At 43.3% G+C, this 72,089-nt stretch overlaps 2 protein-coding genes across 3 annotated transcripts; one reads left to right on the top strand and one right to left on the bottom strand.

Moving 5' to 3' along the window:
• Positions 1 to 16,913: 16,913 nt before the first annotated feature.
• RFXAP (regulatory factor X associated protein) lies at positions 16,914 to 24,980 on the top strand. Its single transcript, XM_055802088.1, is given in 4 exon segments — positions 16,914 to 17,138; positions 17,140 to 17,514; positions 20,191 to 20,298; positions 23,271 to 24,980. Coding segments are annotated over 4 exon segments (810 nt in total). The 5' UTR covers positions 16,914 to 16,922; the 3' UTR covers positions 23,382 to 24,980.
• Positions 24,981 to 28,545: 3,565 nt separating this feature from the next.
• On the bottom strand, positions 28,546 to 71,848 carry SMAD9 (SMAD family member 9). 2 transcript variants are annotated; one of them, XM_055802087.1, is made up of 7 exons: positions 71,639 to 71,848; positions 57,241 to 57,871; positions 50,348 to 50,605; positions 47,392 to 47,502; positions 45,386 to 45,607; positions 40,166 to 40,422; positions 28,546 to 36,228 (listed from the first exon to the last, which is right to left on the bottom strand). In XM_055802087.1, the coding sequence occupies exons 2-7, from the start codon at positions 57,650 to 57,652 to the stop codon at positions 36,085 to 36,087; spliced, it is 1,404 nt and encodes a 467-aa protein (XP_055658062.1). In that variant the 5' UTR covers positions 57,653 to 57,871; positions 71,639 to 71,848; the 3' UTR covers positions 28,546 to 36,084. The 2 variants fall into 2 exon arrangements, with proteins under 2 accessions (XP_055658062.1, XP_055658061.1); XM_055802086.1 differs by having other exon boundaries at positions 47,365 to 47,502; positions 71,639 to 71,846.
• Between the last annotated feature and the right edge of the window lie 241 nt (positions 71,849 to 72,089).

Genomic DNA, 72,089 nt, shown 5'->3' with positions numbered 1-72,089 from the left:
TTGGCCAGTCCTGTGCCCACGGTAGCAGCTAGACTTCAAAGGTGGCAGGAATGGGTGGTAATACTCTTCTAGTTAAGGGACTTTTGGAGAAACACTCCCGAGAGCAGTTTCTGGTACTCAAATCAGTTAGAATGGTTTCTCTTGAGGAGAAAAAAAAAATTAAACAAGGAAGAAAAGAACAACAATCCCCAGGAAAACAAGAAAATCCCCAGGTTTGCATGCTTGATAAAGGCAATAAGAACAGTACACTCACAGCAGTGCTTCCTCCAAATGCTCTTATTACAGCCAACAAATAATCATTTAAGGACTTCCTGAGTCAGAGATATTGTCTATATATAACTGTATTATGCAACTGTTTAATACAATTGTGGTGTACACAATGTATATTTAAAATATAAGTTGTATACTATCATATACAGTACTATTGCACATAACACAATACATCCGCATTTTACTTTGCTTGAAGTTTTTTTCATTAATTTGCCCAGTCACTTTTTGAATTATGCAAACTTGTAGCATCCATAACTTTCTGCAGTGAAAATTTCCACAACTTGTCTGAATACTGTATGAAAATTCACCTTTGTTTGCCTTTACCTAGTCATCTGCTAGTTTCATTTAAAGTTCTCTTGCTTTTGTACTGAATGAGACAGCTTATAACAATTTATAATTGTCTTTTTTAGCCACTTATTTTCATAGACCTTTCTACCCTCTCAGTTATCTTTGCTACTCTACTCACTTGTCTATTATTTAGCAGTTCCATACCTTTGATCGTCCTTATCATTCATGTCTGTATTTCTTCCAGCTTTGTTATCACCCTTGAGATAGAAGCACCAGAACAGTACTGAGCACTTCCAAGAGGCATACTGTGTATATTATTTTCTGTTTGGTTCGCTATTGCTTTCCTAATAATTTTTAATATACTAGTTGCTTTTTGCTTAAAAACAGAACAATTAATAATATATTAGAGAAATAGCAAGGAAATTACCTAGATTATCTTTTAGCACCAATGAGGTATAAACTGATCTTGGCATACCAAGTGCAAGAGCAGCAAAGATACTAAAAGTCCAAAGAAGTCACACACATGCTTATAACTCAATAGAAGAAAGACCACTGCCTTCAAATGAACCCTAAGGAACTGTCTTAAATGAGAGCTTCTATCAAAAATAATGCTTTGATTAACCTTGTGCTTTTCCTGCCAGCATTTATTGCTCTATGGAAGGGTGATGACATTTCCAAGGGGCCAACATTTGAGCAGAATTTCATAATTTACTGGGCAGAAGGAGATCTAGATTAAGACTTCATGGTTCTTAGATAAGGACAGCCTCCTAAGGATCTTTAATCACCTGGCATGGAAACTGGGACATCTGAGAGGACTGCTTCCTGACACTGTTAGGTACCAGCCCAGGAGAAGGCTTCTCCAGCAATTCCAGAATTTTCACTGGGGGGGAACTACTTCCACATTTTATAATTACAAAGATCAAGACTGATTTAATTTCTATTCAGCAAAAGGCCTTTTATTACTAAAATAATTATCTTAGCTCAGTGTTTTTCCATACAGATTTGGTTGGAGTCACCACAACCACATGGCACCATTTGGAGGAGATGCTCTGTGAGGAAGCTTCTTCTCAGTGTTTCCATGGCTTTGACAAGTAAATGAGTTATGACAGGCAGAATTTTAATCAGGGAAACAAGATAATGAATATGTAAAGAAAAGAAAAGACAGATTAGCATCCACTGAATGAGAGCAAAACCAGAACTACCATGGTCATGTTATCACAACTTTGGAGAGAAATGCTGAGATGTTTTATGGCATACATAAGAAAACTGGGAAAAGAGAAGTTTTGAGAATTTTGAGAATGATCAATAAAGGAAAAGGAAGCCAAAGGGAAGAGGACTAATTTAAAACTAGATATGGGTTATCCGTAACATTTCCAGTACCAGGTTCAACTTGATTTAATAAAGCTATTCAGAGATGCTGATGCTGAAAGGAACATTTTCAGTTCTTGCACCTCATCTACAGAACAGATCTATCGTGAAGAAAATGGAAAAAATTAAAAGTCTTAACAGTATATTCACTTATTTACGTGTCATTCTACATTTTGACTCACTAAACTAACCTATCACAGCTCCAGCGGGATCCCACCAGCACTCACAGTTTCAGGCATCCTTTTCTGAGGAAATTGAGAACATTTCCATATAAATACAGAGAATCCCATGGAATTGTTTGAAGACAAATCTGACTCCTAACCTTCAAATCAAGAAGAGAAGTTCATTTTAGATCAAGGCTAGAGTTTGCTATTTCAGTAACAGCACTCTAGACTTTTTAAAGAATGAGGCAGAAAAGAAAGAAGACTAATCCTACTGAATGAAATCAGCATTGGTGGATTTTCTGGTCATATAGGGTTCTTCCTTCCTTACTGAAGTGTAGCTTGTATCCTGACCCCAAAATCTCTGAGAAAAGCATACACAACTCAGCAGGAGCAAGACAGCAATGGTCCCTCATTTTTATTCTAATGTTTCCATTTTTCTAATTGAGTCTTTTGTTATTGTGTTTTGAGAGGGGTGAGAAAAGTGGATTTATTAGACCGTTTTTTTGCCTTCAGACATTTAATAAACAGGTTTTTCAGCTGTATGTTTTTGGCTTCAGCCTATGTAGCCTGTTTAACAGCTTTTCACATATTCAAATAGTTTTAGTTTATGTCTTTTTCTTATGATGATTCTTGGCAACGCCAGTTGATGATTCTGGGACTCTTGGTAGGTGCAGCAGAGAAAATGACAGTCAGTCTCTGTGCCACAAGGATTTCTGGGTAAGTACCATACAGAACACAATCCAGTAGGTAAAACATACCTCACCCACATGAGAATAGGAAGTGAGAATTTAACACATTTTCTTTACAAGAATCTTTTCTTGATGGCTCATACCTCATCCCTCCCCTCTCCTCCCCTCCCTCCTCTCTGTGAAGTACAAGTGTCTTCTCTACAAGTAACCTCAAATATTCACAGCTAGAGATGTAGGAACAGTTTTTCTCAGGCTAGAAGCTTGTATTCTTTAATTTTGGCACATAGTTTTTTTTTGTTACATGAATATCAGTATGGGTACTTATTGGAGAGTGGGACTAGAAAAGAATTAGTTTCCATAAAAAACCTTTAAAGGGAAAGCTCCGGTCAAGAATTTTCTGAACTACAGTTTTAACCAATTTCTTTCTTCTGGACCAGAAGTCAGGGGATGACTTTGAAAGCTAGAAATGACAGGCTGGCAGGGGACAGAGAATATGTTAATGTATGTTACGCTTCCTGGTTCCTGCCAGCTATAAACTCCTCAGCCAAAACTTTCTGTTGGGAAGCCTTTCTGTTGGCATACACACGGAAAGAGCAAGATGAAATGCTGCTTTTAGAGGGGAATGGAACTTGAGGTATAAAAAGCTTCAGAAAGTGACCTTTGCTCTGAGGTTGCGTTGTCCCTCCGTGGCAAGGGCTGCCAGCGTGTCATAGGGTTGCCCTGCTTGCAATGCTGAAATTCTTAGGAAGGGTAGAGAAAGAAAATTTTGCCTGTTTCTTCTCCTCTCCTCACATCTTCTGCAAAACTTGTCCCTCACCCTGGTGGTACTGCTGTGGTGTCAGCCTACTGGGCAGTCACTGCAGTGGCAACTTCTAAGAAAGCCCTTCTTTTTCTAAGATCATTCAGGTTGAAGCATTGCCGGAACCATTTCAAATATATAATTGGTTGTATATGAAGCTACCAGACCCTTCGTTGCTGGGCCTCTTTTGAAACATGAAGTAGCAGCATTATATAAAGATGCTTTGCTCCATCTAATTGATACAAGAGCAGATACAAATTCCCAAACTGCTGTCCAACGTGAAGAAATCTGAAAACCCTGTGCAAAGCCCCAGCAACTGCACAGAATTGAGCCACAAACAAGGAGACACCCGACTGCCAGCAACCCTGCTGTGCCCCTCTTAACTGAGAGAAGGACACCACAGGTAGCAGTGTTGACCATTGTCTTGCTGAAGGAAACTCCTGTGAGTTTAGGGAACACTTAGAGGTAATAAGGGAAGAGGTGGAAAAGAAGACAAGTTTCTCCTTGCCACAGTGAGGAAGACACAACACTACATAATGGAGGAATGACCCTTCCCCAGAATACAGGGAAAGGGAAAGAAGTATCTGCAGAGTAACCCTCCACTAGATTTGGTTCATCTAGTATATTTAAACAATAAACAGTTTTGCAAATTATTCTAGCTAGTTTGACTAAGGTCTATGGTCCTGGACGTTGATCACCTGAGCACTATCAAAAGTAAGATTTATGGTACCTATAGTCGAAAGGAAGGTGGTTTACAGAGTTTAAAATGAGAAGGGGATATTAGATCACCTGATTTGAATCTCCAGTATTTCACAAACCATTTCACAGACGTATTACCCAGCTCCCCTTTTATTCTGCTATCTTGTGCTTGGCTAAACACATTTTCCAGCAATTAAGTTAGGCTTGAATCCAAGAAGCAGAAAGCTGGAGAATCCACCACTGCTTTATTAGCTTAATCCAGTGGTTAATCAGCTTCACTGTTAAAAATTTATGCCTAATGTCCCATTTGAATCTGCATGACTTTAGTTTTCAGAAACTTTTCTTTTTTCTGTAGCTTTCTCTATATAATTAAATTTAATTTGTCTCTTACTATTATTTTATCTTCAAAAAGGTACTTATAATGATGTCATGTCTCAGATCTTCTTTTTGAGTGAACTCACATCTCACTCTAAAGCCATCCCTGTGCTTTCCTTATTTCTCTTTTGTGAAGTTTTTTTTTGCATATATTCAATTTTCTATACATTTTTTTAAAAACCGAAAAGATAGAATTGTAAGTAGCATTTCAAAATCAAATTTCACCAGTGTTCTATAGGAAAATTAACTTGTCTTCCTAAATGTGAGTATAAGAAGTGACACTTTGACCTGAACATCACAGTGGCAGTTTTTGGTGAGATGCTTGCACATTGAGACCTTTAAATCATTTGCAGAACTACATTCTTGTAGTAAAAGTTCACCACTCTGTAAGCTTGGCCCGAATTTCATGTTCTATGCTTTGCATTGTGGTAAACTATATTTTTTGAGGGTGCTAGGGACAAAGCCACAGCCTCCCTTCAATTTACCATACCATGTATCTTCATGTGGTCTGCAGATTTCATCAGCTCTTTATATCTGCTTCTACATCATTAATTCTAATGTTTAAAAATATCAGGATTTTAATACAATTCTACATAAAATCCCACTACAGACATTCATATTCAGTTATGACTCTATGTGGACAATTCATTGCTGGCATCTGTTTAAAAAATCACTTCCCAGACTATTTTCTTACAGTTCCTGTACTGTTCATATACATACTGATCTTTATCAGAATGAACTGGTATACTGCCAGATTTCTTACCAAAGTCTAAATAAATTACATTTTGTACTTTTCTCAAACAAACATGTATGTCCTGGTTTCAGCTGGGATAGAGTTAATTTTCTTCCTAGTAGCTGGTACAGTGTTGTGCCTTGGATGTACTGTGAGAATAATGTTGATAACACACTGATATTTTAGTTGTTACTAAGTAGTGCTTACCCTACCTAATTCAACGACTTATCAGTTTCCTGTGCTCTGCCAGTGATGAGATGCACAAAAAGCCGGGAGGGAGCAAAGGCAGGACAGGTGACCCAAATTAGCCAAAGGGATATTCCGTACCATGGAAAAACATGCTTAGTATATATGAGTATATAGACTGGGGCCTGGGGGGGGCGGGGCTTGCTTGGGGGGGTGGGGGTGGGCTTGCTGGGGGGCTGCTGGTCGCTGTTCGGGGGCTAGCTGGGCATCGGTCAGCAGGTGATGAGCAACTGTGTTGTGCATCACTTGATTGTCTTGGGGTTTAACTTTACGTCTCTGTGTCTCCCTTTTCATTACTTCCCCTCCCGCCAATTATAACTATAACTGTTCTTATCTCAACCCATGGGTTTACCAATTTTTTTTACCTAGATTTTTTCTGATTGTCCTCCCTATCCCACCGTGGGGGCCAGGAGGAGGGAGGCAAGTGCGGGTCTGTGGAGTGAGCAGCTGCATGTACTTCGCTGTTGGCTGTGGTTAAACTGCAACAATATACTATCCTAAAGATACAATTTAAAAAACCCCCAACAACCAAAAAACCCCAAAACAAAACCAAACCAAATCAGCCTCACTTTAAAACCCTTATTTTCTGTTTTAAAAGATCTTCACTGGCACATATCCTATGTTTGATATCAAATTCTTTAATAGCTGTAATTCATGTCTAGTCTTCTATACTAAAGATTTATATACTTGTGACTTACAGCAGGATAACTATATATATATATACCACTTTGAGTCACCATCCCTGTCTTTGGAACATTGCTGCAGCATTAACAGTCTTCCTATCTCTTGGAACAGCTGTGGTGCTCCAAGATCTATTAAAACTAAATTGCAACAGAAGTCTACCCAGGTCTCTGGGTACAAATTGTATAGGCCTGTAGACTTAAGCAAATTTCTCTTTTGCTGATGTTTATTAGCCTCCTTAGTTGCTATGGAACTGGAAAATCTTCTTCATTTCCCCTCATGATGGAAAAAAAGCATGATACATTTTCCAATGAATTAACAGAAATATTTATTAAATTTCTATTTTTATTTTCCTTAATAACAACTTTATCATGTTTATTTAGTAGCGTGCCTAAGCAGAATTTTTCTAATAATCTTCAGCTTCTAATCTTTTCTATGTGATGCTAACATTCTCTAGCAATTTTTCTACATTTCATGATTGTATATGGTCCTTACCTATTCTTCATTACGTACAATTTTTCATTCACAAATCCTGCCTTGGCATCATTACTGTGCCAAGACTGGCTCTAAGCCAAAGTTGTCCCTTCTGATAGATTGGAACTGTCTTTTTTGACCATCTAATAATTTTTTCTTTTAAACCTACTACTTGCATTCTTCTTTTTTTTTTTTTCCATAGTTTTGCTCACAATTTTTTTCTGTTTTAAAAAATAACTCTTATACACATGCTCTGCATGTTTATGTGTAGTACGCATTTTTATAATTGCTGAATTGCTGTTTAGGGTAATTTTTTTCCACAGTGACTGCAATTAGTCTTGGCTACAGGTCCACCAATCTTCCACTCTGTGATTAATTCTCCTTTACCATAATCTCGCACTAAACAGTGCAGTATCTCTTGTGTAAGAAAATTACCGTCTCAAATTTTTAGAAAGTTTAACAATGTCTTTGCACTGGCAGTCTGAGCCCTCCTGCCTTGCCGTTCTATGCTATATATATATACATCCTCTATAATAGGATGACGTATTTGTTATAGAATAAGCTGCTAAAGGATCAAAAGTTTTGCTGATCTGCCTAACTAGGACATGCTTGAAAGACCATTACTTTAAGTACAATCACTTTATTATCTAGGAGTAAAGAAGCAGATAAGACTAACAAGGCTAGACAGGGGTTAAAGAGCAACTCTCATGGATTACATTAATATATTAAGTAGTGCTGGCTGTCTTGCCTGTCAGCAAGCTACCAAGAAATTAAGGATATTATATACAGGCTCACATCTGATGCCGGTGGAAATAGGCCAAACACAGCTGCAATTGGTCACATCGTTGTGAACATCTGACACACCCTTGTATCAAGAGATCTAGGTCATGGGCAAACTGGGAAGCCTAAACACAGTAAAATAAATTATTAGCCTTCAGGGATATCACTGCAGTCAGTAGTGGTGACTGATTTTTGTGTTAATGTTTCTTCTTTTTTTCTACAAGCAAAATGGATCTTCCAGACGCTGTCTGAATAAGTAAAGGCATTGTGACTTCCTTGACAGTAAGGCTTAAGTAATAGAAGAGACTGTCAACAAACATATGGCTTCAGGTCCAGATTCTGCTTTGAGTGGTATTTGCATAGCTATGTAGAAATTGGCAGGGTTCACTTTGTTCTTAAGGATTTTGGTGTGGCTTGCTCAGTCTTTAAATCAGAGCTGAATTTGGCAATTAGCAGTCCTTCATACTAGATAATAAACAAACATATATATGCATAGATTCACTTTATTAATGCTATTTTAAAAACAATCTAACCAACTGTGCCTATTTAAAATATATGAGAGGGTAGGCGGTAACATCTAGATTCTCTGCATCTAAAAATCTTTTGTAATACAGCCGGTTTCAGAGGAGCAAAACTTCCAGCTTCTGTTTATTATCTAATGCACCACATTTGCATTTTTCATCACCACTAATGAAGTCCAAAATCTGCATCTGTACTCCTCAAACTGCAGACTGTCAATTAGCTTTATCCTCAAAGCACTGGCCTGAAGCTACAGGCCCTCCTCATTTCATGGTAAAAAAGCAGAGGAACATCTTGGTGGAGTGGCAGTGCCAAAGAGAAGAGGAACAGATTTACAGTTTTCAGACTTCTACATGTTTCTAAATGTGACGTACAATTCTTTACTGAGAAAAAGCAGCTGAGCAAGAATTACCTGGTCCTTATTCAACTTTCACACATTACTTGGAATAAAATTGTCTTCAGTAAAACCCTTGCGTGAAGAATACTTTATAATAAGAAAATAATACCACAGGAACCACTTTATTTTACAGCATCATACAACAGCTGCAATCTAAGGAGGAACATTTGAAGTAGTGAGAATGTTTTTATACAAACTATCCTGTTGAAGAGAGGATAAGTCATAATTATCCTTATGTTAATATATGGGGAGCTAAACAAAATTCCTCAGTGGTTTGAGATGTTCAAATTGCATTTTAAGCTCCCTGCTCCATTTTCAATATTGAAAATGCCCAACTCTATATAGGATGGACAAAATAGCCTAGACATGTGAGAGTGGAGGGCAGAAAAGTCCAAGCTGCACAGTTTTCTTTTCCCTTCCAAATACAATCCAACGGATGATCAGGAGAGTCTGACTGTGTGGCACATATAATTATTGCTATAAGACTGCTTGCAAAACAGTACAAGGAAAGATGCTGAACACTAACAATTCATTAAGCCTACAAGATGCTCTCTGTTCAGAACACTATACAAACTTCATCATTACATATACAAAGTCCTTAGGAAGGACTTGTCCTTACTTCTCTCAACATTTAAAATGACAAGACCCCTCAGCACTTTTCTTGTGTTTTCCATCTAGTTATCCATGAATGTCTCTACCTTGTAAGGTAGACTTGCAGACTCAACAACTCATTTTCTGCCCTAGGACAGTACCTATGGTCCTTGGGAACTGAGGAATCCTACTTCTCTGCATTTCACTTACTCCGTACCATTCATAAAGTTTATTACCTACTGTCAACTTATAAAAAAAATCACACAACACTCCACCACCACAGTCCAAACAGCTTGACTTTCCTGTGCTAAACAGAGTTACTAAAAATCTGCAGCAGTAGCAGTGGAACTGTTCAAAGGGGAACATGTGCTCTGCTTCTTTAAGGAGGTGGTCTCCTCTGAGTGCTATGACTTGAAGTAACACAGTAGCTCCTTCACAAACCTCCATGAATATCTGGTTCTTCTTGGAAACGTTCTGGATCATTTCCCATGTACAAAGCAGTACCATCTTCACTCATTTTCCTGTACCAGAATATGCGACCAGTAGCATTATTCAGCATAGCCATTAAGTCTGCAGTGACCAAATTAACTTCTGGCCATCATATGCCAATAGCCATTTCTAAAATAATAACCAGGATTTGGACAGGGTCTGAGTGTCTACTGAATAGTACGAGCCATCGATCCCAACTGGGAGAAGTTCAGCCTGTGAATCACAGTATTTATCCTTCTGGCTGCAATGGATAAGAATTATGCAGAAACAGATGTGCCTCAGCCAAATGGGTTGGCAGGCTACAGGCACTTCTGGGTTCACAAAGAAGCTTCTAAAAAATGTACATGGAGCTCCTTTGCCTAGAAATGGCTTTTGATGCTGAAGTACAACAAAGTCTGTGATATGCCTCCATAATATTTGCATCAGGTGTATGTAGCTGCAATGCCAACATGGTAAAAAGACTATAAATCAATACGAATGCTTGAAATGAGGTTGTGTGATGTGACCAATGAACTCAACGTTTGAGAAAAATGTTTCATGTGAAGTAGCAGTCCCAGGATATCCAGTAACTAACCAAGAAGCTGGACCTAGATCTCTGAAAGAGAAAAGGATAAAGGCAATTGGAATTAAGAGATACAAGCAAATGACTAAGCAGTGCTCTGATGGCCCATTAATGACTCCCTTTTGAGCTCTCTGAGGGCTGGTCTAGGTTCCTGTATCTGGAACCAACTTGATCCAGTTGGTCTAGGCCCTGACTCCTCCAGAATTAAACTGTTTAAACACGCAGCTTTAATAGAATGGCTTTGGAAACAGATGGGTCCTCAAGGACTTTCTAACAGGCTGTTGATCATGATGTTTGTGAGCAGGCATTCAGGTCCAAATTAGACACGTTCTTGGTTGTCAAGATGAAAGGCAGAGAATAGCTGTACACACACAGTACAAACACAGCATACTTGTCTAGAAAATGTTATTCCTGTTCCTAAAGATCGAAGTCTTGTAACATCAGTCTGAGAAAGGACAGAAGAAATGGCTTCATAGGCACAGATTTGTTATTTGCTGAGGATCAAGACATGCCTTAGTCCTGCAGAGCACCAATTCCTTCTTGTCTCTCCTGCAAAAATGAGTCCCTTTCGATCTCCAATAGTCTGAATCTGATCATACTGAAGTCCCTATAATATAAACTCCCTTTGTACCTGTATTTGCCAAGCATTTCAAAGAAAACAGGAATTAGTTATTAGGCAGAATACAACAACAGAGTTAAAAAGCCATGAATTTGCTTTTTCCCTGACTTTCTGTAAAGAAGATGAGCGGGCTAGCAAATCATGGGAATGAAGAGCCTACAAATCTTATTTACTGACAGTTCTTAACATGCAATTTCATACCTCAGGGCGTTTTGACTTTCCTGTGTCAGGAACATCCTATGAGTCTGTCCTTACTTTTATCCAAGAATGGGTGGTCTCTCAATCACTGTATTACAAAGACAAAGGGATTGTGATTCCCTTGTTTTTTAAAGAATGGTGGCTTAAACAGAACAAATCAAAACAAAACCCTCCAACTTCATATTGAAAAAAAACCCACAAAAGCCTCTGTGACTGTGTGGAAGAATTGGTAAAGTTGCTATTTCACAGCTTCAGCAAAGTGATAGCAAAGTGTGTAAAAATAGCTCCAGTTCAAAAAAAAATTCCTGTTAATGGGTTAGAGCCATCCTCATGCACAAAGGAGTCTCTCAAGTGTGAAATACACCTTTCAGAAAAATTAGACACCTTTAATAACACCTATATGTGAGAAAGTGTGGCACTAAGACAAAAATAAAATATAAATATTGCTGTCCAGATAACTATGCCAGAAGTAAATCTTCAAACTCTTGCATAAAATGACATGTAAAACCTATTCGTGATAACTATACAGAAATACTTCACTGCTTGATTAAAGTGAGAAAAGACTACTCAGAACACAGCCTGTGTGAGTAACCCTACAGTAGGAGGGACCCCAAGGCATGACTCCCTTAGAACATGAAAGAAAGGTCAAAAAATGTGAGCATTACCACTTGTTTTAAGAAAGGAAGGAAAAGATGCTGCCATTCAGATACAGTTATGCATTGCTTGTATTTGGCAGTCACAGATGTTAGCAATGGGCAGAGCAGCTAATCTGACAATATTTCCCTGCCAACAGATTGCTTCCCTTACCTAGAGCTTTGCTTCCATCTAGTTTTAACTTTCTTAATAAGTGAGGTTCTTGTTATTTCTACTGGAAGAGTACATTTCATAGTCCGAAACTGAGCTCATTACATTTTTTTTTTAATTTTTGTAAATTTATCCCATTACTTATGTTTACCGCTTCATTAAGCTGAGTGACTATGCTTACTTTTGCTACAGTAAGGAATTTTCTTCTCCATTATTCACGCTTTCTTAGCTATAAGGATAGAGATGTTATTTTAAAGTAGGCCTGAATCAAATTATTGAGACTGAGAAGGAATCAATCTGTGAAACAGTAATAACTAGAATTAGCAGGTACTCACCTTTGCCAAGATGATAACTGTTTCATGCCACAAAGGTGTATATCATGACTCACACGGAATAGGAGACATCTCAGGACACATTCAAGGATGCTGGCTCTACATAGGGGGAGAATATTCAGAATGACACTGGTCCTGCTGAGGTGCTAAAAGGAATGATCTCCCATCCATTCACTGTGAATGGAAATCACATAGACTAACAAAATGGGCTCCAGATACAGTCTACTTCAGCAACTGGAAAGGGCATCAAAGACACACTGTTCTGAGATTTAGAAGTGTTCTAGTAATTAAAGCTGTTGAGAGCACAGGGGTTAATAAATGTCCAATGCGAGGTTCAAGGCATATTCTAACTCCTGTCCTGCACACTTTCATGCAGCTTTATTTTTTTATTGCTTTTATTGCATTCCAGTTGTTATTTTTATTTATATGTCTAATTAAATGTAAATAGATGAAAAGGGAGACTTACTTTCAACAGACTTATTTATCTGTTGTCATGGGACAAAGGTAACCATGCAAAATGAGAAGGGTCTGGGAAAAGAAACCCATTACTGATGGCCATTTTATGTCATGCATATACTAAAACCAGAATATATATCCATATGCAAACCAAACTTCTGCTTATTTAAGAGGCTTTAATTTCCATGATTTGCAAAAATAAATTTGTCTGTAATTCATAAAGCCCAATAAATTTCTGACTTCCTAGTATTGTTGGGAAACAGAAATACTTGGATATTATAAAAAGGGGTGTTTATAAGATTTTATAAAATTGTCATCAAACTTCTGTGCACTTATCTGAAAAGCAAGTTTTAATAAACTGACTACAGTAGCTTAAAGTTATTTGCTTTGCTATTCATGGTAAGACTTCAGCACTCACTGTCACCTGGAAATCTGTATCGGTGAGCATACTGATCGTTTTGCACTTCACCTTGCTTTGAGAGATCTGATTTGAGGCTGCTGAACGTTTGAACCTTTCCATGACTGTATCACTCTGCAACTTGTCTGGAACCCCAAGAGCAGGTAGGAGGAATAAAATGGGGAGATTGCTACGCAGTAAGAGGTAGAATAAAGTAGAAAGATCTCTCTTGAGTATATACTTGCATTTTGATTCCTGCATCAAATCTTGTTTCTAACGAGACGTGCTTTAAAAATTAGTTCTCAAGTTCCTCCAGCAGCCTTCATTCCCTTGCATCTTTCAAGTACCTTTCACATCTGTGTTAAAAACTCATGCTCTCCTTGAGTTGACCTTTTAATTTTATAACAGAGTAGTAAGTTTACAAGATAATTTGCATTTAGATTATGCTTTCTTTGCAGGGATACCACAGCACTAGATGTATGAATTCCATAGTCCCACTTCCCACAGAATTTCTTAGTATGGCCTGCGCTCTTCAAAAACATGATAAAGGCAAATGTGCTTCTGTGTAACAGACAGACAGACAGACAGATATTGAGTGAACAGAATTCGTATCATCACTCATAGGAAAATGCTGAAATAGCTTTCACGGTCTGAAAATATTACCACAGCTATAATCATTAGCAATGTCTTAGTCTGTACATAGGACAGATCAGCCTCTCCAATGATGATTACCTCCCTGAATCTTATCCTGCATCTGTTTTTTAAATACATGTTGTTTCCCAGGTCAGTTAAGAATTGGTTATTAAGAACTTCACAGAAATCTAGAACATTAAAATTAACTACTTCACAAACACAAATGAAAGAGAACAGAAAATTACAGAATCTATTTAAAAAACAAGCTGTCAGCTTAAGGACAAATGAATTTATTAGATTTCAGTAATCATATTTGGCATCTCCTCTTAATTGTACCTGGCAAGGCAAAACATGGTGCAGCTGCTCCTGGATGCATGGCAATGATGTATAGACTAGTGACAAAATTTTCCAAACATGACCTTCCATCCCCAAGAGCTGGATTGCCAGAAGTGCAGCCCAAGGAAACTAATACTTTGCTTGATTTCTTTTCCATCACAATGTCTCTTTTCTGAGCAAACCAGGCAGAAAAAAAAAAATGGTAGCTTTTTTAAGAGGGGCTTTATTTGATAGTTGTAACCAATTTAATTCCTATTTATGTTTCTACGCCTTCAAGCAAGCAGATGATAAGGTTCTGAGCTAAAAATACTTGGATAATACTTCACATTGCAGTCCAGTGAGGGGCTCATTAAATATCAAATAGTTTTGCTAATTAATTAACACCCTCAATATCTTTGTAAGTTATTGTTAGTTTTCTGGATTTTTTTGTTGTTTCCTTAGATGAGGAAAACAAGAACTAAGGTGTTGAAGTCTGCTTCCAGGCACACTCTCTAATGAGACCTCCATGTGTTACCAGGGTGTCTGAGGCTGAATTCAACTGATTCAAAAAGAGAGGGAATTTCCAGCAGAACATTTGCTTGGAAACCTTCACTCCAGAAATAATTTTCACATTTAGCCTTGAACTGTTTCAATCTACTAATCTGACTGGCCTGTGCCAAACCCAGCTGTCTTGGTGCGGCTTCAGAGTAATGATGGAGGAGGGCACAAGCAACAGTTCTTCCTGGGACATAAAGTGCATCAGCTTCCCATTTCTTATTTGCATTTTAATTATTTATGGTGTGGATATCTGCAGGGAGTTTGACTGGAGAAAAATGCTGTTGGTTTTGCTTTGTTATTATTTTGGATTTTATTATAATTAATGTCAGGAGCACTTTGAATTTTAAGTAAGCATTCTTTCAAGATGCATTTTAAGCACAAAAACTATAAAACCCTACCAAAACCACAAACTAAAATTATTTCAATGGAACTACAATGTGAAAAAAACAGAAACATCTGCTGAAAACCTGTGCCTCAAGGAGCTCACATCTGAAGAGGTAAGAGGTAGAACAACAAGGCTACACGTAATTTTTATATGTTTCACTACTGGCACAGATGCAAGGCTGAGTCCAAAAGAGAGGGCCTTGTAAATCACCCCAGCATGGCTGTAGCAAAGATGAAAAGACATCGAGGCAGGTGTGGGGAAAGTAAGTCTCCACTGATGAAATAGTCTGGAACTCCAGTTTAAACAGTAGAACTGGGTGTCATCTCACCTGTGTTAAAAGTGACTGCTGGGTCAAATGCAATGAGGACAGTTACCCGGCTCTCTGGGATCTGCCTAGGACTATCTCATGTCATTAGGTATTTTGACAAATGCTGGAGAACTGTATTACGATGTGATCAAGGGTGAAAACAAATGGCTACAACTGTAAACAGCATAATCATTTACCCTAATGACAGGAAAAGGGAGCTGTGGCAATTGCCAGAGAACAAACGGGAGTCAGGGCTGTTGTTTAATATGGGATGAACCAATGTGTGCAACAAGAATGGCAAGAACCCACCGGGAGTAAGGAGGCAAGAAAAATGGAGGTGGGCAAACAGCAGGTGATCAGGGGGATGGAGGTCAGTGGGACTTCTCTGCAGGAGCGAGGAAAACCCAGTGCCTGCGTGTCATGGTTTAATTCTGGCCAGCAACCAGGTACCACGCAGCTGCCTGCTCACTCCCCCTCACTCAGAGGGATGGGAAGGAGGACCAGAAAGGAATGTAAAACTCCTGAGTTGAGATAAGAACAATTTAATAGGTAAAGCAAAAACCACACACGCAAGCAAAGCAACACAAGGAATTCATTCACCACTACCCATGGGCAAGCAGGTGTTCGGCCATCCCCAGGATAGCTCCATCAGGTGTAATGATTACTTGGGAAGACAAACACCATCACTCTGAATGTCCTCCCCTCCTTCCCCCAGCCTATATACTCAGCATGACATCATATGGTATGGAATACCGCTCTGGCTAGTTTGGGTCACCTGTCCTGGCTGTGTCCCCCTGCCTCTGGCTGGCAGGGCCCAAGGAACCCAAAAGTCCTTGATTTAGTATAAACATCACCTAGCAACAACTAAAACCATCAGTGTTTTATCAACCTCACATCATAGTCAAAACACAGCACTGTACTAGCTACTAAGAAGAAAAACATTAACTCTATCCCAGCTGAAACCAGGACAGTGTGGCACAGGAGAAGGAAGTATGAGGAAAACTGAAGGTAGGTAGGACAGTTGCATTACAAAGCAACTTTTTTCTTGGAATAAAATGTAAGAATTTTGCAGAAAAAAAAAAAAAAAAAGGACTGGATTGAGGAGCAAAAAATTGCCAAGATTACATATACAGTATTCATTTACTTTTTCATAGTAGATGTTTACTTAGGAATAATGCATTTGAGGTGACACAAATACGGTGAAGATGGTCTTAGCTGCTCAGATGAACCTTGTAATAGGGAAAAAGTGTCCAAAGAGCCACGAAGAAGTGAGCTGTGGGCAGAATCGATACTCCAGCGAAGGAAAGGAAGGACAACGAGCAGCAAACCGAGAGCTACAGGGCAACAGCAGGCCGGCCATAATAAAAAGGCAAAGTGGGAGAGGAAACCAAACTGCACCCCCAGGTCCCGGTTCCGCAGCTGCAAGGGGCTGGCGAGCAAGGTCACCAGCGCAGCCCAGGGCCAGCGCCCGGTCGGGTTCGACCCGGACAGCCGTCAGGGGACAGCAGCAGGCCGGGGCCCGAGCAGGCCGGCAGCGCCAAGCCACGCTGGCTGCCGCGACACGGGCACGGGGCGGTCCCTGCACATGGGAAGCCGCGACGGCTTCACGCGGGCGGCGCTGTCGCAGCCTCACGGCACCGTCCCGCAGCCCCCGCCCCGCCGCTGCCGCCATGTCGGGCGCCGCGCGCGGCCCCTTCCCCTCAGCACCGCCGCGCACGTGACCCCGCCCGCCCGGCGCGCCCCGGCCACGCGCAGCCCGCGCGCTCGCCTCCCCCCGCGACGCGGCGCCGGCACATGCGCGGTGCGCGCGGCGCGGCGGGGCTGGGGGCTGAGGCGCCGGCGGGCGCGGCGGGCTCGGTTACCGGCGCCCTGCGGGCCAGCCCCGCCGCCGCTCCCTCCTCCGCCTCCTCCTCGCCGCCGCCGCCGCAGCAGCAGCAGCTGGCGCTGCTCGTGATGCAGCCGTGCGGCGGCGAGGAGGCGGCGGCCGGGGCCGCGGGGGGGGGTGCTGCCGCTCCCGAGCGCCGACCCGCCGCTGCCGCCCTCCGGTAGTGGCGGCCTCATGTTGTTTTACGAGCTGGGGGGGGCCGGCGACGGCGAGGTGGAGGCGGGGGAGGAGGGCGAGGCGGCGGGCGGCGAGAGCACGGCCAGCCCGGAGGAGCTGGAGGAGGAGGAGGCGCCGGCGGCGGCGGCGGCGGGCGGCGGCTGCAAGAGCTGCACCTACCAGGGCTGCAGCGAGACCACCACGCAGGTGGTGAAGCAGCGCAAGCCCTGGATGTGCAAGCGCCACCGCAACAAGATCTACAAGGACAAGTACAAGCGCAAGAAGAGCGACCAGGCCCTGGGGGGCGGCGGGGCGGCCGCCGCGGGGGGCGGCCCGCGGGCCGAGGTGAGGCACCGGCGGGCGGGCGGGGGGACGGGGGCAGCCCGGGCGCCGTGTGTCACCCGGGGGAGGGGGCGTGCCGTGGGAAACCGGCGTCTGCCAGACGGAGTGGGACCTTGCTGTCCAGAGGGAAGGGCAGAAATCCAGGGCAGCCCTGGAGGTCACTCTTCCTCTGGTGTCAAAGCAAACCCCGTTTCTTTTTTCTTCTCTGATATAAATTGTAGCAACTTAACAGCAATACCAGAGCGCTGCAGGTAAAACGTTCTTGCTGATAGGTACCGTGCCGTGCAGCCTGTGCTTATTTCGCAGAAGGAAAGATGAAAGTACAGATCCAAGAGCGATGTCAGTCTGCTTGCCCAGCTGGTACTGAAATGCAGGGTTTTAAAATCACAACAGCTGTTGGGTATCAGATTATATTGTGTATAAAAATCCGTTGCAGGTTCTTCAAATACTTGATTATTATATATATATATATATAAATATATATAAAATGGCAGTTAAATATTTAAACCACTGATAGTTCATACTTACTTTCATAAACTTCTGTGTATTTTTTAGATGGGAAAATACAGTCAGCAGGAGAACTGCTGCCGATGTTCAAGTTTTTAGGTGTTTTTTTTTCCTACAGTTTGTGACTCAGCCACAGTAACACAGTTTCTGATTGATGGTTGCTTGTACTGAGTTAGATTTAAGATCTTGTATTTGGATGAGCTAGAGAGAGGGGAGTGGTTTTACTTTTGAAGGTGCTGGCTAGTTTGTGCTTGAAAGGAGTATAAAACAGCGGTTGTCAAAAGAAAAAACTCTTTACCTGGCACTGCTGCTAAAAGCAACACATTTTTGTTGGCACAGCTGTCTCTGGAGTTGTGTGACTGCGAACTGATCTAACTGCAAACTAACCATCAAAACCCTTTGCATTTTTCAGTTTTTCTTCATATAAATTTAATAGTAACAGTACGGGGTGTCACACCAAAGAACTTTTTTTTTTTTTTTTGTCTAGCTGCAAAAGCTGCCATGAAGCAGGTGCATAAGAAAAAGGCAAGTGTATGTGATGATACTAGGGAATATTCTCCCAGCTTTCTTCTCTTTCAGCTCAAAGGACTTGCTGAGATAGGTGTGAGTCTTCTGATGTATTCTGTAACTTAAATGAAGTTTGTTCCGTGTGCTACTTTGGATTTTTGTTGAATCCTTGTAAACTCTCAGAATCAATTACATTCTGATAGCTTCTTCAGGTCTGCAGCCTGGTTCGAATGATCCCCCTCTTGGTTTTGAACCTGATTGCTGCTAACTTAATTTGCTAGTTACATTAGAAGATACAGTGATCCACTAATTCTTCCTGTTCAGTTTGTGACACTTACTTGGTAGGCTTACTCTTAAGTAATTTCATTCTCAGAGTGAAAATGCATAGCATGCTTGTTTCCAAGTAAAAAGTTACCTACTTTCATCATCCTTGTTGCCATTCTATATATCTTCTCTGGTTCTAGTAGCTATGCTTCTTAGGTGAGAGAGCGGAAACTGCTCACAGTATTCAAGATGTAGGTGAATTCTAGATTTATATACCAGGTTGGTTTTCCCTCTTCTCTCTTCCTTTCCTAATAATCTATCATGCTCAGTTCATGATGAATACTTGCACTAGTTCAGAAAAGGGGACAGTGTAGGAGGAGGGTAAAATTGCTGCATTTGATGTAGTGAGGGGGTAAGACTTTTTGATCTGTAACATGAAATAGTGATTATTGCATGTTGAAAGAGAGTAGGTTATTTTCTCCCGGTTTCTGCAAGTGCAGGTTGCTCTGAATCTTATGGAATTAAGGCCTGAACTTGCAGAAGAAGGCAGGATATTTAGTGCTAAATTTAGTGTGCTTTTTTACAGTGGTGCCTATCAAGGCCCCACAAGATACTGTTGTCTTGTGAGGTCAGAGTCAGATTTGAAATAGAAGCTTCATTTTTTACTTCTGTTTACAGGATTGAAGTGGAAGATACTGGGATAACTTTATTGGTGGTGGTGGTTTTGTTGCTTGACACTTACCATCAGGTAAATGGAAGTGTTACCAAGTTGTGAATTTAATACACAGCAATCAACATTGCTTGAAATTTTCCAAACCACGAATCTTTTCTCTACAGTAAATTATAGAGCCAGGTTGTTTAGAAGACAGTCTAATTCGTATGACTGGTGATTGTACGAGGAACAGAATAAACTTACAAAGAAAAAAATGTAGATTTTACTGTCTCTTGTCTGTGGATTTGGTGACTTCATAATAGTATTCTGAAGTATGTGGGGTTTTATTTGGCTATTAAAAGTATTATTGTCATTCCTACCCAACTGCTTATGTTAAGTATCATTCACTTCCACAAGATGGAGATTGAGCTGTTGTGAATTACTTCATTTTTAAAAGATGCAATCAAATAAATTCAAGCCATCAACTAGCTGTAGTAACCTGGTTATTTTTGCAATTTGGAAGGCTAACTCAGCTGCGTTGCTTCACTGTGACTGGTGAAATTGTGAAAATAACATGGAAAGAAGATGCCAGTTCTTGAATAGATACATTTCTATTCTTGTGCTGTTCCTTTCCTCTGCGGATTAATGAGGCAAATGTTTTTTACTCTTGTGACTTTCTGTTGTGAAAAATAAATGTATGATTGTATCAGGGTTTATAGTCTTCTCTATTTATTTTCTTTCATGTGCAGGATAGTGTTGAAGGTTCAGTTTCTGTTACAAAACAGAGAACAGGATCCATTGGAGATCGTCCAGCAAGACCTACTCTTCTAGAACAAGTATTGAATAAAAAGAGGCTGGTAAGTTTTGTTTCTTGCAGGTTTTGAACTCACATAATTAAAGGCAGTGTAACAATGTTTAACTGTCACCCTTGTGAAAGGTGAAAATCAGTTTAATGATCATACACTTACTACGTGTATTTTCAAATTTAAAATATGCTGCAGAGCAGATGTGTGTGTCTGCCTCTGTGAAGAATACTAAGATGACTAAATTTAATGATCAGTGCCACATTAACTAGAGTATTTTGATAGTACTAAATAGATGCGGTTATGTCGTTAGGGTAGATAATGCTTGTAGTATAACTTGAGATGTTTTTAACTTGTTAAACCAACTTTTCTGTAAAGCGTTAAATAGATCAACACATGGACTTTAGGTCTGATGAAAGCTTGTAATTACTGTAGTGTGTTTTAAAAGTTGTAGATGTATCATATCACACTTAAAATTGCATATACGTTGATAAAACAAGCTATGTAAGCAAGCAGTATGACTTGTAATGTTTGTAGGCTGCATGAATGGCATGTGTTGTAAGGGGTTTTTTTAAACACTTGTTGCTCCTTTATTTAAAGAATTAAGCCCAGGGAAGGGAAATAATTCAGTACTTTTCCTTTGGCTTCTTCATTACGACTTTGTATGTTACTGGTTTTGACAGTCTCCTTTCTCCAGAAGCTAATGGGACTGTTTGCCTGTTCTCTGTTATCTATGCAAAACAATTTAATAATCCTCATTAAAGTGCTGTAGTGCTTGTTCAGAAATTTGAAAAGTCTTTAGAGAAACATTAGTCTTAAGTATACGGCTATATAGATTTATTTTCTTGAATTCTTTCACAATCGTATAGCACTTACTTAATGATTATGACCAGAACTCAGAGGAGTATCTGTAGCTCTTCAGTTTTTACAAGAAGAAGATAATGAACTATGGAGTTTATTTTTCACGTTATCTATTGTTTTTCATGTCTCGCTTACAGAATTGTTGTACCCTTTCCTGTCTGTTTCTATTTAAGTGGCTTTTAATTTAATTTGAAAGGTATTTTATTAATGAAACATCATTTTTTCTAGAAATAGAGTAGCAAGAAGCTCTTTAAATAGATGTTGAGAACTTTTGCACAGAGTTATGTTAAAGCTCTTCAAGAACTGAAGTTTCCTTGCAGTGTTCTGGTGAAGTGAGATTCAGATTCTCTTTGATCTGATTCTTGCTTCTTTCTCGGCTCTGTCCCGATTTCTGTCATTCAGCATTATTTCTTCTAGAATGTCTTCTTTCTTTTGTGCCTATCTACACAGCACAAGGCCTGAGGGTTTTATGGTGACCCAGAAAGATCTGTCATGGCCTGTTGCATCCAAGTCTGTTCCATACCTCTTGTTCCTGCACGTGAAAGTTACTGCATGTCACTGGTAGCTGCCTGCAGGTTTATCACTTAGAAGTGCCAAGTCCTTTGTGCTCACTCATATGTTTCTTGCACGTGATTAATCTCTGTGAGGAGAGGTTTTGGTGGTGATCCATCTGGATGTGGAGCTTGCACTGGATAAAGATATAGAAACAGAGGCAAGGGGCTGAGAAGCAGCAAGTTGTGGATAGAGAATCTGAAGCACCTTAATGTCATAAACCAGCAGCAGATAAAGAAGTACTTACTGCAGAACTACCTTGTGCAGTGAAGTGACTCGATAAAGCTAATGTACGGTAAGGAAAAGGTGGCTGCACATCTGTTCGGTGAGCTTGTTTGTTATTAGTAGCTGCTTTCAGTGGCCGATTCACTAATCTTACCTGTTCAGTGCTGCTGTAGGTGTGAGTTATGCGGAATGGTTGTTTTCAATTAAAACATCTGCAGAATTGCCCCGAAAAGCATAAAGTTCTAGACCCTGCCCTGGTAGTTGCTGGTCCTTTTGAATGTAAATCGGGGTTACAGAGTTGCAGTACTACTTTGGTTGCATCAGTGAAGTAACCATGCATAATGAGCAAGCAGCCTAGGGAATTAATTCAGCTGAAAAATAACCTTTTCCAGCATTAGTTTCTGGAATGATCCATTCCCAACCTGATTTGCCATTTGACCTTTACAAACACTTGTGCTGCCACCCTCCAGGAATGAGAGTGAACAACTGGAGTTGGATCACAGACTGCAACTGTTTAGGCCAGATGCCAGTAGTTTTAGACATTTTGCCTTTTGACTGAAGGTATAGGTTTGGGTTTTAACGCATTCCTTGTGGCTGGGCTGCTGTTTTGAAATATTGGGAAATTACTGAACATTCAATGAACATAGAATCCCAGAGTGTCTCAAGTTAGTAAGGGTCACTGAGTCCAACTCCCTGCTCCTCACAGAACAGACTAAAACTACACCATGTGACTAAGAGCATTGTCCAGATGCTTGAGTCTGACAGGCACATGAGTTTTGCTGTAGAATTACAGTATTTTATTTATTACAGTGTTTGAGCTGTCTGTGATGGGAAATGTAGAAAGTGGACCAAAACTGAAGCACAATTGAAAAGAGTTTGTTTTCAGTATGTCAGTAGATCACATCTGTTTGCTCTCGATGATTTTTGCAATATTATCTGTTCTTTACATTCTGAATCTGCTTTCAGGATGTGTATGAATGTTGCTTCTGGGTAACCTGCTGGTGTCCTGAAACAGTTTCTAGATATTTTTTGTGAGCATGTTTTGTAATTCTTCAGCATTTAATTGAACTCTTATTTATATGGGTGCACTGGTTTGAGCTAGTATACGGTTAATTTTCTTCACAGTAGCTTTATGGGGCTATGTTTTGAGTTTGTGATGGAAAACAGTGTTGATAACACAGTGATTGATGTTTTAGTTATTGCTGAGCAGTGCTTGGTCCCACTGAGGGGGGACTGAGCAAGAGGCTGTGTGATGCTTAGTTGCCTATGGAAGTTAGACCACAACAATGGGTAATGGACAAATTGATTTAATGGAAAAATATTATAGTCACTATCATAGCTATTTAATATATGTGAGCTCTTTAAAGTTTGCTTTCTCTTTCTTGCAGTCCCTGCTCAGAAGTCCAGAAGTAGTGCAGTTTCTACAGAAACAACAGCAACTGTTAAGTCAGCAGGCTTTGGAACAAAGGCAGCAACAGTTTCAAGGAGCACCTGGGTAATCAGATCAGTGACCTGCAGATGAGTCTGGTGCTGAAGGACAAACAGAATGTGTATTTTATATAAATACAAAGAATCGCAGTGTTTAAAGAAAAACTAAAGTTGCTGCTGTTGTGTATTTTACCTGTTTCTTGTTTGCACTTTTGAGGCTTTGAGCTGCTTGGGTGTCTGCAAACTTGTGAGGAAATCTGGAGGTGTCTATTTTTTGATTCTTTTTAAAACTTCATTTTAATGTTTGATTTTTTTAAGTAGAAATTTGTTTATTAGTAATGTTTAGCTGTACACCCTTCTCCTACCAAAGTCTTCCATGAAATTAACATTTTTTCTATGTAAGGATTTACTGTTTAACAAAGTCGCTCTTTGATGACAATCATTGAAGGAAGTCAGTTACTTTCTATGGAAGTTGTGAAATAAAGTCCTGAATTTGAGCCAGTCTGGTGGCATGACCTAACAGCGATTGCTCAGGGATATGAGAAACTTATGTCCAGTAGAATATTGCACTAAAGGCAAAGACAATATGCCATCAAGAAGTTGATCCAGTGGCTCAGAAAAGTGCAAATCAGGTGATCCTCCTGCTATGTATTAATTATCTACAGGTTTGAAATACTCATTGTCTGCATTGTAAAGCATGTAAAATAATTTCCCTTTAAAAGTTCCAAAAGAGATAAATGGTTAAAAGCTTTAGAGAAGAATTAGGTGGCACATACACGACAGAGTTGGGACTTGTTTTGTGGAGTTATTTGTAAGGACCAACCTCTGATATGTGAAATATAACTTAATTACAGATAAGAGTATCACTCATTTTAAGTGACTACATTAAATGTTAAAGTTTTTAACTTTTAATAGCAAATGCATCCAAAACCTAAAATGTAATTGTGCATTATTTTCCTTTATGTAGATTTTGCCCTCTAAAAAAAGAGCATAGTTCAAATTCTTCCATCAAGACAACTGATATATAATCAACAAGTGTTAGACTGCAGGTTTTCAGGCAATTCAGATGGACTTGCAATTGATTGTGTTAAGAATCTAAACACTGTGTTATGTAAGTGTTGAATCCCACATCTTGTTTTTAAAACAAAGTTGTGTATTAAACCACATTTCTGAACAGAGGTTATCTGAATGGTGTGGGGTACTTATTGAAGTATTACTTGGATGTTGCAGCAATTTGATCCACTATATCTCTCTTCAGGAGTATTTGTTAGTCTTACGAATTTTTACAAGCTGTGCTTTGTGTATGTATAGAATTTGTTCAGTAGGGATTTATTGAATTTTGCATTGTCAAAGTTGCTTTTTAAAAAAATCAAAATTTTGTATCAACAGTTCTGGACCAATAAGTGTTTGAGTAAAATCTTTTTTTTTCTTTAAAAAAACAAAACCAAAGCCTGTTCTTTTCTGTTAGATTTGTATGTTGTTAGGTTGGGTTTTTTTCTATACTCAAATAGCTAGCTGTGACTAGGTGGCATTAAAACTTTTGTGTTCCAAGGCTCTTCTTACAGAAAGTTACTTTAGCTTTAACTAACATCGTATTACTTTTTTCAGCGTGTCAGAGACTATATGTGAAAATGTAATGAGCTGATATTGTAGAATAAAGTATTTGCTTTTGGTTTAAATGGTCAGCTTATGAAAGTATTTAGGTGAACAGTTATGATTAAATGTATTTAAAAAACCCAACAAACCCTCAAAGTAGAAAAGGGACACAGGGAGTGCTTGTTAGGACAGCGCTGAATGAGTTTGTTACCTCAAAAGACATGAAACTTGCTGAAGATGAGCTGCACTGTGCTGAACATCACTGTGCACATCTGTCCTGTATTGTCGCAGCACAATCAAACTAGTAGGCTGCAACAAGGCTTTAGCATTGGTCAGATTCTACTGTCTGCTGTATCTCCTTCCTCCAGAGAGGAAGTCAGACCACCCTGCTCCTCCTCCATCTGATCCCCACACTCCTCAGGGCTATTTAACCACTTAGCAGAATGAGCTACAGCTGCACATCATCCATGTCAATCAACCCACTGCCTCCGAGGCAAGGCCACAGCTGCATGTTATCAGTGCTGATCAACCCACTGCCTTCATTCCTCTACAGTTCCCCCTTTTCATTTTTAACCAAAAAGAACCATGTCTATCATCTATTGTAGGGCCCTTGGCAGGGTATGTGGGAAGGCTGTTCAGGTTGAGTTAAGGCACAAAGCTACATCTGATTTCAGCCTCTGCATCAGGGTCACGCAGATGTTGTGACTCTCCTCCCAAGGGGTCTGTGGAACGGCCAATATCTGATGTCCTCTTGTCAATTCTAGGGTCTAAAAGAGGCTTAAGCCACCACAGCCCTGCATCTGTGGAGACAAGCATACCCTCATCCACAGGTAATTAAATCCCATGGGCCTTGTTTTATTGTGGTCCATGACTGTTGTGGAGTGCCATGATCCGGAACTTGCAATAAAGCTTGGAGAGCCAATTCTTTTCCCTGCTGCAGGACTAAAGGATGTAGGCGAGCTTGTAACTGAGCAGAGTTAACTGGAGCCTCCCCCATCAATTGTGGAATCCCTGCCACAAAATGTGGATCATCCTGGGGGTATTCTAAATTCATCAGTGATTGCTTGTTTGCCAAGCGCCTCCAATTTGACTCAAACATTAATATTTGCATAAGGGTCAATATAATTTGTGCAACTGAACAGCAATCATGAGCAGTAAGCTCTGCTGTGAAAATGCTACATAACAATTGAGCGTAAGGTGAGCCTATTCCATACTGTATACAGGTTGATCTTAGCTTTATCACTCCTCAGTTGAAAGGTTCCCACTTGGGGGGAGCTTTACCATCCTTTCAAAGCACTGGGCAGGCTAACACCCTGCCCCCATGGTGGTTACAGCATGGATATCCCCTTCTGCGAGTGCTTGCTCCCACATTTTTTCCAGAATTTGGCAGGATCTGGTCCCAATGTTGTAATTTGGACTGGTTGTTGAACATGACCCAAGGTCTCCTCCGATAAATCTATCACAGATGGCTTGGGATCACAGACAGGCAATGGGACGATGACCGGATCTCGCTGCTGCCCCAAAGGGAACAGACTCTGCCCACTTGACCTGGCACTGCTCTGCTTCTCCTGCCAGCCCCGACTGTGTGAATCAGGTGATGGCAGAGAATCCAATGGTGCTGAAGGTACCTTATTGGGCATCATCTCTGCAACCAGGGATGTGGCTATTTCAGCCGCAGCCTTTGCCTCCTTGTCTGCTTCTGATCATTCTAGTAAATAGAAGACCAATCTCCATGTTGTCAATGATGTTGTAGCAATTTTGTTCCCTCCCGTGGCAGCCCCCAAAAGTAACAATCTAGCACTTTGCCATATCTGAATGCTGGAGACATTTTTTACTGTAACAGGCAAGTTATTCCTTTTACACCACCCTAGCAGAGTTCTTATTGCCATCTCATCATACTTTATGCCTTTATTTTCAAATATTTCTATTAGCATTGTTAATATAGGCTTTATTTCTCTGTCCGCATCTGATTGATCATAGATTTGCTAGAACAATCTCCATGCTGTTAACGAAGCTGTGGCAATTTTGTCTCCCCCTCAAAGCAGCCTCAAAAAGTACCTTTCCAACACTTTGCTGTGTCTGAATGCTGAAAACCTTTTTCCTGTAACTGGCAAATCATACATTTTACACTACACTAGCAGAATTCTTATTGCCATTTTGTCATATTCTACACCTCTATTTTCAAATATTTCCAAAAGCATTGCAAATACAGAATTTGTCTCCCTGTCCACATTTAGTTGTTCTAGCAGGTCTAAGACTAATCTCCATGTTGTTAGCAATGTTGTTGCAGTTTTATTGCCCCTTGAGGCAGCCTCAAAAAGAAATTTTCCAGTATTTTGCCATGTCTGAACACTAGAGACATTTTTCAGCATAAACAGCACATCATTTTTTTTGTACCAGCCTAGCAAAGTTCTTATTGCCTTATTATACTTTACACTTCTTTATCTATAAGCATTGTTAAAGTGGAATTTTCTTCTTCTGTACCCATATCAATTAGTCCCCATCTACATTGGGTACCAAAAGTTGCAATTTCAGTCAAGACAGACGACAAATATTGCAATATACCCATACCAATTCATTGCAACAGCTCACCTCATGGCGTCTGTTATGGGTTGCAGGTTCTTCAGCTTGTCTCAGTTATGTTGGGCACCAGCTGTAGTCAGAGCCCAACTCAGTCAGCCTCACACTGGGCACCAATTGTTGCAGCACAAGCAAACTACCAGGCTGCAACAAGGCTTTACCTTCAGTCAGATTCCCCTGGCCCTGCTGTTTCTCCTTGCTCCAGAAGCCAGACCACCCTCCTCCTCCTCCTCCACCCAACCCCCTCTCCCACAGTCCTTAGGTCTATTTAACTGCTTAGCAGAACGAGCTACATCTGCACATCATCCATGTCAATCGCTGAGGCAAGGCCACAGCTGCATGTTACCAGTGCTGATCAACCCACTGCCTTCAGTCCTCTACACTGTATTTCTGGTGGTCTGTGCTAGTGGTACCTGACAGGCTGGTGCAAATATCTGGAGATGAGCTGGGTAACAGGCCTGGCCTGTTAGGGCCGAGTGTCAGATGGGATTCCTAAGTCACCAGCAGTGTCCATGCTCCAAAACCATTATGTCTTCTACTCCGTTGCTTCTCTTACTGCAGAACAAAATCTGAATTTTGGGAACGTTAAAACCTGGCTTCTGTAACAGTACATTCTCACTGTATCTGTCTCTTTCCTTGAGCAGCTCCAGACCTGTGCAGCTGCAAGTCTCTTTTCCCACTAATGTCAGTCTGGTCAACAGCTAGGGCTTCTGGATCAGGGCTGTCTCCTTCAAAAGCAAGCTGAACCAGCCTCTTCAGTCTTCAACTCTACCACAGGACAGTGAGGGATGCGTGTTTTATAACATGCAGATTTTATGCTGTATTAATTTTCAATCCATTTTATAGTGTCTAGCATCCCATTCTGCTGGAAGTGTTGCTTCATCCCATTATTCACTTAGTGAAATTGCATATTCCTCTTGCCTAAGACTGACTTGTATGAATAAAGGCTTTCTAAATGCTCTGGTTCACAAAGTCACTGGTGATCAGGCTGGGACCTACAGCTTTCCAGGGCCAGTCTCTTTCAAAGTGAAAAATGGGAGACAACAAGGGAAAGAGCTCTTAAATCAGAAATATCTTTATTAACAGTAAAACACAAGACATGAATAATCCCTTTTACAATAGAATAATTCCAGCCAAAGAAAATGGAGTGTGTTAAAAAGTGTATTGTTCAAACATCAGACTAAATATGTTAGATTTAGAATGCCTCAAGTCAAATGCAGCAGGAGGAATGCTTGTGAAAATGTCCACTTCATTAGCAGTTGAGTTATCTTTCTTGATACGACAGGGCATGGGACAGAGTACTCTGGGGCTGATCAGAGGACTCTGCGCTGCCCTGATCTCTCAGGCTCCTGAAACTAAGCATGTAGGAGTTTTTTTCATTCTCAAGAGGCAAAGAGTCCAGGGAGTGTTCTCTATACAGCGATCTACGCTGGTTTACCGAGTATCACTACCTGTGAATAATACTTCCTTTTGGATAGTGCTGACATTTTGCTTTGATTCTGGTGGAGGAGAGAGGTCAGAATTGTTCATAGACAGAAGCAACACTCTTAAATCTATGTAGATTCATGGTGCTTTTCTGCACCAGACCAATAGCTCATACGTAACCCCACACTTTGCTTGAATCCACCATTTTGGCCCCTTGACTGCATAGAAGTATGCAACCTTATGGCTTCATTGATCCACACAAAAAGGCTTGTTTCTTCACCTTCTTGTCTCACTTCTCAGCCCCATTTATATTGCAAAGGCAATATTGAAATGAGGGTTTAAATTGCTGACACTGACTTATCTGCAGAAAGTATGCTGCGGTACATTTAATGAGTATTATAAATAAAAACTCCAATTGCTTGAGTAAGTGAAGAAAATTTGTCTGAATGTGCATTATCTCTGCTCATTATTATGTTTGTTCCCTTGCTCTCGTTTGCAAAGCATCTCATGGACATAACTGTGAATAAGATTTAACACACACTTTAGCATCAAAAAACCACTTTGAAACATGATGTGCTCACTACTGTGAAAGTGCAAGGGGTCAGACTTTACCAGGTTTTTTTCTAGCTTTTCTTTGCTGATGAGGTCTGTATTTAAAATTATTAACTGGTTGGTCTATTTCTTCCTATGCTATTCATATGCAATATTATTTGAATACTAACACAGAATATAAGATAGCAGCATCCATGGATAATAAAAACACTATGACTGAAGATCTAAAAATTGTTCACAATTAGCTGCAAATGCTCACATTGGCTATAATGGAAGAGTAGCTGACTCCGGAGGGTGTAGTGGTTATGCCTACCTTCCATAAGACATGGCCTGCAAATGAGATTCATCATTTGTACAGGCACCAAGTTTGCAAGCATGGCCCAGGTGCAAGTGGAGGTGTCCCCTTGACAGGACTCCCATATGCCCTACCTCCCTGGCAGGGAAGTATGGCATCAGTATGGCAATATAATGTAAGGCACGCCTGGGCAAGCTGTTTGGAAAGCCCAGGGGTGAAGAGGTGACAGGATTCTGGCTGCTCCTGATCATTCTGGAGCTCCCTATAAATAGATGATCGGTACAAACCAAAGGCTGTGTTTTGTGCTGGTGCACAACATGCAGAAGTGTCTGTCTGCACTGGAGACACAAAGCGGTTCCTCTCTACTGAACAAAGACCAAATGCCCACTCAGGCTTTCGGTACCTTGCAGAAAGGTAGTCCCAGAGCTGTCATTAGGAAGAAGTCCTGTTTCAGTGACTACAATGAATCCTCCAGGTTGAGAAGCTTTTTATTCACAGATCTAAAGTCTCATATAATCTCTCTCCCCACTGCAAGATGGGACCAGCTCTGCCAGGCTCTTTCTTGACAGTGACCTGACCATAGTCGCTCTCAGGGAAGCACACTTGTCCATTCTTAGTTCCTGTTATAAATGTGATTTATAACACAGGGGGTCCCTGTGAAGGCTCCTGCTGATTCCATCTTCCTTTAGGCACTGCAATTTCCCACCTATGCATGAAGTGGGCTGCTTTATTGCAGTTCCCAGGTAGACGCTCTGTATAATCCGTGTCTTTCAGTCGTGCAGTTTCTGTTCAGAGTGCAGTTCTCTCTGAGGAGCACACACTGGATGTGCTCAGTGTCCTTGAACAGTTGCCCCAAAGCTGAACTCCTTCTTAGTCCTGCTGCGAGGCACAAGGCGATCCCAACTGCAACCAGAGCCTAATCCCTGCACCATGTGGGCCACCAGTTTGCCCCAACATATCTAATGGCTTAATCAGGAGGCTGGCACACTCAGCCAGGCTGTGTGTGGGAAGCACCAGACTGAGGACTGTGGTACTCCAAGCAGCTCCTAAAACGGGTCTTGATTAGTTTAGATATAAATGTAAAAAGCTCTAGTGAACACAATGGCTGCCCAAGCGTGTACTGCCTTGATACCTCCAGTGATGACCACTGAGCATATCTGGTCATACGCTCCCTTCTCCCCAGTTATTTCATCCTCTCAGCATCTCTGGCTACTGAAACCAACCATGAACTGTAAGTCCTCTATAAAAATCTTCTCAACTTCAGTGGGGTTTGCACTCACCCAGTAGGGCTTGGGTTCAGATGTTCAAGTAACAACCAGCTCGCTGGGCTTCTCCAGAGCAAGCAGCTCTCACCTCTGGCTTGGAGAGCACATGGGACATGTTACATTCAACACATTCCTGATGATATAAATATAAATTCTGGGCAGTACTTCTCAACTTTGAAAAATGGTATTTAATTACTCTACCCTAGACTCATTATAATCTTTCTTTATTGTGTTTGGTTTTGGTTTTACTAAGTTAGGTTATGAAGAGCTGGGGGGAGAGGTGAGTAGTACAGAGGATGTCATGTTTCTTTCCTGTGCTGAGCACTATGTAGTGCTCAGGTATTCCTGAAAGCTATAGCTGCACCAGAGATGTCTCTAATGAGCCAATAAAATTGGCCTTATACTTGAGATCTCTCCAAAGTTACTAAACTTGATCAAGCTTCTTTATAAATCGTTTCCAGCCAGCCAAGAAGCAGTCAGTCCCTGCCTGAGCTGCCTCTGTAAATACAGCTGTTTGTGTAACTCTCAGTCACTGGTGAGACTTTCTAATTCATAAAGCTTACAGCTGAGTATTTTAAGCCAAGAAAAGCAGATCAAGTAGTCACAGTCACAAATGCCTGATTTTCTCCGTTTTAAAAGTTGTGTCGTGGAGATGATGTTTACAGTGAGAAATGTTTGCAGTGTTGATTTTATGCTGAGGGAACGTTAATACCTTGTAACTCTGTCCTGCATTGAATGCATGCAGAAATAGATGAGGATAAATGTGCTTCAGCCTGTAACTGTCTCTATTAACAGAGAGCTCCTGCCTGTGGCAACCAGTTGTCTGAATCCCAGCACAGACCCACAGAATAATGTATATTGGAAGGGATGTCCATAGGGCATCAATTCTGATGCCCTGCTCAAGGCAGGGACCAGTCACAGAAGGCTGCTCAGGGCGGTGAAATTCTTGACACGGTACCTGCTGGAGACACAGAAAGAATTTCTTCGACTCCAGCTGTTACCTGAGCCCACAGTTCCCCCTTTGTGTTGCTGATATGTTATCCTTCAGCCTGACCACAGCACACCATGAAATTCTCACAAGGAGTAAAGACGCTTGTGGTGTAGCCTCTGATGGGGAGGCAAAGCCCGCGCTGTGCTTCTGAATGCTACAGCCACTTCTATACCGCACCTGATCAGCTGTTACAGTGTGAGGTCAGGGGACCAAGCTGTCAGAGCAGCAGTGCCACTGAATGGCTCTGTGCAGTCAGGGTGCTAGATTTGCCTCCATCACCTCTGGATGCAAATGGCACATTAATACTGGCGCTGCTGAAGAACTGGCAGCAATTAAGCAGTCCTCTTGATCACTTAGTAGGAAAACAAGGGTCTTACGTACCATGATGAATGTGCTTTATGCCCCTGCCTGACCAAACTCCCACTGCTGCCTACTGATGCATGGTACGTCTCTGCAGAAACTTTCAAGAGGGTTTGAACTGTTCATGGCTCAAAAATAATTGAAAAAAATCTGCCTTCAACTAGGTAGTCTCCCTCTAAGTAATTTTAAATGTCTCAGGAAGACTATCTCCAATGCTTGAGTATTAATGAGTACATTTAAAGGCTTTAAATTGACTACAGGTTGATAGGCTCATGAAGACCTTTCAGCAGAAAACAGCTCCTCCCAAAAGGGAGAGATAGTAGAGTAAGATACAGTGTTACATTGCTGTAATTTACGAGAAACCTGGATTTTTAGCCAAATTTAATCCACATGTACTAGAGAAGCCTGCAAGAGAGACTTTGTTCAAAAAGAAAGGGAAATAAATGGTTTGTTAGCCTTACTTTTTATCACTGCATCTGGGCAGGGGTCATCTTCCAATTTACTTGTTTGCCTCATTCGTTGTTACCACTTCTCCCTTGGGATGTGAGCTCTCCCTTCTCTTGGGCTTTGCACAGCACTTCATACAGTGCACTAAGTTCCTGGAGGCCACCAAAATTGGAAGTAAGTTCACACTGTGATACCGACCTTCCCAAAGGCTAACTCTGAGCTGGCGCTTGGCTTTGATTGCCCAGAATCAGGCACTTTGATCCAAATTCCAGCAAATATTTAAATTTGCTGAAATTCATCTCATCCTAATACAGACATTTTAAACAGGTCAGAAGAACCATGCTCCAGAAATGCCTCTTCACTTACTAGTATGGGAATATTAAGGTGACTACCTTTAATGAGATGCGTGGACTGCACTGAAGCTAAATCCTATTTGTATGAGAATTACTGTAAAAGTAGACATACAGGAAAGGAAAAACTGCTCTTTTTTACCAACTTCCATTTAAACAACACAGACACTCACTGACCAAGCATCATTACTAGGCTGAGAAAACCACCACATCTTCCCTGGGGCCCACCTCATCTAATTTTGGATATGTCTGATGCAGCAGTCCACATTTGAGCTGGTGACCCTGAGTTCCCCTTATACTCAATGGGAAGACATAAGCATGCTCAGAGCGCAGCATATTTCACTTGAAATACCTGCCTTATGATGAAACGAACGATGCCCCAGAAGAACCTGCTTCTCTTCACTGGCCATCCAATTTTCCTCTACAGCATTGGTGGGAAACTGGGTTCTGGAGCTGCCCAAGAGCAGATGCACCTCAGAACACCTCCGCTTTGCTCTCTGTGAGGAAGATGACAGTGCTGGGAATGTCTAAAAGTAATCCCTACGCTTCTCTATATATTAGGAGGAAAGAGGTTTCAGCCTAAAAGACAAGGAAGAATATAGGATAAAGTACAGAGCTAGACCCTGGACAGGAGAAGTGATTTTCTCCGTCCTTAGCTGCTGAGAAAGCAAAGGGATGAGTGTCATGAAAAAGCACAGAGAAATTACTGAAGAAAGGATGCAATAAACATGAAGTATATGCTCAGTACAGTGACACTGATGACAGAGGGAGCTGAGGGAAACATCTTTTTCCAAACTGATCTCTCTCAAGTCTGCTGAACAGTAAATGGCACGCCTGGAATTTCTGTGTAACATCATTATTGGATTTCATTGCTGCAGGAGACTGTAAAGCTTTTCCTGTCCTACAGGGACACTGCTGACGTCAGATGGTGACAGAATAGGGTTCTTCACATTTTCAGATTTCCTATACAACTTGCTATTACTGCTCAAACTGGATAGTTTATCCTTCTGTGCCCTACAAATTCTGCAGGCAGCTGAAGACGCATGAATGAAGTAAGCCTGCTAGTTTACTGATTCTTCTGCTCTGTTCATAATTACCACCCTGTAACAGGTATTACCTAGCATCTAAAACACACGAAAGTCTTGAAGTGAATGTAATTTCCTTTGCATATGTGATGTAGCTCAAGATCTCAGGCATCCTCTTCTAATTATGCAGTAAAATGTGTAGCACCAGATACTGTGTGAGAAGAAAAGAGACATTCTGTAAAATTGGTTTGTTTTTTTTTTCTTGTCAGGGTATTTCTGGTGTGTTCTAAGGAGGAATGAGATTGGAGAAGTTACAACTCTCTCTGACCCTTAAAGCAAAACAATTTTCAGTGGACTGTTATGCCTGGAAAGAAATAGTCCTCTACCCTTTCCGCAAGGTAATGGGGATCATCGAAGCGTGATAAGAGTTTCACCTGCCTCCTCAGGAAAGGTTTCCAAGTGAACAGCATTTTGTAAGGCTGGCTCTGTGGATGAGAGTGTGGACAATAGGTTTCCCTGCTTACAGAAGGACCACAGACAAGGAGCTTGTAAAGTATGTTCTGCACGCAGATTCACTCTTTGATTGTTTGTGGCTTACATTGCCTTGCCATCCTCTACAGGCGAGGCAAAAACACTGCAAATGATGAAGCCTGTGTCTAAGGTGAGAAACCGTGCATGGGGATGTCCAAAGTGACTGGCAGGGAAGCCCCCTCTGTCAAACCTGAGCTTTGCAGTGGGATCCTAAGCACTGCCTCAGCACAGCGGGTGGACGTGGCTGACTCCTACCTCCTTCTCATGGCATCCTGTGAGCATGGGGCTTCCTGCTCCCAGTACAGAGACTATCCCAACACAAATGATGAAGTCACTATTTGGTTCTTCAATGCACACTTCATTTCCCTTTTCTGGATCACAGTTAAGTCCCTTTTAGACGTACCCTTGATATTAGCACAGTAGTCTAACTACAGACAGTTCTAACTTTAAAACAAACTACATCAATACTGTATATTGGATAGGATTCAGTTTACATGCCGGATACATATGCAAGTATGTATGTATTTTGCAAAAAAGCACTGGAAGTTAATTAGTTTTTAAACTTACAGGTATATATTTCAAATTCTATTTTTTCCCTTTTTCTCAGGAGCTTGTTGCTTTTCAGTGTAGCAGTACCGTACACTACTGTGTTAACAGTATCAGACTATTTGGATGTGTCCAGAATGCTCTGATAAGGCTCCAGTGCTGAACGTATCCCAAGGGGATCTCTCCTCCTACTAAATCCTACGGGAGACAGGGGTGCCTCAGCTCCTCAGAGGACCTGTTGTCCCATCGTGCTTTGCAGTAGGGAGACAGACTGGAATTGCAGTTTAGTCCTTCAGTTCACTGGATAAAAGTCATCTCTATGCATAAGTCCTGTGCACCACCTAAGGTCCTCTTTTAGACCTGAAATTAGGATGTAAAACGGATATAAATGGTGTAGAGATCTGACTTTGGTTGCCTGCAGAGGGGTGAATTTCACCTACTAGGAACAGCTACAGCCAGGTTTCTGAATCTGCATGAAAGTGCTAAGAATTCACACCGTTTACTGGCTCGGCTGGGGAATGAAGATGCTCACAGGACATGTTTGACACTTTTGCAGGAATTTGGCTTATTTTGTACTAGAGAACAGATATGCTATACCTGAATTTCTAAACTTATTGTACTGGCATCAGAGTAACTAGAAACCACAAAATGTAGCATGAAAAAAAAAAAAAAAAAAAAAAAAGGCGAGTAGACTATGTATAGATATATTTACATCTACATACATCTACATATAGAAGCTTCTGTTCACTGGAAATCCTATAAGCCACTGCCTGCAATAGCATCCATCCTAAGGGAATTCTAGAGATGATTCTTAAGAGACCGAGGAGATGGGGTTATGAGGTGAGCCCATCTGTGTCAGCACCTTATCCAGCCATTGCAATGGTCCATGCAGGTGGATCTCAATCCAGCAGGGTGTGCTTGTAACATCTTGGCGATGATACTCTGCTCCCCAGCCCTATAAAAGCATCAAAGGACCAAAAAGTGAGTGTTTATTTAAAAAAACAACATTAAATCACAACTGCAGTGCTGTCAGTCTAACACAACTACAGGTAACCCATCACACAGGTTCCCAAGATGTAATGCTTTGTCCTAAGGATAAGTTTTCTCTAGAAGCTTTGTTCCTTTTTAAAGTCATTGTTACCATAGCTATCAGGGACTCTGTACTATTAAATTAAAAGTGCTCAGTCACACTTCCAGGTGCCGAGACCAACTGACATGGAAAGGCCTGTTTCCAAGCTTGGCTGCCTGCAAACAGCCCGTGAGGAATGGTCCCTGCTGTTCGCACCCCAGAGACGTGCCCAGGAAACTCTGCCAGACTGCTGTCTGGCACAGACAAAAAGCAGGCCAGGCCCTGTCATAACACTTTAACAGGAACTGGGAACGATCCTGGGCTCTGCTTCGTTTATTGGTAGCAATGCATCCTATGAGTCTGAGACTCTAGCAGTTACAGGTATTTATCTGAACCCCTGCAAACTCCCAGCAAGGTTCCTATGTGCCATACCCAACTTATGCATACACATTTTCTGTAGGTTTTCTATCCTTGAACATGTCCTCTTTTCCCATGGGAGCTCCTGGCTGTCTGCTTTGGGAAGTCCTGCAGTAACTTCTTCAGCTCTTTTGGAGAGATAAGGGATATGGAGCACCTGACAGAAGATGGGGATGTGGTGCTGGCAGGGAGAAAAGCGAACCAGCAGTTCCCGTGCCTCGAGCGGGCACAGTATCTGCTCATTAAGCAGGCAGCCTGGTTCCACAGCTTTGCAAGGCATCCAAGTCACAGTGCAGTCTCACAGCTCACCGGCTGTCTCACTGCCAGAACGGAACATGGAGTTCTGCAGGGCAACGTGCAAAACGCCATCCCGCTGCAGGATGAGGCTCTTCACTTGTGGGCCACTGCTCAGAGAAGCTGAGCCTTACCTATCGTTATGCTAGTCAGGCAGGTTGACAGTCTTGTCATGAAAAAAGGACACAGAGGCATATTAAGACTGATGCCTGCCTAAAGGTACCTAAACTGTAGAGTGCTGACCAACGCAGACAACCGAGGCTGCTAGAACCCACTCCTCCAGACTATCAGCTGCAAAACTAGGATTAACACCAAAACTAGGTGCCATAATAAGTGGTCTGGATAAAATCCATTTCTGCTTAATGAAGAAAAGGGGGAAGAAAGCACAAGAGACCCACGGAAGCCCAAAGAGTGCTCTCAAACAGGCAGCATTCTTCTGACCTGCAGAGCACTTTTCAGGCTAGAAAGGGCCTGTGTTCGCAGTCACCTCGGATTAATGTTCTGGAAATACTTGCACAAAATGCCACCCTTCAAATCAGCACTGTCAAACTTCTGAGTTTGTGGAGTCTTAAGGACTCAGCTGCAGTGAAGGAACACGGCCAGAAGGGCAGGTGCTGGTGCACCTCTGCTGACTGGCGGAACAGAAAATCCGGAGGACCAGAAACTCCAGGTTTGCAAGCGCAACCTGGCGGGTTTGGAGGTTCGGAGGAGCCGGGCAGCCGGCGGTGGGCTGCCATCTCCCTCTGCTGGCAGCCGCCACGCTGCCGCCGCCTCACGCTGCCGGCTGGAGCTCGCCGCAGGGGCGATGCCGCTGCTGCGGAGGGAGACAACGGCCACCCTGCTTCGGTTATCAGCAGCAGTGCTCTGTGGGTGGAAACTGTTTTACTCACATAAAACTGTCTCACAAACAGTTTTATGTGAGTAAAACTGATACTCACATTTGCCTGAGGGCTGAGCTCCTCCCAGCTGCTCCGAGGGCACAGGAAGGGTATCAGAGGGGACAGGACCTTCATCACCCATGGGACCGTGTCCTGCCTCCAAAAGATGATACAGCCCTGGCAAGTTTGTCATGTCTTGGTCCCCACCCCATCCCTTTCTCCCAGCTGGTAGCTCAAGCATTGGTGGGGTAGGAGGCAGTCTTGAGCGCTTGGGTTCTGTCTGCCCTGTGGGCTGTAGGTGACCAGCAGCATCTGGACACAAATCAGGGGAGAAGCCACAAGACTGTCTGTCCTGCACCTGGGAACTCTTGGTGCGTGGCTGTGACAACATGCTCCTCTGTGCAGCACACACCCAATACCCAGGGCATTCCTGTCCCCAGACCGAACACATCAGGGCTCACACCTTTGGAGAGAAATAATTTGAGAAGACTGATTACAGGAAAGAGTTTTTACAGGCCAGGAAGGAAGGAAGAACCTAGATGAGATTTGCATAGCCATTTTCCAAAGGTCATGGGAAAGGGTTCAAAATAACTCCTTGCGCTGGTCTTCTGGTACCTGAGGCACTACAGTGGCTGCTATTGTTTCAACAAAGCAAGGTGATAATACGGCAGCAGCATTATTTAGTGCATTAACACCACCATTTCTGCTGCCACGCTGGGCATGAAGGCAGATAACACATCAAAGAGGCTGCCCCTGAGTTGCTGAGATAATGAAAATTTTGCATAACTGGCTACACTGCCTTTACAAACAACATGCCCATTCATGTCTTCCATTAAAGAAAAAGCTGTTTGTTGGGTTTCTTGCTTTCTTTTTTCCCCCTAATGCTTGTGTGTGAACAAGATGTCAATCCCTTCCCCAGACCAAAGCAACAGCATGGTCGTGGGCAGGGAGATTTTGCCTTGGACTCTTGGGAGAGGTTGCTGGGTACTTTTAATGTTCTCAGAGAGTTAAGGAGACAAGTCCCCAAGGATGGCTGGGAAGAGTCAGACCAGAAAGCTATGTGGGACTCAACACATCTGTTTTGCAGAACATAGGGTTACTGGGCTCGAGCCTCAAGCAGTTTTGCAGTATCTTTGACGTGAATTCAATCAGCTTGATTCAGTCATTTGTATAGAACCAAATCTGCAAGACAAAGAGACATACTCAGCCACTTCTTATGGTACCTAGCAGGACCAACTGGCTTTTAATGGTGCAACTTCTCTAGTTTGCAGGCTGAACGCTGCTGCCAGCTCTCCCCAGCAGCACTATAGGAAGTCATAGCCCATCTGTAAACAGCCTTGAAATACTCACCATTCTCTGGTGTTTAGGTGCTATGATGGCACCTAAGTAAATCCTAAGTACTAAAAGGAGTCAAGAGATCTCATTCTGGTGAGGTGGCCATTCAGAAGATTTAAGAAACTCCCACAAAGACCAATACACCACACACAGAGCAGTCAGACTGCAAAGTTCAGATATGGAAGACATGGGAACAGTAATGGCTTTGGTGGCCTCCTGTCTCTTCCAGATAAGAGGGGGAAGGTCACATGCGCTTTTGGGTTTTGTATTCTGCTTCCAAGAAGCCCTTCTCGTCGTGTGGCTGGCCAGAGTGGATGTCATTAGAAACTAAGACAATGTCTTGCCAGGGATCAGGCAGGTGACAAACAACAACAATTCCCAGCAAGTTCAGTGGGGCTGAGGGAGGACTCAGTGTTCCTTGACTGAGACTATACATACCAGACTATACTGTAAATTAGAATAGAGATACAAGGACATTATTTTCAGATCTATGGCTCTACCAAGCTCTATTGCAAACCAGTAACGATAGGAGAGATCACGACTGCCTAAGATATGTGCTACAACATTTACATGTTGCTAAGCCCCTCCAAGTTGACCTTTTTATGCAATCAATAGGGGAACACCGCCACACAATCTCTGCTTATTTTCCACAAAAAGCCTACGGAATGCCTAATTTTTGGAATCTAAGACACTTCCAGGTTGACCACAAAAGCTACCGATTTTAAGCACCTAGAAGTTTAAGGCAATACTGGAAAAAAGGCAGTCTGAATTGCTATTTGCAAACTGGGTGTCTAAATCCCCACTTGGGAAGGATTTGATGGGGTCCAGTTTTGCACCAAAGCTAGCAAGTGATGTGATTTGCCTTTTCAGAAATGCAAGAGAAAACAATGAAAACTTACTTTAACAAAGCTCATTCGAATAGTACACATCTTGGTCAGCTCATACACCACTTCAAAACCGTGATTGACTGACTGAGCAAGCAGCTGGGCAAAGAGCTGGTTGTTGAAGATCTTGAGGCTACAGCCACTGGGGATCTTGCAAACAGTGGCTGGGTGGAAACCATGCTGGTAGTTACAGTTGCGGCTTTGCACAAAAATACTGCTGTCACTGACACATTCGGCGTAAACTTCTCCACCAACATAGTAAAGATGAACACCTTGAAAAAGGAAAAATAACGTGTATTATTTCTCCATTGTTCACAACACACTTTATACCAGTAATTCTTTAACTATTTTACTGGTGCAGGCATACAAGCCCATGATCATTCCAGGCACTCAGTGCTTATATGCTGACTTTCAAAAGACAGTAAACTGTGTGCCTATCCATCTATCTGTGCAACAGACCCACCAGCGTCAACAGATAATCTTCTTAACTGGTCTAGGAGAAAAAAGTCTTGGCACATGATGTTTTTCTTTGTCAGTGAAGGCTGGTATACTTTTTTAACCCAGCAGCATAGTACTTTATGACAAGACACAAATATCACAGAATCACAGAACGGTCAGTGTTGGAAGGGGCCTCTGGAGATCATCTGGTCCCATCCCCTGCTGAAGCAGGTTCTCCTAGAGCAGCTTGCACAGAGTCATGTCCAGGCGGGTTTTGAATGGCTCCAGAGGAGACTCCAGAGCCTCTCTGGGCAGCCTGCTCCAGTGTTTTGTCACCCTCAAGGTAAAGAAGTTCTTCCTCATATTCAGATGGAACTTCTTGTGTTGCAGTTTGTGCCCATTGCCCCTTGCCCTGTCACTTGGCCCTACTGAAAAGAGCCTGGCCCATCCTCCTGACACTTGCCCAAAGATATTTGTAGACACTGATAAGGTCCCCCCTCAGTCTTCTCTTCCTCAGGCTACACAGGCCCAGCTCTCTCAGCCCTTCCTCATCAGGGAGATGCTCCAGCCCCCTAGTCACTCGTAGCCCTCCACTGGGCCCCCTCCAGCAGTTAGTTCCCTGTCTCTCTTGAACTGGGGAGCCCAGAACTGGACACAGCACTCCAGGTGCAGCCTCACCAGGGCAGAGTAGAGGTGCAGGATCATCTTCCTCCACCTGCTGGCCACGCTCCCCCTAATGCACCCCAGGATCCCATTGGCCTTCTTGGCCACCAGGGCACACTTAAATAATTATGCACAGATAAATATCAAACATCTGTCAACCATATACAAAACATGGATCAAAACTGTCAGAGAACTGACAAATCTGTTATGTATTACACATCTAAACATATTTTCTTTTTTGAGCACATGCACACTGACCAAGATCCACTTCATTGCACGCTATTTTTTTACTACAGGATCCTAACTCATACAGTTCAAACACAGCATGGTGTATACTTAAAATAGCTTTTCTGTATTTTGCTTTATCCACCACATCAGGATCATGTATTTGCATTTACATGATGTGATTTACTCATCAGATCCTGTTCCAAGTGACCTTGGAACCTAAAAGACTGAATTCCTTCAGGACTTTTCCGTGCTCAAGTGACTTACCAATGCTAACTCCCAAATTTTTACCGTGCCTTGGGGAAATGAAGATGGATGAGCTTCTGTCCATTCAAAGACTCTGGTCCCCCCAGGATGTCTGCTTGCATGAAAATATACCTAAATTTATGGGAGAATTTACCCTAGCCCAATTCAGCAACCTTAAAGGTAGGAATCTTGTCTAAGCTAATTGTGTAGATGTCTTCTCTAGTTGACAGACGATGAAAGGCACTGTGACCAGATGATTCACTCCATCCGCTACAGAGTGCAGGCTCACAGCCAGCTTAAACTGATGGAAGTCTGTGCAGGTGCTGAAAAGGCACTCTCATTCCCTGCTCCTGCTGCTTCTTCCCACACCTGCTTTCATGCCAGAAGCAGTGGCTGGGGATTGGGCAGCCATCCAGATTGAGGAACTGAACAAGCTAATAAACTTAAAAACAAACAAAACAAAACAAAAGAAGATTTATTTGCAGTGAGATCTTCATCAGTGCAAGCGTGGCAATGGGGACCCAGACTGCTTAAATGTGAGCATGAAACCACACCTCGAAGGGGGCCAAGTCATCCTGTGAAGATGCCTAGACATTCACCCTTCCCATGGCTAGATTAGATGAGATGAACCCCTCCCATGGCCGAGAAAGGTGGAAGAACTCAGTCCTTTGTTCTCATAAAAACCACCACTAAATAAAAATAAAATCCTCCTCTCTATTCCCAGGTATGGCATTCAAGCCCTTACATACAAATGCACATGTTCACAGAGTCTCAGAGGACTGCCTGCAAAGCTAGTGATAACTATGCTTTAATATTTCAGTTGTAATTAGTTTTAGTCCCGTTGTCTTTCATACAAAAAAGCCTGGTTACATATTCCCAGTCTGTTCATCATTCTGTGGTCATGACAGCAAGGGGCAGCAGCATATCCTTAAGCCAAAAGCAGCCTCTAAACAGAAGTGGGAGAGGCTCAGGGAAAAGCAGGTTGAGTGGGAATGGAATCTGGGAAAAATACGCTCTCCCATAGACTTCCAGGGTGACTCAGACAGGAACCTTGAAGTTTGTCTTCAAGCCATCGCTTGACTTTTACTTCTACGCACCCACGAGATGAGGTGTGAGTGGCAGGGGTGCGGCTCAGAGCACACACTAGCACTGCACCGGGAACATGGGTGAGATGACAGCTCCATTAGAGCAGTCGTCAGCTCCAGTCCAACTGCACCAAGCTTTACAGGGTGTTGCACATTGTGACAGCTATTACTTGACCCATGTCTGCCTTCCCTTCTGTGGAAGACAGATAAAAGGGAAGGACTGAAAATGCAAAGGTCATAGCTGACCTTGACGGAATCCATATAACTTTCCAAAATAAACAGATAGAGTAAGAACACAGGGTAGGGAGAGAAGCATAAGGACATAAATGTTCACCACGTTTCAAATCTTCAGGTGTGATTTAGGGTGACCACACTTCTGGGTGCTAAGGTGAAAAATTTTAAAGGCTGGATTTTTAGAGTACATTGAGTAACCCAACTTCTGAACAAAAAGAATGCTTTCAAAGGCATTGCCCAAACTGTGTACTATCTATAATAATGAAAACACCAAAGTCACTTCTGAAAGCAGAGGCTACAATTTGCTTTTTCCTTGTGGACTTTTTAAAAGCAATAAATACAGCAGTAATGAAATGTCAGTGTGCATTTCCATTCTTCTGGTATTCATCCACCAGAGACGAGCACCCTCAAGCAAGCCGAGCAGATGAATACATATTTGTAGAAGACCAAATCAAGGGTCCATATGTTTTAGTGGGATTTCATTGCTCTCTGCAGAAACTGGAAACTCAGCAGCCTCCAAGTATCAACATCTTTTTGACACTCTGATCAGAATTCCCCTTTTTGCCCTTGAAGTCTTGACTGCTGAAACAGGTCCAAATGCTAGTAGATGTTGCATTGTGTTCTGGATTGTTTTTAGCTTTGATGTGGTATTTCCAGGAAACCGTTTCACGCTGATACACTAGATGACAATTCAATCACATATCCTTATCCTACTGAGTTAATCTTGTTTACTCACTCTTTTTTCTCCCCTGTTAACATGTGACAATTGTATCCATTTCAGTAGCTTTCATCTGTCCAGCATGCCTTTGAACTACATGCTTTTGGAACTGCTCTGTGCTCTTCTGCAGGCCTGTACTGGTGCCGCTTCTACTCCACTTGAACATGTTCTGTTAAGATTTGCATGAACAGGGAACACCAGTAAAATTAAGGATCTCTGATACACTGAGCTCCTCTCTGGGCAACCTGCTCCCTTCCCTTGGGCAGATTCTAGTGTAAGACTTTAAAGGACTTTTAATCAATGACAGATCTTCAGGTTTGAAAGGATGAGGTCCATTAGCATTTACCTCATTTTCTTTCTGGTCTGCCTCTTCCTCTTTTTGGGCAGAAAGTCACAAGATGCAACATCCTCAAATGACAGCTTTGACTGGAATCTTTTGTCATTCTTCTTTTAGGGCTGGGCTCAGCTTTGATCTACAGCCCTCTGACAGCTTATGCTGATAAAGAAGCTTTGCTTTACTTTCTGAGTAGGTTAGAACTAGATGTACAACTCATTTCCACCCCTCACAACAAACTACTTTGACAGACACTTGTAGTATCACACTGGCTTCACACAGTGCATCTGCAACACAAGTGCTTTCCCTTCTGAAGAAAAGTGCAAGAGCTAAGTACAGCATCTGCTGCACTAGCCTTCAGGTTTACTGTTTGCAAAAACTATGTCACACTTGTCTCAGAGCTTCCTCATACTCCGTCCTTCAACACTAGACTATCAAGAGCCAATTAAAATACTGCTCTAGGCCTGGGAAATGAGGTGAGGTTGACAAGATAATAGGAGTGAAACAATTAGAGTTAATTAGCCCTGTGGGAAATCCATTCCCAGGCAGCTACTGGTGAGAGGCTGGGTTGGCAAGATAATGAGTCTAGACTGGATATACCAGAACAGGCAAAGCTTCACCTGCACAGGGAAGTGGCCGGTACAGGACTCCTGACTCACCGCCACAAACAACAGTAAGTTCTGGGAGAATATCAGGCCCTACACAGCCCCGGAGAGCTGGGACGGAGTGTGTGCAGCCACGTATGTCCAGGTGGGGTGTACAAGCGAGTACTGCTGGAGGGAGAATCCAAGATTTAGTTTTACTGGCAAGAAGCTGACCAGGAGGGAATCAGACTGGTAAGGGGGGGAAAGCTACAAAGGCAGCTCTGGTAGAGTTCTTCAGCTAAGTAACTCAACTACTAAGTGTTTCATCCATCTCCCTTTGTTATTTGGTGGGAGGAGAACCAGCCCTGAGGCACCAGCAATTATCCTTTTAGTGGCATTTCAATGGCAATATTCCCAGTTGCCAGAAGCTCTAATAAATAAAATGAAAATACATACTGCTAAATTAGAACACACAACTATAAACAACATTTTTCTCTTCGCTGGCCAAGTAAATAGCTTTTGTAAGGAGCTACTCTGGTGATTGTTATTCAGTCAGAAAAGAATTGGCTGCTTTTCTTCTATTTCAGAAGTAATCTCAGAGCTCTGGTTTTAAGACAAGCATACCTGACAAATCAGCGAGGTTTGTTAATGCAATGCATGGTTCTTTCAAGCTCTGAATACTCCTGAGGAGAAGAGGGTTCCTCTTACCTTTTCCTATGTGTCTCCTGGTGTTTTCTATAGTAGAGTTGCGGTTTACATTTGAGAGCAGTCCCAGGCAGAACCTGTTTTTGTTATTTGAGGGATCTGTAAATCCATCTATAAGGATACTTCGAGAGGAAGCCTGGAAAGTCTCCCCTACCCGGTTGTTGAGTTCATAGTAGGCAACTGAGCACCAGTGTTGGGGTTCCTCATAGCAAACAGGCCGAAAGTCTGTAGGAAATAAAATTAATCAGCTGCTCAGGTCTCACTAATATTTTTTAAACAATCATTCTCTGTTTTCTTTTCTCCCTCCCTCCCTCTCCCACCCCCCCACCCCCCCAGCTCTTCATCTAAACAGTCACTTATGTCACGCTTTATCTCAAAGGCAACTTCTGTTTCTTCTTAATTTTATGACTGAAGACCCAAACATGCAAAGGGCTGGTACACCAGCTTAACTCTAAGCCTATGAGGAGTCCCACTTGCTCTTAAAAGTGATAACTCCACTGCATTAAATTAAGCACATGCTGACATTCCTTGCTGATCCGGGGCTCAATCTCTACACTGAAAATAGTAAGGGATACATCTGCTCTGCACACCAGCAGGAGCTAGGGATGACAGATGAGCTCAAAGCAAGTCAAAACTGAGCCAAGCCTTCAGCCTAATACCAAACTCTGAAGTAATCAATCACTCCCCCCAGTTTTTTGCATGCTTTGGGGCTTTCCACTTCCACGTGAGACCACAAGCAGAAATGTCAGCAGGGTCATTTCTTTTGGATCTACCCCTGCCCAGGTTTTCTAACTCAGAGACAGCCTCAAAAATGTAACAGAATCTCTGAGCCTCATTCGTCCACAGGAATTAAAGGGAAACCTTATCCTGCCTGCCCACCACAGGCATGTGAGCCCCCCTGCCCCCAGAGCACCTCTGTGAACTTCCAATGAATATTCACTGGGGCAGTGATCAGGGATGGTAAACTATGCTAAAGAGATCAAATTATTTTGACAATTTATTTAAAAGTACTGGTGTCTGATAGCTACTTACTATCTGGCCATTTTGTGTACCCATCTGCAATTAGCACTATCACCCTCATCTTCCTTCTGCTCCAGTTCTGTGATAGATACATGTTCCTCACCATTTCAGAAGGCTGGCATTATTTTTTTAATGTGTATGTGTGTGCACAGTGTTCAGTCCTCATGCCATAAAGAACGTATGTTTAGGACTACAATATGCCGGACTAAAAGACCAACAGTGATTTTTCCTTTGCTAAGCACGAAGCCAAAGGAAAACTCAGTAGAGGAACTCCATTTCACCTCTGCAGCCATGGGCTTTGAATGGTGGAGGCATCATCTGCCAGCATTAGTCTGGAGGTAGCAGAGACCATGCTGGTGAGGAAGTGGCTTTGAGAGGACTAAGGAGGATCCATACCCTTCTACCCTGACCACCCAGGCCCTCTCCCACTGAAGCATTCTTATATGAGAAGAAAAGAGTCTGGCCTTCTGTAAAAATGTCTTTGCACTGCACTAGAATATGAACTTTTCTTCCCTACCCAGCCAGTAATGTAGCATTAATACAAAGGTGGCAGTAAGAAAGGACCCAAACACAAGGCTTTAAAGTACTTGAAACCCAGAACAGATGGTGATAAAAGAAATCAGTTCTGATATTGGTAGTGCTCTTGTGTGTTGTATAGCCTTACCATCCCTGATTTGATATCTTTGTCTTTACAACATAGATAATAGTGTTTGCCTTCAGTAACAGCTTTCTAACTGTAATAGTCCATGGATGCAAATAAGGTCTAAACTCTGTAACTTTGCACGTAACTCACTGAATTCTTAAATCAACCTATTCTGCTAGCTAATGGATGGGTCTAGTACACAGCCTTACTGCAAAAATGTCTGAAACCTAACTTTAAAGATCACTGAACCCCCATGTTCAAATAAATTTTTTTTTGCTTAACAGTTTTTCTTTGAAGAATAGTACAAATAGTTATTTACTTTCAGCTTCTCCATCGGCAGATTTACCTCCATTGGGCAAAGACAGCACTAATTGACTTTCAGCTATTGCATCCATTGATCGCCCATTGTGGGTTCCTGGAGGTTCTCTTGCATGGTAAGGCGGGGGTGGAGTTTCCACTATGAGAAAGGAAAGAAAGAAAAGGCAGAAAATACACCTAAGTCAATACATTGGTAAACTCTTCTGGTTTTCCTGGTGCAAACTTAATCTCCTTCAGCTTTGTTTAGTTAGGAAGGGCTAGAAAGCAAGCACAAATCTGAACCTGCCCTTCCTTCAGTCTCCAGATTAAGAGCATTACATGGCCAGGGAGGATGGTAAGGAAGGGCTGTCATGTTGGACATGCTGCACTTGAAAGAGGGAGGGACAGTCACAACAGTGCCTCAGACCCAGACCAGTGCCTAGTCAGGCTCCCTGTTAACACCCATTGTAACCCTAAGAAAGTAGCACAGTTTGATCATTCAGCACCAGACTTCTCTCACAAATTTAAAACTTGAAGAGGATGATTTAAGAGTAGAAGCTAATTTTAACTGATCCTCTGGGAGAAAGTTCTTTTTCTTCACAGGCTGTTGAAAAAAAGCCTATGGGGAGCCTTTAGACTGTAAAGTCAGACTTGGCAACACTCCCTCCAGATTTGTCCCTTTTACCTCTGTCCTAACAAGGGAAGGCTGGCCCTCTTCTGGTTTGTTCAGTCTCCCATCAAAGGGCAATGGATGTGAAGAAAAAATAAGGAGAAAAAGTATCAATTCACAACCTGCCCAGCTCCTGTTTGTTTCATTTATGGCACAGTAAGCTAGAAAATAGTGGAGATTCTCAAGAAAGACAGGAGGCTTTAGAAAGCCAAAGCAAAAGGGGATTTATTTTCATATTGGAAAATGTCAACATTCACTGCATAAGCACTAAAAGCATGTAGTTTTATTCATTTGAACAGAAACTCAGTGGGCTTACGTGTAAACGACAGCCATATACAAGCTTGCGGGACTAAGGGTCTCTTTAAGAAGACCATGGTTTAACTTGGTTCCAGGCTGAAATTCCCACTTGTGTTTGGGGTCTGTTGGCTGGCCCTCAAAACAGAGCAACCTCATCCACAGTGGGTAAATGTGGACTGTCTCATAAGACAACCATTGATTCTTCCAAGTAAGTACTGCACAAAAATGTTATTCTGCTTAAGCATTGTTCAGGATTTAGGAATTTCATACACTGTATGATATTTCTAACATATGCATGACACAACTCTCCCACAGAAAATGCAATTAGCTAGAACAGTAAAACAAAACTGAGAAAGAGTGGGAGAGAATACAACTCACAGAAAGGAGTATAATGTGGTTATCCAGGTATTTTCGATGTGTACACCTAAGCTAGTCACCATAAACTCTCCTTATACTCACTAAAGAAAAATAGGCACCTGTGGACACAGTGCGTCTCAGCTACTTTAGACATATAACTTAAGATGCAATGAATCTTGTTCTAGGAGTGTCTGTTTTCCTCCACTGATTACAGACAGAGATGTAGAAATTTGCATTGTTGACATCTATATTTGGTCACACCAATCCCACTCAAGGTTCTTGATGTAACTCCACTTTGCTTTAGATAGTCTTCCATCCCTGATTATTACACAGGCAAATTATGTTTATCAGCATGCCATGTGCTGCGATATACCGAAGCTCAGGTTGAGCCACTTCCAATTTTAAGTAGCTTTGCGAGGTCCCAAGTTCAGTTAAATGCACGAGTCAGAATCATTACATAGTTGGAATGGGCCTGATTTACCTGTCAGGACCAGCTCCACTGAATCTAGCTTGGTTACACAGAGGTGAAAGAAAAAGATGGGGGAAGACAAACAAGTCCTACTACTTGCTGAAATGTTTCTATGTTGCTAAATACGATTTAATCTGAAGTATAGATCTAGAGAAGAAATGAATGAAGGGCCATTCAATGAATGGAGAGGGAACAAAAACATTACACTGTGTTGAAACTGACCAGCTTAAAAGGAGGTTCAAATACTACAAATACCTTGAGTAAATAAACATCTTTCTTGCACTTAAAATCAAAATAGACATATCGTTAAGGACATGAATTTAAATGCTTCGTAGTCGAGACATTAAAACATAAAAGCTACAAAATTCCAACCTGAATTCATCTTTGCAAAAAAGCTGAGATCATTGAAACTATTTAAGAGTTACAATAAAGTGCAGAAGTGAACTTGAACCATGTTTTGATATTAAAGCTAGCTCTCAGCTGTGTTGCTTGACATCTTTTTGGTATATTTAAGAGCAAAAGCATTAGTTAAATTGTCAGGTAATTAAAGCAGTACTTTGTAAGGAGTTCACAATGCAAACAATCTAAGTGACATAACCCTGATGCGGATCTGATAAAACATGTTCCAAAGACATATAAATTTGCCTGGTGGCTTCAACCAGGCCAGATTGTTAAACACCTTAATTTCCTGAAGTTTATATAATCAGTAGGATCACCATTCACTAAAAAAATACTTCTGTGTACCAATTTCTCCATTTTATCCTGTCTCTCTTGATGGAGTTTCTAAATGTCCCTACTCTGACCATTGCTATTAGAGGTGCCTAACTTAGGTGTTGCAGGTGCTCTTTTCTGTGGCTTGTATCAGAACCTTGGATGGGCAGCTTCAGGTAGAAGGTGGCCTGGCACACCTGCTCCTCTCCTTAACTTTCCCCTTGGATTTTCATCCAGTAATCATGATTCCTTTAGGAGTGGCACTTCAAGGCACTTCTAGGAGTGGGATGACTACAACTTTTAGTCCCTTGAGCATCCATCAGAAGAACTGGGAGACAATACTATGAGACAGTTGCAAGAAATCACGTTCCAAATCAATTCTGTCCAACAGCTCAATCTGTAGCTACAGCCTGTGGGGAGCACACAAAATTGGCACCTGGCCCCAAGCCCTGGAAAGAACCTTGACTGCCTCAGTCAGGATATCTGAAAGTTCATTCTTACCCGTGAGCTGATAGGGACTTCCTGGTCCAGAAGAACTTCCTGGTGAATTGGGGTAGCTGATGCTGTTAGGTGACTGGGAGAACATGTGGCTGGGTGATGATGGGAAAGGGGTGCATGGAGGATGCTGGAAAGAATCAGGATAGGTGGCATTGTGCGGCATCAGCGGCTCACTGTGCAGAGAAGTGTTTCGAAACTTGGCAAGGAGGCTGAGGTGAGGGTTAAATTCACTGTGTCTTGGAACGAGTACAGGAGGTAGGACTGAAAATAAAAACAAGAACAGAAAAAAATGGTTAAAACTGCACTCTTGAAAGTGTATCTCTTTATAAGTTAAAAAGAGGTATATTCCATTCTCCCCAAGTATTGCTGTCTATATATAAGTCATGGAAGGGCAACAAACGTCCATAAACAAGAAGCAAGAGCTGATTCTTGAGCCTTTTCTCTCCAGATTTACAGCCAGTTGCAGCAATTCCATATGCAAAAGATGGACTCATTCCTGACTTGAGCAAGGTACCATAAAATCCACAGGTACGGCATGCGCACATGGCCCTCACAGAAATGCAAGTGGCACATTTCTCCCTCTCAAAAGTACCTTTTCCTTCCTTCCTGAAAGACTGAACATCAGGAGTTTGCTACATACTGTCACCAGGATTTGCCAAAACCACAGCCAAGTTTATTAAAAATTAATAGTGCTCTGCAATACACTGCATATTTTACTACCAGTGTTTTACTGATGGACAAAAGGAAGCACAGACCTGAAGCCAGACACCGGATTTAAAAGGTTTTCAGGTACCTGAAAATGCTGCCAGCCAGACAGTGGGATCTTTAAAAGGAAATGTAAATGGCAATTCACATATTGCAGTAATATTAATTTAGCCCTTGCAATATAGTTAGAAAAGATCTAGCATGAGGAGGCAAATGTCAATGGTTGGTAGTTAAGACATGAAAAATGCGGGTTAGAAAACTGAAATCCAAACTCATCCATGTAAAAATTGGTCTAATAGAAGATGTCTCCTGTCTTCACGACCTCTCTTCACTTGCATCTCATACTGTCAGTGCTGTTAACAGCATTCCTGCATTGAGAAACAAACCTAAAGTTGACCCAAATTATTTTGGAATTTGACGTATCAGGAGGGAGAGCAGAACTGGAGTCAAAACACTTTAGGAAACCCGATTAGTGAGTTACTTATGAAGATGCAGCCCTAGGCTAGAACACAGAGAGGCTTGCTGGATAGTTCTGCATTTGGGAGTTCAACTTCAGTCTTTAACTGGGTACCCCGTAGTCCCTGGGGAGAGAACAGAGCCTACAGTGGGCAATCCATGTACCCCAAGATTTCCTGATCAGTTATTAGCTCACATAGTGCCTAATGATCTTGGTTAAGGCCTTAAACACAGGTAGGGAGAATGAATCCCCATTTACTGTCGTGCAGATCTAAAAGCCACCAGAGAAGATAAGGAAGCAATTTGAGTTATTGTGACAAAGATGGATTGTCCCAACACTAGGAACAATTCAGCAGGCTTGTATTGATCGACTTAGTGTCCAGAGTTTCTCTGGCCTAAAACCCAGCAGCATGTCATCTTTCAGTCTATCCTTACTAGCTTACGGAAACAAATAGCAATTTGTGCTCTTGGTTATAAATGCTGACAGGAATGCATAGTTTAAACGTGTTTTAGCATATTGTTTGGGCCCAAAAGCTCTGTCTAGGTAAGGTCAATTCTTTTTAGGTAGGTTAGCTAACACCTTCTAATTACGGTGAACTCTCATTTATCCAGCATAATGATAAGAGTGGAATAATTGCTATAAAGCAAATAATGTACAGATAACGCAAAGCACATGCATGAGTAGAGGCTGTAGGAACACCCTCCTTGGAGCGCACCCTCAGCGCACGTTGATGGCTCAGAGAGCTGGGGCAGTTTAAGCAGGAGGAGGAGGACCAGTACCTGGTACCAACAGCAGCTTTACAGCTTCTTGCTTGATGTAGCACTATGCTGGCAGCTGGAGCAGGCTTAAACCACACTCCCGCTCACCCACTGGCATATACCATCTGGGAATTTGCTGGTCACCATGAACTAGAGAACTAAGCCCTAAAAACCTACAAAAGATTGGACTGATGACAGGGGGGTCACTGCAGAAGTTATCTTCCTACCTGCCTGGAAACACAGGCACTGGGATACCTGTTAAGAGACTATACGTAGACCCTTCTCTGGCCAAATGCATTTCTAATTAGCTTGTGGCTGGCACAAGAATGCTGCTCTAGAAGCTGCTTTCTTTCTTTCTGCCTTTGATATGCTCCTACCTGTGGGATGAAGCCAGCCTCTCAAGTCCTTTGGGAGAGAAAAGTAGTTCTGCATCTTTACCACTTCCTTAGCTTTTTGGATTTTCTAGACTGTCCAGGTAGGACTCATACAGGCAATACAGGTATTCACATCTGAGATGCCTTGCCCAGTCCCACATCCCCCCCCTCCCCCGGATCTCTTCATAGCCACAGGAGAGAAACAGACCTTTACTGCTCTCTCTATATATGTTAATCAGCTCTATACCAGGACAAGATCAGCACCACCACTGCAGATGTGGTTTTGGTGAGGTGGCTCCCTCCCATCCCATGCTCCCGTGAGCAATTCCAGGCTGTGAGCTGCTGTTGCTTCTGGAGTTTTCCTCTGCTGCTCCAAGAAACTGGTATGATGCTTGCCAGGTCTGCCGCTGCTCAGCCAGCTCTGACCCGCAGCCTTAGAAAGTAGGGAACCGGTGATCCTTTCGCACCCAGCAGAGGTGCTGAGCCAAGGACAGCAGTGCTACAGCTATGCCGTGCAGTGCTGGGAGGCTGGCACCTCGCTGCAGGTACTGCCACTAAAGAAGTGACTTTCTTCAGCCTTGTGAGAACTGAACACAACTCCTTCTCTAAATGAAGGCCAAGAATCTGGATGTGTGAACAGCATTTGCCAGAAAAAGCCTTTGACTCGCCCTGAGTGAGTCAGCAAAAGGAATTTTCAAGCCTTGAACTCCTTCCCAGCTCTGACCAGGGTACTCTTAATTTCTGCTCTGCTGTACAGTTTTTGCCACCTCATTCAATCACATGACTGTGGCTGCCTAGAGGGCTAAAGCCTCTGTGGTGGTGAAAAATTCAGAGATTGTCTTGTTTGTGGCTCAAAACTCCCCAGAGGGCCTTGTTCTCCTTGTTCTTTTGGTTACAGATGTCACTCTCCAGGGCTCAACCACTCCGAAGGAAGTGTGACCAGAGGCACAAAACTGAGTGACTGATTGCATTGGGACCTGTCTGTCCTCCTAATTTACCTGCATTGCTCCACTCAGTGAGGTCCTTTTATTCTACCTGTTATTCTCCACCGAGAGCCAGGGGTGGATCCTTCCTTCTATGTATGCCCAAGTGTTGACGATCTTTGTACAACTGAAGACAAATACAGTCATGTCCTGAGTCCTGCCACTGCTTCTCATGCACTAGGTTTTCTCCTGTTCCCTTTGGCTGCAACAGCTCTTGCTGGAAACCTGGTTGTGCCCAGAGCCTGTGACTAGCCTGTGCTAGCCAGGTGCTAGCAAGAAACCTATCTGCCTCCACAGTTTAATTCTAGGTACAACACCCACATAGTGATTTGTCACACATCAGCCCACCTTTGCAAAGTTTACTACCTTTGAAGAGCTACCCTCCAGTGAGATCCATTTGTTCCCTATGCTCATGACCATTCATAAACACCAAATACATGGCCAACAGTGAGATCATCAGGTGGTCTTCCAGCTGGGAGGCTACCACATCTTAGTTCCACTTGGGCTTAACAACAGCGATAAGCTAGTCTAAGTCAAAAGTTCATACAGGCTCCTGCTGTCTACAGCAATGGTGCATGCTAGAATTTGCTATATCTACACAAGTGTTCTCATAAAATAGGGCACATGTTTAGGCAGCTTCTATATTTTTCTGAAAAGCAGCTTTTCCTGACAACAAACCAGACTTCTGACCAGCTCTTCAAGGCAAAACAGTGAAGGGAGAAGCAGAGTTTAACCCCCATACCTATCTCCTTTAAGCTAGGTGGTCTAGCTCCTCTTCTGCAGTGGGATGTTGCACAAACAGAGGAAATACTTGCTGCTTTTTTTCTAAATGGCACCTGCTGCTCAGCAGACCTGAGAAGAGATCTGCTGAGGACACTGGTAGCAGCAAGAAAAGCTACACATAATCTGTGAAGTATTGGTCAGCATAGACTAGGATGTGGTTGGGCAGCCTGAGGACACAGCAGAAGCAATGAAACCTCTTGAATCTCAGACCAGAGTTTAAAGCTGCTCTCTAGTAACAGAGGTATAGGGATCTGCTAGGCCATTAAAAAAGGGGTGAGGCCCTCCCACCTTTGACACAACTCATTCACTCTGAATAAAAGTTAAGGATCTGGTCACAGAGTAAGTTGACTTAGCAAGAGACTGCAGTGATGGGAAGTGAGCCCCAAAAGGATGGACACTTGTATGAAAAGAATACTGGCTTGTGGGTTATAAAAAAATGTATTGCTGACTAATTTCATGGGTGGACTCTTTAGCTCCAGAGGTTGAGACTCAGAGAATCTCACAAAAGCCTAAGATCACCAACAGCCAAGATGGAGAAGGTTTCCTGTAGTTAAGAGAGAACTGTTTAAACAGATTGGCACCTAGATCAATTGCTCCCAGCCTTTTCTGTGGTGATCTCACTGCTACCACTTTCTCCTGGTGCTCTTTTCTTCTCTTGCCTCACCACCACCTCCTTGCAGCTTTCTAACTGCCTCTGGCCTGGGGCTGCATTACTGGCACTCGCAGGGGTGTAACTTACCTCTCCTGCTGCTGCCACAGCACACCTGAGTAGGTCATACTCCTTGCTGCACCTCATCTTTACCAGGGAGGTGACTCACTTGTGAGCTTCAGCTTCTAAGCTGTGCCGGTAAAAAGAGCAGTGAGCACAACAGCCCAAGAACAACTCACAGGTCCTGTGGAGAACTGGCACGGCACAGCTTGCATCCTGGCAGCTGCGCCCTCTTTCACCTACAAAACACGGTGGTCACATCCAAAGTGCCCAAAAGTCCCTCCTGGAGGCTAACCCCTGCACCCTGAGGACTGCTAGCCCATGTCAGCCTGCACGGGTCACAGCTGTGCCTGGCAGCACGCTGCCAATTCCACCGTACTCAGACCTGCACCCTGGCCCTGCCTCACTGACCAGTGGAGACGCAGCCGCTCTGCTGTACAGACAAGCGACAGAGGCATGTTCACAGCTGAAACCTTCTGAGTTTCAGGGTCAGAACGACAGGCTTTGGCAGCCGTTTAGCAGCTGCTGGATTATCCCAGTGCTAGCATTTGTCAGCTGGCACTGAACAGATCCGAGGACTGGGGCTGAAAACAGCACTGCGCAGTGCTGTCAGCGACAGCGCGGAGGAGACTCCATTAAATACACTGGAGTTACATGAGAAGAAACGAGAAGACACTAAAGACTGCAGCCTTCAAAGAGAAAGATACACAAAATGGGATATTTTATGAGCATCTTTTCTTGGTTTCTTGAAGAGTTTATTTTAGCAAGGCAGGAGATCAGCTCTTTCCACTGAAAACTGCTGACAACAAACACCACTCACCGCAGCTGTAAAATTTTAGTTGTGACAATGTTTACAGCAGTTCAAATACAACTTCAAAATGACCGCTTCACTGCAGTGGAAGGACTATCAGGAAAGCAGCCCCTGTTGTTTAACAAATGTTAACAAACGTCTTTCCCTTATTTCATCTGTGTGAAAAGAAACATCCCACAGTTCACTTATCTGATCCTAATGTCACCTCAGAGTAAAGTTCATGCCAGACAAAGAGTAATCACAGAATAATAAGTATACACTTACCAACCATATCCATTAGTAAATTAAATTACTGTGATTTTTGGCAGCAAGGGAGAGCTAGGTTAGACATTAGAAATCATTTTGAACTGTAAGGATAGCAAAGCAATAGATTCACTTGCCTGGGGAGGTTGTGGAGCCTCTATCACATGGGATTTTTAGAGCTCATTAGAAAAAGATCTGTCAGGAGTGTACCTGGCAATTTGTTTTGATTTGGGAGTAGGGGCAGAGGAGAACAGGATGACTGTTCAAGATCTCTGCCAGCCCTGCTTTCTAAGATCTCTATAGAAGTCAATACTGAACACTATAATTTTTTTAACAGCTGTTTCATTGACACGAAGCCCAATTAAATGACCCTTCAATGAGGTCGTAAGTTTTCAGTGCTGACGAGGTCCAGCCTAAAGAGGATCATCAGTGGGAAAAATCAAAGTTTTATGGGAACTTGGGGGTTTTATATCACATAACCTATCTATTTAGGTAAGTAAATCCCACTGAAGGCAGGCCACCAGGCATTTTAGAAAGAATCAGCTGACCTGGTTTCATATCCACAGCAAAATAAGCCATCTTGCTGCAACTCTAATCTTTGAAAAGAGAGCTTTTTTCCCTGTGGATTAACGAGTCAATTGCTGGTTTTCAGACAATGAGACATAAATCTAGCCAGGGTGGTAAGTCAAGGATGGTGCCTAGTCTTCAAGCAAATGTGCAGCACTTTGTGGGGCGTGGGGAGGGGTGGTTCGGAGGGCAGCCAGCACCCAGGTCCCCGGAAGGGAAGGTCGCTTTCAGCACCCTGGACAGGATCCGGGCACCCTCGGGGGTCCGATGGGACCCAGACCCTGCGCAGACCCCATGGGGTGAAGTGCTCCTCACTCCCTTCTCACTTCTTGCCGCTGGAGCTGTGATGCCACTGGGCAGGGAAAGACCCCGGAGTCCTTCCGTCAAATGCAGCCTGTCTTTTCAACATTTCAGAGCACAACTTGGTAGGATTCACCAAGACTAGACCTGACAGTGCGAGAGCTAATAACAGAGAGATGCGAATCAATTGTAGATTATATAATTACCTGGGGTTTCCACCCGCCGGTAATGGTAGGGGTTAATGCATACTTCTTTCTGTTTTGAACCAAATGGGAACTCACAACATTCCAGTGGTTTCAACTCATGGTGAGACTGTAAATCAGGCCAGCGCCACACTCTGCAGTATATGACGTGGGGAAGCCCCTTGCGGTGCGACACCTGCAATCGCCCATCCAAGGAGCGTGGGATCGTGACACATTTACTCGGCTGACCTGGGCAGCTCAGAGCCCTTTCCAGTTCTTCCATGGCACCTTTTTTCTTCTTTAACTTCTTCACCAAGGAATCAACAGCTTTTTCTGCCCACTTTTCCTCTTCATCTCCTTGTTTCCAGCCCAGCAGCCTTTTCACTGCAGGGCTGGTGAAGGAGAACAAGGAACTGATAGGGGTGCTGGAGTGCATAAGAAGCAGAGATTACACACAAGTGTCAACGGAAGCACGAATTGCTCTCCTGCCTTGCAAGGCTTGCACCGAGTTGCCACAATATTGAGATGGATGCTTCCTTCAAGGATAGGTTCTTCCACACATACGCTCTTGTAGTCTTAGGCACTGGTTACAAGTAGGCCAGCAGGGTGGGTGGGTCTCAGAACTTTCCAAACATCAAGAAACTGTTGATGAAGCCTGGAATAACAACACAATACATAGTTAGGCTTCACACACTACTTTCATTGTTCCCTCAATAAAATCTTTTGAAAGAGAAATTATTCAAAATGTGTATTTAATTTTCAATGGTTTTCTGTTTGTTTTTTGCTGTTTATTTTGGGTTCCAGCCTCTCCTCCCCACTACCCTCCACACTCATTTTACTCGGAAAGCATTAAGTGTCCAGACACTTCAATTTGTGTTTTGAGTTTAATGCACTAGGCAAATTGTTGCAGGGTTGGGGTTATATTTACTACATAAGAAAATGTACCTTTTTTTTTTTTTTATGCTGGTAGCTGTTGGTACAGCTCAAGCATCTTCTAAAAAATTATATCTGCAATATCAAATTTTATGGAAGTAATGAGCAGAATATTTTTTTCTGATTTCAACTCTCTTTGCCCTTCCAATCCCATTCTACTGTCAAGAGTTGTACAATATTAACTGCAAAATTTATTTAAAATTCAGCTCCTCCCAGATTTCATTTAGTGCCTTTGAAAGATCTATCACTCTGCTCTAAGCTTATTTACATTTTCTCACATGCAAGAGAAAAACCTTGTTTGCCTAGCCAGTCTGTTTTGCTCTCTCCGACAATTCACAGTTTTTTGGATGAAAACCACAGACTTTTGGACACGGTTTGTGCTGGATGGATCCTGAGTTAATTCTGCTAGGAGTTGCTACATCTGACAATGTGCAACAGAAAGAGCTTAGTTCTTGAGGGGTTTTCTTTATTTTTTCTTTATTTTATTTATTTTTATTTTTTTTCATGCAGCTGGAGCCAGTCTAATTTTAGCTGAAAATACATACTTCCACTGACTGGAACTCTGAAAAAAAAATCCTTGTATGTCAAGCTATTTACTGCTTTAAATATACTTCATGGACCCCCCCCTGTGCATACCAAGTCCTAAGGTCTGAACTACACAGAGGGCACTTAAAGCAGGGGGCAAGGGCAGCTTCCAAATGGATGCCTCCAGAGAAGCAGCCCCATGACTGCCCTACTCCACCCTTGAGGGAGGACTTGGGTCCTTCTTGACCCCACCAGTAAAGGCCTGGGCATAGCTGTCAGCACTGCTCATATGCAGCCACTGAGGAGACAGAGAGATGCTGCCTGTTGTTGGGAGCAGCAGAGCTTACAAACCATACTATTCTGCAGTTTGCTAAAAGACACAGCTTTTGTAAGAGTTCAAAGGGCACCTGGGGACACTGAGTGCAGGCACAGGTCCAACATACTGAGACAGGATGCCAATCCCAAAGACTTGTTCCTTGGCATAGTCTGATACCCTCAGCACCACACACCTCTGGAGCATGCTGCAGGGTAAACACACGTGGCCCAGGGTATCAGAGTCCCTTAGACAACACGCAGTGTTTGCTGAGGATCAATTAATGCCTAGAGCTGTTTTCCTCCTAGCCCTTCTGTTTTGTTCTCTTGCCCATTCTGCTGCACCACTGTGTTACCCTTTAAGATGCCCAGCACCCTGAGAAATGCAGATACATGTAAACATAAGGAGCTTTTTCTCTTCCTCCATGAGAGCAACAATGATGAGGGCAGGGGCTCAAATTCCCGAAAGCCTTCCACAGAGCTAGGGAGATGGAAGCACTTGGCCCCACAGCCCAAAAGCAACTCTTTGGCATGTCACAAGCCCCAGCAGCATCTGCTATTCCCCCAAGAGATTCATATTCCAAGCACCAGTGAACAGGGGCAAGAAAATATGAGCAGAGGGACTACAAAACTCGGAAGGAAGAGCAGGCATACCTTGCTTCAGGCACCCAACACAGCATCGAACTCTGGCTTATGCAATTTCTACATTATCAATCTATGTGCATGTCCAGTTGTCCTCAGCTGTCGAGGGAGGCTCTTGACAGAACAGGCAGAAATTCCCTCACTCGTGACATTTTCAGCAATCAATGATCGATTCCACAGAACCACCCAAACTTGTCCCACCACACAAAAAGAAACTTCAGATTCCATTTTTTTTACCCCACTCTGTATTATTAAAAATCCAATAACCTGGGGCATTTAACTGGATAATTACTAATGCCTCTTAGTCAAAACTGCAGTCTATTCCAAATGCTTAGAGGGTACATGTGAGAATGACATAAGTTCAGAAGGATTTATCACAGGAAAAAACCCTCGAGCTGCTTGTAAAACATAATGGGGATAAAATTTAGACAGGCAGTCTTCAGCCTTTGTGGGAGCAGGCTCAGCCTACAGAGCCCAGCGCCAGCCCCATCTAGGAATCCCGTGCAGTAGAGGTGTCTGTCCCTCGCTGCTCTGGTGAGAACCTGTGGAGGATCCACCACGGCACCGCTGTCATGGATTGGAGCACCAAAACCCATCCTCACACGAGAAAATGAAACAATGCCAGCATCTCTGTGGATCAGCCCTGAAAGCAGCAAGAGGAAGCAAGGAGAGCCTGGGATGAAAGCTTACAGGACCAGTAGTGGTGTAAAAGTCTCTGCTCCAGGCTGAGAGGGAAAATGGCTCACGCTTCTTATCTGAGGGGGTCTCCTGGGCATTAGCGTGTGTAAACAACTGCTCCTGATAAGTTAATGCAACTTTACAATCATCAGATATGAAAACATACATGTTCACGTAAAAGTATTGTCCCAAGATTTTCTTTTCCATTTTGACCAAGGTTTTAAATAAACACATTAATCTCGTTCAGTCAAATTAAATAACTCAACAGTGACATCAGTATGAGTCTGAGCACTATTGTTGCTAGTGGGAGAGTCGCCAAGACTATGTGTATAAAAGCAAGAGCAGTGCTTTGCAGACCATGTGATGTAGTCTCAGATAAGTACATTGCACAACTTCCTACCACGCTCCCCCCAGTTTCTTCTACAATCTTTTTTTCCCCAAATTCAACTGACATACCAAATATAAATGGCATTAAATAAACTAAACAGTTTTCAAATAGTATTATTATCAGAACATCCTAGTTTAATGTTATTAAATTACACAATACTGCATACTATTCAGCAGACCAAGCCTTGTGTTGCTAGGCTTAGATACTCCATTATGAAATACCTAGGCAGCCCTCTGCTCCAGGGCTGTAATGACAGAGATGACAATTCACTATTTAATTTTAACAGTCTTTGAGGACAGCAGTTGCTTAAGCTGTATGCCTTTTGTAACATGCAACTTGCCTACCCAACTGGAAACTTCCAACATTGAAACGTTTCAAAACGATGTTTGATGTATTTTCTGTGCTGAAGATCCATCATCTTTCTCGACGCTCATCACTTTAGAGTGGCAGGGTGGGGAGGAAAGTGTTACAGTTTTGATCCATATTCCCACCACACGTATCAAGCCCTGGGCTGTACCATGATGGAAGTTCTGGTCTGGTCACCTCTGTCTTCCTCAGTGACAGTGTGATGTGCTGTCATGAGTATGAGTCAGGCATCATTCGGGGTACATCCCTAATACCATTCCCTCCTCTGGGACGACAAGGAAGACTTTGGCTATCTGTCAGGTAAGTGACTGGTCAACATCAAACACGGTCAATCTTCCATGCTCTGAATCTTTATTCCATCGCCCAATTTAGCCTAAGGTCTGAAGCCTGCTGTAGGGAAGATGCAGAAGACATATGGCACGTGAGCATGGAACCACCCTTTCATTCCTGTGGTCTGCAGGAGAAGATGGGACTGGAAATGCTTCAGCCCAGTTCACTAGCCACATGCTCTTAAACAAAGGGTGCCTACCTTAGCTTGGCTACACTAGTGCTGGGGAACATTTCTGGGCATGGGAACTTGATCATCTATAGCATAAATTATTACCACAGTATCTGGAATGGCTTTGGTTTGTGCCAGTAGCACTCTCCCAAAAAACTCCTGAGCGTAGTTCAAGAGTTAGCAGGGACCCAGGGTCACTCCTAATGAGAAGTCTGCATACAGCCACCCTGTTTGGGAGGGTGAGACTGCCATTGCATGGAAGTAAGCCTCTCCATCCCAGTTGGCCTCAAGGCCAAGAACAGTGCTAGGCACCTCTGGTTGTACCAGCCCTTGCTACATTTCACTCTAAGCTTTAAGCAGAAGTCAAAAAGGAAAACTGCATGGATGCTCATGAAAACAGATTAAAACACAACCATGTAAAAGCACAGCCTCCCTCAAAAGTGTATCTGTGCACATGTGGGTAAGCACAGGCGTGCAGGGATGTACATATGCATCTGGTCTCAGAATAAAGCTCCAAGATGCTGCCTCCACTCGGAGCACCTGCCTCAGGTGTGGCCACCAGCCTCCAAAAGGACCGATACCAACATCCCCGGTGCCACTGCCACAGCCAAGCAGAGCCACAGAGGGAGACTTCTCAGAGGGTCGTCTAGACATAAGCTGTGCAGTTCTTGGAGATGCACGCGGCTGGAAAATGGAGTAGTGAAACAATTATAGCTGGAAGTCTGTTGCTTGGTGACTAAATCACAACAGGATTGGAAGGAAGAAAATTATTTTGGTCAAACAACGTAAAGAGGAATGCTATGAGCATGCACTTGGTTAGTTATTTTTACCTAGACTGATGTGGTTACTTCTGCCTACTGTGAAAGAGAGAAGAATGTAAATTTTCTCAGTGTAATCAAGTCTTGATTTGGTTTCAAACATGCCCAGCTGGCAGCAGCCAGCGTGCACCCAGGGCTGGCAAAGAACCTCCCAGGTCCCATCATCACTGCCACTTGCTATGGGGATCTTCTACACCTTTAGCAGGAAAAAGGGTTTTAAAATAAACAAACAAAAGTGTGTTTACAAATACACGGGCATCAAAGGAGCAAGGCACCAAGGTTTTGCAGGCACAGCAGATCAGAGGTGGGCAGGAGACGTTTCACACATGCTCACTGTGGAAGAGCAGCCTAGAAGTGCATGCACACCTCAGCTGCACAGCTATCACTGCTGCCGCTCCAGTAACCAGCTCACGGCTGGGCAACGGTGGCCATATGTTACTCCTGATGCATGTAAACCACCTGAAAAGACTCATGTTCCCCTTGTGGCACCCATGACATCATCTGGGATCCCCTGGGGCTCCTTGTTGTGCTTGGGACCTGCCAGACAAGGGTGCTGTTACAAACCTATCTGAAACCACTGTCTTTCGAACCCAACAAAATACAGTGAATGAATTATTCATTACAATGTTACCGAGTTCTTCCACAACCACAGAACCTGACACCCAGGGTTTTAATTAAATGCAATGTAAAGAAGGTTGGTGTTGTGTTGTTTTTTTTTTTTTAATTAAGAAACTAAATTTCTTCCTGGTTTGACCCCGGACTGCTCCAGTTGAAAACTGCTGCAATGATAGGAGGTAAAGGGCTTGAGACTCAAATTTATCCATGTTTCACACAGCCCTGGCAACATCTCATTGTTTATTCCTATAAGCTTAAATGAATAATGCAAACTTCTGACACTCATTTTCTTGGGTTTTTCTTTTCAAGTTTGTTCTGAAAGCCCTTCTACATTGAACTTTATGTGAAGCCATCAATATCAAAGATGAAATCTCACAGCACTTCATGCCTCTCTAGCCACACATCCACACTGTGGACTGAACTCGCTGCATCCTGGATAAAATAAGGATAAAATGTGATGCCAGTGGCTAAAAATCTATGACATCCAAATAATTTCTCTGAGCTTGTGGAATCATTCAAATACTACCTCATCTACTCACCATTGTTCAGCTTCTCTTGACAGGAATAACACATTCTCATTTGATATAAAGAAGATACAAAGAAGATTCAAATATATAAGTTGCACACCTTAACACAGCCACATAAATTTCCATAGGCCAAACACTTGCAGATGTGTTTAAGAAGTGTAAATTCCATCACAAAAACAAATTAAGTACCCAGCTTGCTTTTGGTATGCCCACGATGCTTGACTGGGAAGGGATGTACCAATTGCTGTGGTGGGACAGCTCTGGGTGAGCACATCCACAGATGCTTCAACAAAGCTTCGTTAGTGTGACTTAAGGTGGGGAGAATAGAAGGGCATGGAGGTGGTAACAGTACGGCAATGTGCAAAAGGCTGTTGCAAGCAGGATAGGGGCAATCTGTCCTTCACATCCACTTGAAGAAAAAGGGAGAATGTATGGATTGCACAGCCACATGTTGAGATAGTTACTGCTGCTGGAGGTCTGTGAGTTCAGATTACACAGCTTTCTTGCTTCAGGAAGAACTGTGCTGGCCTTACGGAGGAAGAAAGGACAGGAAAACCCTTTGTGATGAGCCCTTCTGACCCTACGTCCCCTACTGTGACCAAGCAAAAGAGCCCCTCTCTTCAGGTGTGCCACCAGGCTAACATGGCTGCACTGGCTTTGGCCTCTGGGCTACCTCCATCCTGCTGCTCAGGGTAAATCCAGACCAGAAGGCTGGACACTCGTCGATTTTTACCTTTGAAAATCTCTCACAATATTTGAAGGCACCCCACAAAATTACCATGACCAAAGTCTGTGCAAAAATATGAAACCAGACCAATTTATCACCATGATCTCTCTTTCACTGCACTTCCTTCCTCCATATTAATTTTTAAAGGAAACCAGTGACTGTGATGTTTACACAGAGTGGACCGCACTGCGTTCCCCAGCTGGGCCACACCGAAGTTTCGAGATGCAGTCCCACAGGGACACATCCTCTTCTCTGCCCCACGCCCTGCTCCCTGTGGGCAGAAGGAAGACCCAGTCCCTGCCGTATCCCTTCCTGTGGCTGCCTCTCTCAGGCTCAGACTGGGAGCTTTGAGGAAAACCCCCTCTCTCTGCTGCCTTCCTCCCGCAGAGCCAGAGGCTAAGGAGCACACATGCTATGGGGGAGCTCTGAGGAAATATTTGTGGGAGATAGCAGGAGGCAGTGCGACATGATGGGGAGGTGCATCAACCTGCCCTGGGGAGCCAAAATGTCTTCTCATGGCTCTGGTTATCCCCATTTTATAGACAGTCAGTCCTGCATTCCTCACATACCCACCATTCCCAGAGAAACTGTAGCAAAGCCATCGGTGTTTCTAAAAATGGAATGGTTGGAAATACGCAAAAAATAGAATTCCTGCTTTTAAAATAAACGCTGACTCGTCTCTAATACAAAGCATGCAGCCAAGTGCCTCCAGAACAAACACTTCACAAAGGAAGAAGGGGACTAGAAAAGAATTTCAGCTTCGTTGCTGACCCAAAGTTTGTATCTACACTAATCAGATCCTGTAATCCTCATTTATCATTCACTGGCATTCTTGGAGCCGTTCCCAAATACCCATCTTCGGAACAGGATTTGCTTAGAGGTAGACATTAAGAATGTTGTGAATAAGGATACAACTAAAGAACAGTTACTTCACCAAGGATGTGGTGCTCAAGTCTGATGGGAACCTATCCTGAAAGTTTAGCGTTTTAAGTTGTAGGAAAGGAATGCACTTCTGGAGCTCTGGTTGCACATTGCCAGTGCACACAGGGGGAAAAGGATAAAGCAAATGTTCTTCTTGTGTTGTGCAGTAGTGCATCCCATCTACCCAAGAGGAGACCTGAGGACCAGCTGGGTGAGGTTCAGCACAGTGCAGAATACCTTCATTCCCTGGGGGAATACACAGAACTGACAGGCAGGCTGGCTCCCACTAGCAGTTCTGCCAGATCTGATCCTCACAACAGAAACAGGTGCCTGGTTCTCCCCCTGCAAGGACTACATCTCACACCTTTGAGATCTGCTGCCTAGTTGTGCTGGGTATCTGATGCCACAAGGTCAGAGATAACCTGTGACACCAGGAGTTATCTGGGGAATTTGTTGCCTCTAAACATCCCATGTTGCCAGGGCATCTCCAGCCATGCTGCTAGCGGTAGCCTGGCACAGAGGCTCCCTGCCTGACACCCAAGGTCCCTGACAGAGAGAGCGTGAGACATCTGGGAGCTCTGCCTGAAGGGGTTATTCACTTGGTTGCAGTTACAGACACCTTTTGCAGAAGATGTAGCATCACCCAGTTCAGCAAGTGAAATACGGATCGTATAGATCATCAATGAAATACTCAAAAGGAAGAAATTCTGTAAGTGCTTCCTCTCTGACTGACAGCAGGCCTGGAGAGGGAGCAGCACTACTGCTGGCCACCTCTTCTTCCTCCCAGGTGAGAACGTCTGGCCAAGCGCATACAGGGGGGATACATTTCACACACAAAAGGCTTTCCATATACATCATGTTAGCAGCTTTCCATGGAATCACATTAGCATTTCATTGTGTTCAAACCATATCACATTCAAATCTGTTTTTCCTAAAAGGCTTTCATTGTGCATCACTGTGGGAAATTGCTAATGCAATAAGATTGACATATAGGTTCTCCTGCATGAACATCCGCAGTAATCTGTGCTAATTGAGCCCTCAGTGGCTTGTGAAACCCTGAAGGGGGGAGGATGGGTGGAGCATCCACAGGGTCTACATCTCAGAGAACTGCAAAAAATCAGACTGGAGGACAGGTAAGCACTATTATTAAGTGTGTTTTATCCATGTAAAGATCTGATTCAGTGGCAGGGATTGCCTTGGACAAGAGGCCAATGCTTCCAAGCAATAGCACTGAGGCATTTTCCATGAAAAATATCTGGATATGCTTGGACTCTCATTAAAAGTTATTTCACAACAACAGGACTAAGAACAAAAGGAGCAAGAACTTGTGTATATAGTTCCCTCCTGTGGGGGGAAAGGAGGAGACATCTGGCCATCCCCAGTGACTTCAGCTGAAGATGTGGGTGCTTGGCTTCTCTATAAACCAAATCACTTACTTATGAAATTAAACAGGCTTCATATGCCTACATTTGAGCCTGTGAGTATAAAAAGAGGGCTGGATTCCCTTTAGCATGTAAGATGACATGCCATGCTAACAACTAGCTTCAGAAAACACTGAGCAAAAGGCAGAAATAGGGTCCTGAGACTTTAAAAGAAACATCTCCCTCTCCTGCAATCCCACCCCAGGACTCTGAGAATGCCCCATGTCTCCAGGGCTGTTTCTCCCTTTCCTCTCTCCTCCTAGCATTCAGCTCTGCCCCACGCAGCCCCTCCAGCCCAAGAGTCCCAAGCAGGTCACCACCAAGAAGCCTCAGTCCCAGCACCAGTCCTGCAGGGCATGTGGCAGGGCAGGTGGGAGCCGTGGGCTGCTGCCTTGCACAGGAATGAATGTCAGTTTTTTCTCTACTCCAGATGTCCCTCTGGAGGCCTCATGCCCTGCGTGAAGTAATTCAAGATCTGTTGATGAGAGATAAATTAGCTACCTCATATGTGCTGCAGGGTAAGAAACTGCACGTTGGCAGCCGGGCCGGTGTAATTTGACAGAGACAAGTAGGTTTGAATAGACCAGGCCAGCAAGCAACCATAAGGGAATCTTGAAAAGCCACATGAACTGTTTGTGCCTCCGGTCAGTTCCGTGCCTGTTGGGGAACATGTGGGATTGCACCCTGCCACAGGTCTCTGGGTAAATGGTTTTCCCTCAGGTGCCTTGATTTCTGCATCTGTCATACAGGTACCCAGACAAGGACAGCTTTATTAATCACTGTGATCTCTCCTGATAAGGAACACTGCACAGGAATGTTTAAAAGACCAAAAAAAAAAAAAAAAAAATAAAAGGACTTTTTGTTAAGGAAGGGCATGGCAAGAAAGCACACCCCAAAAAAGAATAAGTATTGTTGAAATGTATTGACCTCAGCAGCAGGGTTATTTGTGCTATAAAGGATTTTTCATTACCAGAGCTTTGCTATTAGCAGACACCACTTTCTGGAACGGGTACCATCACCGCCAGCTCCCTGCCTGCTGCTCTTCACAGCATGGCTGCACGACCGAGTACACCACCAGACCGAACAAACACAAAATAACTGTTATCAAGAAATGGCCAATCTGGCTCCTATTGTAGCCAGGTAATGAGGGTAAAAGAAAGCCTGAAGCAGAACAAACTGTAATGACCCAAGGGTCTGTTAATTTTCTTTCCTCCTCATTTCTCTCTTTCAGTGGATGGCGAGTCTGAGGCCAATAGTTCTGGGGAACTCTGGAAGTGGGGAATGTTTTCAAAGCCTAAACAAAGACCAGGTGTATAGAGAGACTCCAGAACTGGAGTCTGCATGGAGACGTTTCAGAAAGAAAAGCAAAAGACGCAGGATTTTGGCAGGGGTCATGCTGACTGGGAACAGAACGTAGGTGGGAGAAAAGAGCTTGTTGGGAAACGGAAGGTTGCAGTATCAAGCTGGAAGGTTGCCACAATGTGGAATAATGCTTTGGCAGCTGCAAACAAAAAGGAAGGAGGAATGTAAGAAGTAACATGAAGAAAAAGTGTCAGGAGATATCTTGGAGTACCAAGACCTGTGAGGAAACAGAAGAGGCAAAGATGATGCTAAGTCTGGCAGAGGGGAGGATGGTGATGCTACTGACAAAGAAAAAGAGTAGGAAGGAAACAAGTTCTAGAGAGAAGGATGTGGGAAAGATAAGGCATTTCTCCTCCCAGTCAGAAATCCACGTTGATCTTAATGCTGTCTCAGAAAAACAGAGATCAATTACCAGATTTTTGTCTTCTGCTCTGTGTTTTTATGTAGGGGTGACAGCATAAACTGGGAAATCGACTCCACTCCACGTCCACCTCCATCGTGTCCTTGCTGTGCCCTTGTCCAGAGGGGCTGAAGCTCAAAGCAAACTGCTCAACCTTACATCTAAGATGTTGCAACAGCTCTTGCAGAAACCAGCAAGTGGTCCTGAAGACCAATCTGTCTAAAAATCACAGGTATCTGTGCAAAACTTGAGCAGATAATGTTTCACCTGCTTCGATTTAATACATGCATACATGTATTAGTCAGGATCTCAGCCTGGGCTCTGATCCCGCAGTCTATTAGATACACTCATCTGCAAAAGCACAGCGAGGTTTTCAGTTGCTATAATAAAAACACAGGGCCCTAGACTCTTTTAATTCACCTCTTCATCTGTAAAATTCCCACAGTATTAACCATTCAAACATTACAGACAAAGTATAAGATGGGAAATAATTTGGGATATTTTTAAAAATTAATTTTATTATATTGTATTCAGAGTCTAATGCTTCCTTACAACAAATAATCTCTAAGATAGGAATAGGACAGCAATGATTCTCTCAAATTGTCATTGTTATAACCCTTTTTGTTGTTGACGTACAATAGCACTAATGATTCTTTATACCTGCCTGCAGCAGGAAACCAGGAGATCTACCAGAACAACCTTTCCTATGTATGTTTTTGCTGTGCTGTTCAGTTCAAAAATTTATGATTTTTTTTTTCTTTCTTCCCCCATCCCTGTAATTTGTATTTGTAAGGGGTATATTGCACAGCAAATGGAACCTCCGTACACTTTCCCTATATTTTTGGAGCAGACAAATTACCCAGAGCGTAAGTATTTTTTCCCTTCTGGCTCCCCTTATTCTGTTAAATTTCTTTGAAATGGGGTGCTAGTACTGCTGATGCTGGAATTACTGTTAGCCAGTATCAGCACTGGTGATAAACTCTAGCTAGTGTTTTGGTTAGAGGTCACTCGTAATTAGCAGTCATTGTCCTTCGAATTTAACAATGGAAAAATAAAACTTTATAGAGACAGATTAGCCTGGCCATCAAAATTACAGCACTTTAGCATTCAGGGAAGAGGATTACATGACACACTATCTCCCGCGTTGATAACAGCAGATAGCTAAGGATTCAAATGCGAAATGCAGAAAGTCTGTAAAAGAATAAAAGGAGAGAAAGGAGGATTAACTGTCCAGATGTTATATGATACATTATACCAACACTTCCACACTCCTGTTTTAGTGAGTTAGGCCTCGTCTTGTACCCACCGGAGACAATATGGGGCACTGCTACCATTTTCTGTGAAAGCAGCTTCCAAACCTGAGGTGCTACTGAGTTCCTCTACACAGGTCCCCACCTTCTGCAGATATTTGGCACGTGTGTGCATGCCTCAGCCTCAGGCAAGTGTGTTAATAAAATATTAATACTCAACTTCTTCACAAAGTTGTGCGGTTGACAGCTCTGCGTGCATTTGTTTCAGTTGCTGTGCGTAAATAAAAGCTTCTATGTCCAACTCGTATCTATTTACAAATCCTGATTATCATAAGGATTCATGATTAAATACACTTGACCATTATTCCAGTCATTTTTGCAGAATTACTGTTTATCAGCTTACGTGCGAGTTAACGAAGTGAAGAAGAAAATGTTTTTAATACCATCACAAAGGACAGACAAGAATGGGAAGTAATGCCAAACTCAGTAAATACAACACAAGATATCCTTCTTGATACAACTCACTTCAAATGTATTTTTGGGCATGTTTATTTTAGCTACTATGTCAAATTAACTCCATATTAAAATAAAAAAAAAAAGAAAAAAAAACCAAAAGAAAAAACAATCCAACCACAAACATCCCCAGCCTCTGCTTTAAAATCTAACAGGAAGCAAACATGAACCAGCCAGACACTGGTACTTATCAAATCTGAAAGAAGGGAGTTGTCTGGCTGGATTAAAACAGATGAGGTTTGTTTGAGTGATGACATTTGTCCTACCATTGCTGAGGGGAAGAATTTTGCAGTGCTTTCTTCAGCTTATACTCCTGAAGACGAGAAGGTTACTCCCACCGCACAAATACATGCGGGTATAAAGATGTACATTTCCACACACGGGAGATACAAGTCCTGAAACTTGTGACATCTGCAGTGTCCTTCCCAAACCACGGCAAACTTCAATACGTTCCCGAGCCGTGCACATCATTTCCCACTTCAGCCAAGGGAGAGCTCACTCACTTAAAAGTTGACCATTCTGGGCTCAAAAAATTTTTCAACCAATTTATAAAACGCAAGTAATTAACAGCACGCGCGTGCGTCCACATGCATGTGTCATTTATTTTTACTCCCACCAATGCCTCTTTTAAAGCAAACCTGCCTTTGAATGAAATAAATCAAATAAATTTACCCGTAAAATCAAAGCAGGAAAACACAAAGTTACAGCACAATATCCAAATTGTTACAAATGAGCCGAACTTTGAATTCCCTCCACTTAGAGCTGCCCAGGCGTGGAGATAAAATTACAATAATTCATAATTTGCCATATCGAGGGCTATTGGTTTTGGAAATGTTGGCTGCTTGCTAACATCTAACGTTTTAACTTCGGAGCCAAAAAAAGGAGAGCCCCCGTTTGTAGCTGGAATACAAACCTAAATCCCAGCAATTCTGCTCCGTTTGGCTTGGGAGCGTGTCCAGGAGCGGGATTTCTTGAACAGAAAATAACCTCTGAAAGGAAAAGCATTTCCAAACGTGTCATGTGGGGGTTTGGGTTTGTTTTTGTATTTTTTTGCGGTGTTTTCTTTTTTTTTTTTCTCTCCTACTCGAACGAGGAAAGAAATCCTAACAGCGGGAAGACTTGTCAGCGTTTCGCCATCCATAAAATTGTTTTTTCCCCCCCGCTCCTCCTTTCGCTTGCAGTCCTGGCGTCGGCTTGTCTCATCTCGCTGCTGCCCCAGCCCCAGCCCCAGCCCCCCCGCACACCGCCCCGGCGCAGCGGGGCCGCCGGCCGCGGGGACACCGGCCCAGGGCGCCGCCGCGGCTGCCCCGCCGGGCGCACGGGGGGATGCTGCGGCCCGCCGCTGCCCCGGGACACGGCACGGCACGGCACGGCACGGCACGGCACGGCGAAGGATGCGGAGCAGCGCCGGCGGGAAGTTTGGGGCGACGGGACTGTCCCCGTCCCCACGGTCCCCGCCGCCGTCGTATCCCGTACCCCCCCGCCTCGCCCTTCCCGGGACGCGGCCGGGAGCCCCGGCTCTTACCTGCCACCGGGCGCGGGCTGGGGTCTCGGCGCGCCGCGGGCGGGAGCGGGGCTGCAGCTGCGCGGCGGCGGCGGGGCCAGGGCGCAGCGGCAGCGGCAGCAGCAGCCCCGGCCGGCGTCAGTCAGGCGGGAGCCGCCAGGCTGTATTAGTGCGCCGGGCTGGACCGCGGCCAGCAGCGCCGCCGCCGCTGGCCCGCCCCTGCCCCCCCGCCCGCCCCGCGCTCGCACACACGCACACACGCAGGCGGGCAGGGCGCTCACCTCCGGCGCCCCCCGCCCTGCAGCCCCGCCAGCGCGGGGGCGCGGCACCCCCTCCGCAGCGGGCACCCCTCCGCAGCGGGCACCCCTCCGCAGCGGGCACCCCTCCGCAGCGGGCACCCCTCCGCAGCGGGCACCCCCTCCGCAGCGGGCACCCCGCGGCACGGACACGCACCCACACACAGAACCCACCC

Source organism: Falco peregrinus, chromosome 4 (assembly GCF_023634155.1).
Source record: "Falco peregrinus isolate bFalPer1 chromosome 4, bFalPer1.pri, whole genome shotgun sequence".
Lineage (NCBI taxonomy): Eukaryota > Metazoa > Chordata > Aves > Falconiformes > Falconidae > Falco > Falco peregrinus.
Note: the sequence above shows the minus strand (reverse complement) of the source record. Positions and strands in the feature narration are given on the sequence as shown.

Bases quoted from the DNA above. Each gene is read 5' to 3' on its own strand.
- SMAD9 (XM_055802086.1), bottom strand. From the start codon at position 57,652: ATGCACTCCAGCACCCCTATCAGTTCCTTGTTCTCCTTCACCAGCCCT. The intron at 50,606-57,240 runs GTAATTATATAA...TTTTATTTTCAG, and splicing joins CCGGCGGGTGGAAACCCCAG to TCCTACCTCCTGTACTCGTT. The intron at 36,229-40,165 runs GTAAGTTTTCAT...ATGCTTTTATAG, and splicing joins TTCGAATGAGCTTTGTTAAA to GGCTGGGGAGCAGAGTATCA.